Source organism: Erigeron canadensis, chromosome 3 (assembly GCF_010389155.1).
Source record: "Erigeron canadensis isolate Cc75 chromosome 3, C_canadensis_v1, whole genome shotgun sequence".
Lineage (NCBI taxonomy): Eukaryota > Viridiplantae > Streptophyta > Magnoliopsida > Asterales > Asteraceae > Erigeron > Erigeron canadensis.
The window spans coordinates 17,303,610-17,375,698 of NC_057763.1; the positions used below are offsets into that span (position 1 = coordinate 17,303,610).

At 37.2% G+C, this 72,089-nt stretch overlaps 6 protein-coding genes across 6 annotated transcripts; 2 read left to right on the plus strand and 4 right to left on the minus strand.

Moving 5' to 3' along the window:
- The first annotated feature begins 10,760 nt into the window (after positions 1-10,760).
- LOC122591590 lies at positions 10,761-11,669 on the plus strand. Its single transcript, XM_043763851.1, has one exon. It carries the CDS (start codon positions 10,761-10,763, stop codon positions 11,667-11,669), a length of 909 nt encoding a protein of 302 aa, XP_043619786.1.
- Positions 11,670-19,384: 7,715 nt separating this feature from the next.
- LOC122591591 lies at positions 19,385-19,951 on the minus strand. The gene has a single exon (XM_043763852.1). The coding sequence runs from the start codon at positions 19,949-19,951 to the stop codon at positions 19,385-19,387; it is 567 nt and encodes a 188-aa protein (XP_043619787.1).
- Positions 19,952-19,959: 8 nt separating this feature from the next.
- LOC122591592 lies at positions 19,960-21,033 on the minus strand. Its single transcript, XM_043763853.1, has 2 exons — positions 20,532-21,033; positions 19,960-20,435 (listed from the first exon to the last, which is right to left on the minus strand). Exons 1-2 carry the CDS (start codon positions 21,031-21,033, stop codon positions 19,960-19,962), a joined length of 978 nt encoding a protein of 325 aa, XP_043619788.1.
- Positions 21,034-22,862: 1,829 nt separating this feature from the next.
- LOC122591593 lies at positions 22,863-23,912 on the minus strand. Its single transcript, XM_043763854.1, has 2 exons — positions 23,406-23,912; positions 22,863-23,258 (listed from the first exon to the last, which is right to left on the minus strand). The coding sequence occupies exons 1-2, from the start codon at positions 23,910-23,912 to the stop codon at positions 22,863-22,865; spliced, it is 903 nt and encodes a 300-aa protein (XP_043619789.1).
- Positions 23,913-34,319: 10,407 nt separating this feature from the next.
- LOC122591595 (putative aldehyde oxidase Art an 7) lies at positions 34,320-42,007 on the plus strand. Its single transcript, XM_043763855.1, has 12 exons — positions 34,320-34,399; positions 34,581-34,909; positions 35,001-35,242; positions 36,304-36,455; positions 36,840-36,964; positions 37,043-37,154; positions 37,284-37,476; positions 37,578-37,655; positions 37,868-37,937; positions 39,355-39,668; positions 40,220-40,383; positions 40,784-42,007. Exons 1-12 carry the CDS (start codon positions 34,320-34,322, stop codon positions 41,973-41,975), a joined length of 3,051 nt encoding a protein of 1,016 aa, XP_043619790.1. The 3' UTR covers positions 41,976-42,007.
- Positions 42,008-63,932: 21,925 nt separating this feature from the next.
- Positions 63,933-65,127, minus strand: LOC122591596. The gene is made up of 3 exons (XM_043763857.1): positions 64,643-65,127; positions 64,476-64,581; positions 63,933-64,274 (listed from the first exon to the last, which is right to left on the minus strand). Exons 1-3 carry the CDS (start codon positions 65,125-65,127, stop codon positions 63,933-63,935), a joined length of 933 nt encoding a protein of 310 aa, XP_043619792.1.
- Positions 65,128-72,089: the final 6,962 nt, after the last annotated feature.

A 72,089-nucleotide genomic window follows, 5' to 3' on the forward strand; every position in this document is an offset into this window, starting at 1 on the left:
CTCTCTTCATAAACTAAAATTAACCATGCAGCAATATACCCAAACAAACGACAAACAGCAAGCTACAAGAAAAAAAAACTAACCCTAATAAAAAAACCCTAACTTGTAAATCAATCCCCTTAACCCCTTAACAAGTCCGATTTAATCTAGCTAAACTACACAGGTAGCCGCGATTACAGACCAGGTAAGAGATCAGGAAGAAAGAGATAACAAAGTTAAGGTTTGAGAGACGAAACAAAAACAAAAAAAAATAAAACCCTAAAACGTGAAACCTAAGCTAAAAATTGTGAATCAAAGATGATCAGATCAAATGATCATAATCGACTACAATAATCAGCAAAAGAAACATGAATTTAGGGCAAAAAAATCGAGGAGCAAGAGGGTTTCAGAAACGCCATATTAGGAGAGAGAGAGACTAGGGTTTCCGCAAAACTTTTCTCCCAGGTTTTAAATTCCCCTTTACCCAAAAACAAAAAAAGCGAAAATATATTTAAAGGGACCATAATATTCTGGAAAAATTCATAGAATATCAAGGATGTAAAGATTGAAATAAAACAAGTTGATATAAGCTAGAAATTACAAACTGAAAGCATACAAAAATGCATATTTAGTACACACTTGCACTAAACTCAAAAGATCAAGAAAATGTCATAAACCTATTGGAAATAAGTTGTTTTAAAAGTATAAAAACTCAAGCCTTTTGGATCACGGCAATAACAAGCCCAAAAATCATCATTTCGGGTCAAATAATCACTAACCGAAAGCTTTAAAATGCACATAGCACACCACCACTATCACGACTTGGACTATCAAAATTTGATTAACTTTCCGTAAATAATAAAACAAGGAAAAAAAAATCCATTTTTGAAGTACTCAAATTGCTTAAGAAATGAGGCTAAAATCACTATTTCGGTAAACGATTGTTAAGCTTAAAGTCCTCAAAATAAGCAAGAAACAAGAGAAGTTGAATTGATATGAATCATATTGATAAAAGTTGGCTAAAAAGGCATGGGATTTTTTGGTGTAAAGGTTGTATGATGATTTTTAAGAATTTCCATGAATTATTGAATTTAAATGGTAACTAAAAGCATAATAAATAAATAATTAAATTATGTAAATCATGAATTTGGTTAAATCTCCATAACCAATGATGAAAGTGAATAATATCTACTGGAATAAAATTATTAAAAGTCAAAATGTAAGTGTTACATAATTTAAAAGTAAATAATTAAGTAAAAAAAATCACTAATTAATTACTATTGTTAAATTAATGGAAAAATTATGTATGTATAATTTGAAAATGACCTTCTTCACCAAATATCTACTAATCGAATATTGTGAGAAATATAATGCACTTAAATTCCATAATTAAACAACAACCAAAGATGGACAAGTCTACTAGCATACATCTCATGATCTAGCACACTAGTTCATGACACGCACTTACATCATGAATATATATTATGGTTTAGGCTTGTTCGGGGAAAAAAAAAAACTAGACGAAGGAATCACATTTGATCAACCCCTTTCATACTCGAATCAAGTGAGTCATAGTCCCCTTTCAAACTCTTTTATGTGTTTTACTTACGCGATGAAAAGCATGATGATTAATTACTATTGTTAAATTAATGGAAAAATTATGTATGTATAATTTGAAAATGACCTTCTTCACCAAATATCTACTAATCGAATATTGTGAGAAATATAATGCACTTAAATTCCATAATTAAACAATAACCAAAGATGGACAAGTCTACTAGCATACATCTCATGATCTAGCACACTAGTTCATGACACACACTTACATCATGAATATATATTATGGTTTAGGCTTGTTCGGAGAGAAAAAAAAACTAGACGAAGGAATCACATTTGATCAACCCCTTTCATACTCGAATCAAGTGAGTCATAGTCCCCTTTCAAACTCTTTTATGTGTTTTACTTACGCGGTGAAAAACATGATAAATGAAATTGTTTTCTTTTATGAAATGATACTTTGAAAGAATGTTTATGATATGAGAATTATATTGTATGTTCAATGTGATATATGTTCTATAGAATGTTTATGATATGAGAATTATTTGTATTTTCAATGTGATATATGTTATATGATAAGCTTGAGTACTGTCAAAGTATAGTCCCCGCTACACAACTATTAACTCGTTGAGTCCTGTAGTTAGAAGGGTTACGTAACTAGGATTCATCCCCTCACTCACGAAGATGGTGACAGGTTGATTGGCCCCCTACGTGGCCCGCCCTCAACGGCTGCCGACCTAAGGGTGCTCTAATCTACTTTATATTTTAATGTTCGTCTCCAGGGCACGACCCAATTATGGTTAACACACATGATTGACAGCATGTGCTATTATTATTATTACAATAGGATATTATGTTGGTTTAGACGTGAAAGGGTCTTAGTAGTGGCTCAAGTTAAACTCATCGGATATGTGAATATAAAAGTTATAAATGATTATTTTGGGACATGTTCAGGACTTTATTATGGTTGTTGAACATATGGTTTGGGCAAGTAAAATTGTTGGAAACTCTTGGAAATATTATGACTTATCATATAATGTTTTTCAATGAGATGAATGTATGTTGTTAGTATAAAACCTATGAACTCACTCAACTCTCGTAGTTGACACTTTATCTTAATGCTTTTCAGGTCTAGAGCAGTAAGCTAGCATTTTCACCGCCTCTTGGATGTAGTACTTGTTTGATGCTTGACGGTTGTAATGCAAACGTTTGTTTTTTGATCTTGGATTTGGTTTATGTAATGGTTTCTAAATGTCAACTTTAACTTTGTAATCTTTTGAATTTGAATGGTGTTTAAGACTTTATGTTGATGTTTAATGTTTAAATATTTTGTACCATGTCGTTCTGTGGCATCCCGTGTTTCCACCCTAGTCGGGGTGTTATAGAACAATGGTACCAGAGCCAAGGTTATAGAGGATTTTTGCTATAACCTACGTATTTTTAAAATGAGTCGAACATCTCTTAAAGAATCAATTTGATCATAAAGTGTTCTTGTCTTAGTTAAGCATAGCTTGGCCAACTACGATTAACAAAGCATGTAACTTGAAGTGATCGAATTAATTGTCTAAGAAATGTTCAAAAATGAGTCTTTGAAAATAAGCTTTAAAACTATTCTTGGTGCAAAAGACGCATAACTAAATCCAGTATTTGCATTACATATTAGAACCCTTAGTTAATACCTCCACTTGATTAGAATTACCTTGCCCATATAGATATAATGTATGAGAGCTATGTCCAACTCGATTTCTAGTTGTTATGTTGATTATAAATGGTTATAATTGTCGTTGGAAGTCAAGGTCGGTCGTCGGTGGTCGTGTTGGTTGTTGATGTTTACGTTCGTTGTGGATCGTCATGTTATGGGTCGGTCATCAAGTTGTGAGTCGTCGGTCGGGTTGTTTGGATGGTCATCGAATGGCTAAGGTCGTCATACGGTCCATGAAGTCGTCTTGTTGTCCGCAAGTTGTCGCGTGGATCGTCAATGGTCAAGTCGGTCGTGAATGGTCGTCTAAGCGTCGGATCGAGTCGTTATTTCACCTCTTATGCGTTTTGTGTAGGAAACATCATGTCACAAGGGAGTGGAGCACCGAGGTCCCCCGGTTACTTAAGGGAACTCTATGGGTTTACAGATATGGTAGAGGATCGACCTGAGAAACAAGAGGATAAGGAGATGGAGCCCACGATGGCCTCCCAACAGCCCCCGCAGCAAGTGGAAGAAGAGGAATATGAATCGACTATGGACTCATTGGAGAGTGAGGGAGCAGCCAGTGCTAGGACTGTTGCTTCTAGTCGGTCAAGACACCGCTCGCCTACTCCACCACCAGCCCCTCGAGCACCCACTCCTCCAAGGCGAAATGTCGCCTTGAATCTTAGAGATGGGCACTTCCAGCTCAAGACCCATACTTTCCACCGCGCCTTCCTCGTCATCATCCCCTATACCATCTTGAACGAGGACATCATGGAAAGTACTTGCATCTCCCTATTTATAGAGTACCCCGTCCACTTCCCATTGGCATGACTCGGGAGGAAAGGGAGCGGGTGTGGGTTATAACCGGCGGATTGATAGATGCACGAGTGAGGGTTAGGCATCAGCAGATCATGATGGAGAGGGCGATGGGGATTAGGGATCGGTCGGCAGGTTACTCGGGGATTGCTATAGCGGATATTTGTAGGATTAATGAGGTGCTATTGATGATGGGATGTGTACTCTCAGTCGTATGCGTTCTTTTGGTGGCTCTCATACTTAGGGCATGAACCTAGGGGTATTCTTCTTATTTATGGACCTATCTTAATGTAACATCCTGAACTTTTTAATTAATGGTTGACTTGGGTCGTTAAGTCAACAGTACGTGTCTCTTAAGTCTCTAGAAGATTCAATGTTTATGTGTGATTAATGTGCTTTATGAGTAAGGTTTAAAAGCCTTAATAATTCATGTCTCCTTAGTTGCGGCGCAAAAAAAATACAGTGACATTTAGTTGTTTCGCAATTTGCTCATTGCGACGCAATAGCGACAGAATTTTCAAATGGCCATAACTTTTGAACCGTAACTCCGTTTTTGACAAATAAGCTATCAACGGAATCATAAGAGAGTCTATTTTCTAATGGTAATGTTTTTAAAAGATTATTGTGATTTCAAGTTTCCAGAAAGGTTAATTTAGTGAGTGAATGTCGGGTTTCGTCGAGTTGTGTAAGCTCTAATGTATTAATCGAATGTCCGATGCATCAAGCCTTGTCATGGGTCATGTTTATTGATATTTAGGATTGAATCATGAACATAAGTAAGTAGGTACATGTTTAGCTCATTATGTCGTTTAATAATTATAGGTAGTCGGGAATAATTACAAAGCTCGGTAACTTGCGTTATCATTTGTTGTACACTTCTACGAGGTAAGATACACTACTTTGACACGCTGAGGGTTCAACAAAAACATAGTTTTCATATAATAACTTCCTTAAAAGATATATTGTTTGCTTATGGGTATTCGGGATAATATGGGAGGTGATATGGGCTATGTAGATTTATATCGATGCCTGAAATGCTACCCCAATGATATGTTCTTAGATGAGAGGCTATGAACTGCTATGAACTGCTTGAGATGTTATGAAATACGATATGTGACGAACTGTGTTATGCAATGAAAGATGATATGTAATTATTTATGAAATGCTATAACATGTGATGTGTAACGATATGAGATATATGATAATGCACGTGATATGACCATGCACGATATGTAATGATGATTAATGTGTATATGTGCATGTGTGAATATGAGATATGATGATTGCATGACATGTACATCTAGTTCACTAGACTTTGTAAGTTGTTATGATACGTGCACGTTTACGTTTTTAAACGTTAATGAGATGTGATGTGATATGTGATTAACGTTTAGGTGATCTGAAAACCTAAATTTTATGTGATGCAAATGCTCGAGCTATTTACAGAGATGATAGTGTTAAGCTTAACCCGTACATGCCTTTGCTAGGGTAGTATGTTTGATGTGGTTGCTTGGGTGACGACACCTTGCAACGAGGTACAATGTAAAGAGTAATACAGGAGGTCTTACCAACCCTACTTGTCTTGAACATACGGATTACTCCGGGATTGGCTTTCCATTCCTTAACGACATTGATGTACATCCGTAAGGTTTGTCCATCTAATTGGGTGTAACTTATATCACCCTTACAAAGATGTATATGTTATATGAGATGCGTGACTTATGTCACAAATACAAAGATGTTAGATGTTATATGTGAAGATGCAAAAGATGACTAGGCACATTTAGATTGACCCATCCTATTATGATGATGTTTGATGTGATGATATTTTATATGATATGTAATGTACGATGTGATTTGTATAACGATTCAAATGACAACCCTAATTCTCTCTCTCTCTCTAGAGGCGAAAATGACGACCATTCCTTCGTTTTTTTCCTTAGTGTTGATTTGATTTAACTCTGTCAATATGTCCCTCTAATAATCCTCTTCATCCTTATGGTTTTGAGGATTGTTGACACACAGGTTTAGGGTTTTCAGATTGTTCTAGGGTTTATTTCTTCCTTTCATTTTTTCGTTTAACCTTGCTTTGCATTCTCTTTTTCCGGATTCGTTTATCATTGGTGGGATCGCGGCTATCTTTATAGTTTAGCTAGATCCATAAACCAGTGCTAAACGAATTAGGGTTTGAGTTGCAGTGTAGGGTTCTAGGGAGTTAGGGTTTGTCTGCTTTCGTTTTTCTTTTGTGGTCTTCCTGGTTCGTTTAGGTTTCTTGGGTTTAATGATCAGAATAGTTTATGAAGAGAGATTGTCCTGCGTTTGATTTATCTTTACTTTAAGAAAGGTTTAAAAGAATTGAAGAGATGTCGGGGAAAAAGAAAAAGGGTGGCACTCCAAAAAAAGGAGGAAGCCCTAAATCTGGTACAAATGAGGGGAAAAAACATAATGAGAACATGGATAAACCAGGTGGTAGTAGTGATGCTACTATAAAAACTCCTGACGAAATCCCTAAGTCTACTGATGAAGGTGATGAAAATGCAACCATAAACCATAGTTCAGGTGGGCATACGGGAGAGGACTACTATGAGTACTTAAAGGCTGCCAGCAAGGACAGGGAGATGAGATCGAGCATGAATGAGGAACACAATAAGAATCCTGAGCCTGCAAAGAGTTCTGAATTCTTTTTTGCCTCAAACCAACCTGATCCAACTGTTGAAGATGCTAATTTTGGCTCAAAACCTCCTGAAAATACTGAAAAAATGGAAAATTCAGGTGGTGATACGGGGGGTGAGTTTAATGAGCCTGGTATTAATAGCACAAAAAAAGTCTCATTTGCTGATACAGTAAAAGGAAACATAGGGAAGAAGGGAGATGAGAAGAGGAAAATCAATTTTAGGAAGCTGGACACGTTGGTTCAAGAAGATGGTGTTGATATTATCTTGCCAAGAGAATCGTTAAAAGAGGTTTGCTCTCGATATGATAATACCTTATATGGATACTTCTTGGGTAAAAGAATTGCATTTCCAGTTGTTGAAAACTTAGTCGAGAATGCATGGGGTAAGCATGGAATTATGAGAGTTATGATGAATGCCCATGGCTTTTTCTTCTTTAAATTTAGAACAAAAGATGGGATAGACTGTGCTTGAGAATGGACCTTGGCTTGTCCGTAATGCTCCTATGATTCTGAATGTGTGGTCACCAAATGTAAGTTTGACGAAATCTGATATTAAGAATATCCCTGTTTGGGTTAAGTTTTATGACGTACCGATGGTGGCTTACACAGACGATGGATTAAGCATGTTAATGTCGAAAGTAGGGGATCCAAAAAAGCTAGACTCATACATGATTGATATGTGTATTGAGTCGTTGGGACGAAATAGCTTTGCTAAGGTATTGATTGAGTTGAGTGCTGATCATGACTTCAAGAACGAACTAGTGGTGGGAGTCCTGAATATAGATGGGGAGGGATATACAAAGGAAGTGGTGAAATTCGAATATGAATGGAAGCCCCCGAGTTGCTCAAATTGGAAAATTTTCGGTCATGATGACTCTCAATGTCCGAAAAAGATTATAGCTGTTGATAAAGTGGTACAACATTCTGATGGAAATGGCTTTCAAAATGTAGTTAACAAAAAGAATAACGGTAAACATGGTTTTCCGATAAAACAACAAAAGCCAAAAATGATTTATCGACCAATTTTGAAACAAAAGAATAACATCGCAGAGGCAAGTTTGTCAAAAACAGTAGACAAAGAATTCTTATGAAGTCTTAGGTGATAATGATACTACTGAGGCGATGCCTGATAGGGTCGAGAAGGAACAGACGACACAACAAAGGATTAATACTATGTCTGAAGTTTCTGATGATAGTGAAGTTAAAGAGGTGTATAATGAGACAAATAATTTCATGAAACCTGGTACAAAATCTGATTTTACTGAGGGGGCAAGCACTCCCGGTGGAGAAGGTTTCAATGGGTAGCATAGCCTCCTAGAATATAAGGGGGTTGAACTACCCCCTGAAACAAAAGGAGGTTCGTCAGGTGGTTGCTGAAAACTACTTGAATGTATGTGCTATCATGGAGTCTCATATGGATATGTCGAATCTAGTTAATGGTAAGAAAATTTGTAGAACGTGGGATTGGTCGTCTAATGGTAATTTGTGTTTAAAAGGTACACGTATTATACTTGGATGGAATACCGATGTCGTGGATGTTATGGTCTTGGCATAAATCGATCAGGTTGTACATATTCAGATTATTTTTAAAGATGATCAGAAAGCTCATTTTTGCTCCTTTATCTATGCTGATAATCACTATAAGACCAGAAGAGAGTTATGATAAAATCTATGTATGCATAAGCTGTTTGTGCGTAATAGGCTGTGGGTCATGTTAGGGGACTTTAACTCATCACTGAATCTTGAGGACAACCTACATGTGGATCTTCGCAGATCACTACTAGTATGCGTGACTTTAAAGAATGTGTGGAAAGTATTGAGGTTTTTGACATAAATAGATCGGGATTACAGTTTACTTGGAATCAAAAACCACAGAAAGGAATGGGTAGTTTTAAGAAGATTGATCGTATTATGGGTAATATTTCGTTCATTGACGAATTCCCCGCTGCATGTGCGATCTTCCAACCTTATAGGGTTTCTGACCATTCCCCTTGTATTCTGAAACTCTCATCAATTACAAGGAATCGACCAAAACCATTTAAATTCCCAAACTTCCTGGTGCATAAAGAGGGTTTTTTGGAAGCAGTGGGTAAGGGGTGGGAACTGGATGCTCAAGGTCATCATCTGTTTAAACTGGTTTCAAAGATTAAAGCTTGTAAAAAACCGATGCGTAAGCTTTTGAAACAGCAAGGCAATCTCCACAGCAATGTATCTAAGCTTCGGGATGAACTTGATAGTCTCCAAATTCAGATTGTTGCGGACCTAAATAATCTGGATGTTCAACAACGAGAGGCAATTTGCTTGCAAAAGTTTCAAACTGCACTACTTGATGAAGAAAGGTTCTTAAAGCAAAAGGCCAAGGTTGAATGGCTATGTGGATTCTAATTCAGATTTTTCCATTATTCAGTAAAAAGTAAGAATCATCGAAGTAGGATTGAAGTAGTTTGGGATATTGATGGGGTGATACATGAAGGTGGTGCAACCCCTAAAGCGTTTGTGAGTTACTATGAACACTTTATTGGTTTAGAAGGACAGACTCATAGCCACCCATCACCTCAACTATTTACAAAGAAGATATCAGGTGAACAAGCTGCCCAGATGATTCACAATATTACAGATGAAGAAATAAGAATCGCAAAGTTTGCTATTGGAGAGAACAAAGCACCGGGGCCTGATGGATTTACATCCGCGTTCTTTAAAGGTACTTGGGATATTGTGGGAAAGGATGTTTGTAGTGCAATTCATGAATTTTTTCGTAATGGACAACTACTATAACATGTAAATCATACATTAATAGCCCTTATTCCCAAAGTCCCAACTCCTGCTAGTGTAACTGACTATCATCCTATCTCTTGCTGCAACACCATCTGTAAATGCATCAGTAAGATTATCACTAACAGGATTAAGGACAGCTTGAAAGATATTATTAACATCAATCAATCTGCATTTGTCCCTGGTAGAAGAATCTCAGATAATATACTTCTTACTTAGGACTTTATGCATAATTATCATCCTGATGTTGGACCACCAAGGTGTGCGTTTAAGGTTGATATCCAGAAGGCATATGACACTATTGTCTGGAAATTCCTAGAAGCCATATTACATGGGTTCGGCTTTCATCCCAAAATGACGAGGTGGATTATGGCTTGTGTCTCATCTACTTCTTTTTCGATAGCTATTAATGGGAATCTCCATGGGTTTTTTAAAGGAAGGCGTGGGCTCAGACAAGGGGATCCAATGTCCCCATACCTGTTCACATTAGTTATGGAAGTTTTAACACTTATTCTTCAGCATAATGTCATGACAACATCTAGCTTCAGATTTCATAACCAATGTGAAAAAGAGCGGATTATTAATCTATGTTTCGCGGATGATCTCTTTCTATTCGCAAGGGGTGAAACTAATTTAGCAAAAACAGTGATGACTGCTTTAAATGACTTCAGAGATATGTCAGGGTTGGTGCCGAGTATGCCAAAGAGCACTGCATTTTTCTGTAATGTTCCTGAGCATGTGAAACAAGCGATTCTGGCTATTATGCCTTTTGAGGAAGGAAGATTACCGGTCAAATATCTGGGAGTCCCTTTAATATCTTCACGTCTCCTTCATAAGCATTGTAAGGTATTACTTGAAAAATTGGAAAATAGAATCACTGATTGGAAGAACAAATCCTTATCATTTGCTGGCAGACTTCAATTAATTCGGTCAATTCTATCCTCTCTTCATATTTATTGGGCTTCTGTTTTCATTCTCCCATCGAGCATTATTAAGGAACTCGAAAAAAAGATGAGAGGATTTCTGTGGTGTCAAGGTCCTATTTCCAAAGGAAAAGCCAAGGTATCGTGGAAAACTATATGCTTACGAAGATGTGAGGGTGGTTTGGGTATTCGAAGGTTTGATGAGGTTAATAAATCACTAATGGTATATCATATGTGGAGCATATTAACGTATAGGGAATCGTTATGGGTTAAATGGATTCACTCTTATAGGCTTAAAGGTAGGAGTTTCTAGGATGTTCATCAACCATCTAATAGCAGCTGGGGATGGCGTAAAATGCTTCAACTACGTCATCGAATCAGACCTTTTGTGTGGTCGAAACTCGGGGATGGAAAAGACACTTCCATATGGTTTGATAGATGGGTTGAGCAATGTCCATTGAGTCCAATGATCTCGGCTAGGCAGATTATTCGAGCTGGGTTCTCCCTTGACTCTAGGGTGGCTAACTTGTGTTACAATGGGGTATGGAATTGGCCAGACCAATGGCGATCTGACTATCCTATCTTGAATAGCCTACCGGGGCCAATGCTACAATCTGAGATTAAGGACGAGCTTGGCTGGGTCGATGTTGAAGGTAATGTTACGGATTACTCGTCTAAAGCATGTTGGAATACTATTAGAATGACGCAAGCTGAAGTTTCATGGAGTCACGTCATTTGGTTTTCTCAAAGTATACCAAGACATGCATTTCTTGTATGGCTGATTGTGAGAAAAAAGCTTAAAACCCAAGATATGCTGATGCAATGGAACAAGAATGGAAATTCTAACTTCAATCTCATGTGCTGCTCGTTGTGTAAAAAAGGTCCTGACTCACATAATCATTTAATTTTTGAGTGTTCTTTTTCTTCACAGATTTGGAGCAGAGTAAAGATATTGGCTGAAGTTCCATATGTGTCTAACAAATGGGAAGATGTACTACATTGGCTGATCATCAAATCGAAGTTGAGATCTTTCAAGAATGTGATTGGGAGGTTACTTGTTGCGGCCACGGCTTACTTTGTTTGGCAAGAGAGGAATCTACGCCTGTTCATTCATCAGACGAGACCACCTGATGTGATTATTATTCAAATTAAATCTACTATCCGACTCAAGTTAGTGACATTTCGATTCAAGAACACTATGGTGGTTGATCATTGGTTGAAAGTGTGGAAGGTGCCACGAGAGATAGGCTTCATTAAAAAATGAAAGCGAGGATCCAGCAGAAGTTTTGTTTATGATAGTTTTGATTTAGTCTCATCTTGTAATACTATAGTGTCTAGATAGCATACAGCTGGTACTTTTTAGATTCCATACATATGGCATGTCATATGTATGAACTGGGGAGTATTCAGCTTCTCCACTTGTTTTGTAATGTTTTTTGGTGATGGAATATAATTTACAGGGGTATCCCATTAACAAAAAAAAAAAAAACGATTCAAATGACTTTTCTATAAAGTTATAAATGGACAAATTCTTTATAAACTACGTGTTATCTTACTTAGCTAATTCGTTAGCTAACACTTGTTTCTTGAAATGTGTTGCTCCCTCAGGTTAAGCAAGCTTGCGCTAGATGATGATTTAAGTGCGAGGCATGGGTAGATTGCATTTGAGGATGGCTCTAGTTTACCCATAGTGGCTGCTTATTCTAGACATTTGTTTTACCCATTCTAGGCATGGGTGATCGGTTGTTTAATGTTGGGCAACCGATGGGTTTCCAATTGAACTTATTTTGATGATATTGCTAGTAACACCATTTAATAAATGAACCAAACAGATTTTGTTGGTTTGGACTTTTAAAGTTGTTTCCGCTATCTCTTAACGCCGTTAGATGAACGTTTTTGAAAATCCATATTTTTAATAACGGGTGTTACAAGTTGGTTTCAGAGAAATGGTTTGAGTGAACCAATAACTATAGGTTTAGGAATTGGAGTTAAACCGATAGAGATCAAGTTAGGCTTAAGTAGGTATGCTTAGCCTTTGAGATGAACTGCCTTAGGACAGGTTTGGAATGAGTGAGAGTGTAGGATTAAGGCTGTATGATACTAGTTTTGTTGATATGTGAATATGTCTTTTAGCCTTTATTCTCATGTTTCTCACTTTTTCGTTGTTAGATTGTTCAATTGCTACGATAGACAGTCCTCAAGTTGATGTGCTATTTCCCTACTTGAATTTGATGAATGTACGCTGCAATTTATGTGTACAGTGGTTGAAATGAAAGAAAATTGTTGGATTAGGTGAAATGGTGTCCCGTAAATGGTGTCCAACCCACGAGGTTAGTGACAAAGACCGGAATGGAAATGAGATGTTGTATGGATGATAAGGATTGTGTGAATGGAATTGGTGAAAGAATGTGATACACAAATGTGGTAACTAGCATGCGTGTGAAGTGATATAATTACAATTATGGTCCGGAACGTAATTGCAATCGTATCACGACATGAGCGTGTTTGTCTATCCATGCTTGTGTTGACCGTTGTTCATGGTAATGAAGTTAGAGGTATTTCTATGGGTTATACCTATATGTGTAGAGAGTAAACACCGTGTTATAACTCTAGTGATATAAATGCCTGAGATGTGTGGAATTGTTTACTCACGGCGATGAAAGTCATATTTGTTGTTTCATTTTGATGTGTTACATGCAAATACCCTATAGGTAATGCCGAAGGTGTGATGAAAGTCCTATATATAAGTTAAGATATGATGGTAGCCGAATGTACTTAACGCATGAATCTTATGAAAATGAAATGAGGGTAATGTTCGTTGAGTATGTATGCAAGGTCTCCTTATATGGTGAATTTGATGTTAAGATGATTAACTAGTAATGATAGTGTTGCATTAGTTCATGAAGGATACTTCGGTTACTTCCCCAAGATTGAAGTCGGATCCTCCCTATTAATTCTATTTGCCTTCTACGCTAGGAGGAAAGAATTGAAGCTGATGATGGAGTAATTGAAAGATGTTGATGTTGTTTAATGTTCTTATCGGATTGTGAGTCTATGTGGAAGATGGTTTTATCTCTATTGACGCTTAATAAAGATATGCGGAAGGGTCATTTCATTGACAACGATTCTCAAGTTTATTCTATCGATGAAATGTTTTTTTCTCCCCCGTGTGATTAAAATTTACCTTTCGTTTCTAGGGTTAATATCGTTCGTATATATTTATGATGTGTTTCCTGAGGATCTCTTTGATCTTCTTTCCGACCGTGAGGTCAAGTTCTCTATTGAGCTTTGACTGCTTTGCTGCTAAGACACCTTATTTGTCTTACTCCTATGGAAAAGAAAGAGCTATTATCTCTGATTGAAACATTGATTGATAAGGCTTTATTTGTCCGAGTTCCTCGCCTTGGGGAGCTCCTATCTTGTTTGTAAATGAAAAAGATGATTCCATGTGTATGTATATTGACTACCGCAAGCTTAATAGGCATACGGTCAAGAATAAGTACCTCTTACTCATATGATGATTTTTTTTTATCAACTTCAAGGTGCTCCTTATTTTTGAAAGAGTGATTTGCATTCGGGTTATCACCAATTGAAAGTTGAGGAGAAAAGTGTAGCTAAGACAGCCTTTAGTACTCGATATGGTCACTATGAGGTTTTGGTCATGCCTTTTGGTTTGACAAATGTGTCGGCTGCTTATATGGATCTTATGAGTTGTGTTTGTCGGCCATTCTTGGATCGTTTCGTGAGTGTTTTTTTTAGTGATAATATCTTGATATATTCAAATTGAAGTTGAATGTTGTGAGCATTTAAGGGTTGTTCTTGAAGTCTTTTGGGAGAAGAAGTTTTATGCTAAATTCTCGAAATGTGAATTCCGTCTTAAGAAAGTTCATTTCCTTGGGCATATTATTTTTCAGATTTAAATTAAAGTTAATCCTTCCAAGATTGAAGCCATGTTAAAGTGGGAGTAGTTTAAGACTCCTATTGAGATCAAGAGTTTGCTTGGTTTAGCTGGTTACTGGAGGTTAATTCAAGATATCTATAGGATTGTTAAACCTATGACCGAATTGACGAAGAAAGGAGTTAAGTTCTTGTGGACTGATTCACAAGAAAGAGCTTTAGACGTTGAAAAAGAAGTTATGTGAAGCTCCTGTTTCATCCTTACCTTAGGGCATAGATGACTTGGTTGTGTATAGTGATGCTTCTGCTACGGGTTTGAGTTGTGTGCTTATGCAGCGAGACCAAGTTATCGCTTATGCTTCTCTTCGGTTGAAGCCTCGTGAGAAGAACTAACTGGACATTGTTTACCGATCATATAAGCAGACAATATGTGTTTACTCAGAAGGATATGAATGTAAATCAGCGAAGAATAATGGAGTTGCTAATGGACTATGAATGCGTAGTACATAAAATCTTGATAATGAGAGTGTGGCTGCTAGCGCAGTAAGCCATAAAAAGGGCAAAGTATTACTAGTAAAATATGTGATGTAGCTGCTTAAGCTAAGTTTAGGTTAGTTGAGCATATCAAGTCAACCCAAATTAAAGCTCCTTTTGATGGCAATGTGGGTAAAAAGAAACAAGTCAAATGAATAGTTATGGTTTCGGACCTTCAAAGGTCGGTTCATGTCAGTTCTAGAATGATGTAGCAAGATTAAAGGCATTCCGTTGGTTACAAATTTTGAAGATGGATATTGCGATGCTTGTTCAAAAGGTGTGACTTGTGCTCAAGTCAGAGATGAGAACCAAAAACCATATGAAAGGATGCAACGTTAGGATATCCCAAAGTAAAAATGTGATTATATTAGCATGGAATATCTGTTTAAGATGTCTCAGTAATTAGAGGAAAGTATATGTTATGGGTGATCGTGATCCATTTGACGAAAAGTATTCATTTTCTTGTTAATTGTGGGGGTGTGCGCATGTTGAAACTTGCCACTTTGTATAAAGGTGAAGTAAACATGGAGTTCTATATCTTTGTTTTTGAACTTGATAAGAGGTTTGTCTCAAAATCATGAAAATGTATTATACGTGCTTGTGTATTTATTTTGGATGGTGTCCATAGTACTCTCTTGGGTGGTATTGAGCATAAGCCTTGATGATGTAGCAAATGTAACTCTATTGGAATATGGGAGCATTGGTGCTAAGAAAGTGATTGTAGATGAGTCGTTTAAGATTCTTGACTTAAGTAAATAAGTTTCGTATGAAGCAAATTGACCTTGTGTTTGCGAAATGGAGGCATACTCTTGGAGAAAGTTTGATTATGGGAAACCGAGTCCGTAATGCAAGGAAACTAACCTCACTAATTTGATGCTGAAGTGATTCCGAGGACAAAGTTCCTTTAAGGGGGACGTAATTGTAACATCCCGAACTTTTTAAGTAATGGTTGACTTAGGTCATTAAGTCAACGCTACGTGTCTGTTAAGTCTCTAGGAGATTCAATGTTTATGTGTGATTAATGTGCTTTATGTGTAAGGTTTAAAAGCCTTAATGATTCATGTGTTAATGTGTTTGAGATGATTAAAGGTGTTCAAAGTGTTAGTAAGTATTCCCATTAAGTCATTTAAGCTTTAAGTGTGAAGTTGTAAAGTTAAAGAGCCAAAGTGTGAGGTTATGAAAGTTGGTCCAGCTAAATTGGGGGTAATTAGGAGTTAATCAAAACATAATTCAGTTCTACTATCCTCCTCTCCAAGCCCTAGGCCACCCCCTCCCTTCCCTTGATCAATTCTTGAGTGCTACGCTCGTTTCTTGGTGATTTGAAAAGGTTTTGATCCATTTTTTGCATCCTTCTTGTAATCTACAGGTATTTGATGTATTATTACATTGATTTCATGTCGTTTCAATCCCTTGATTCGTTTCATAATTGATCTAGGTCTTTAGAGGGTTGATTGGAGTCAAAATCGAGAGTTTTAATTGATTCGGTAACCTAAAACGTTTGTTATTGTGATGCAAATTAAGTAGGGATTAATCAATGGTTTCATTGCATCGTTATGGTCTTAAAATGATGAATTTTTGGTACAAAAGCCGTTCATAAGGTTTGGGATCGTTTGGGGTGTGTTTGGTTCAATTTTGGAAGTTAAACAATGAATTTTGTGCAGAATTGGGGCTAGTTGCGGCGTAACAAAAATATAGGGACATTTAGTTGCGACGCAATTTGCTCATTGCGATGCAAAAGCGACAAAATTTTCAAATGGCCATAACTTTTGAACCGTAACTACGTTTTGACAAATAAGCTATCCGCGGAATCATAAAAGAGTCTACTTTCTAATGGTAATGTTTTTAAAAGATGATTGTGATGTCAAGTTTCCAGAAAGGTTAATTTAGTGAGTGAATGCCGAGTTTCGTCGAGTTGTGTAAGCTCTAATGTATTAATCGAATGTCCAATGCATCAAGCCTTGTCATGGGTCATGTTTATGGATATTTAGGCTTGAATCATGAACATAAGTAAGTAAGTACTTGTTTAGCTCATTATGTCATTTACTAATTATAGGTAGTCGGGAATACTTGCAAAGCTCGGTAACTTGCGTTATCATTTGTTGTACACTTCTACGAGGTAAGATACACTACTTTGACACGCTAAGGGTTCAACAAAAACATAGTTTTCATATAATAACTTCCTTAAAAGATATCTTGTTTGCTTATGGGTATTCGGGATAATATGGGAGGTGATATGGGCTATGTAGCTTTATATCGATGCCTTAAATGCTACCCCAATGATATGAGATGATATGTTTTTAGATGAGAGGCTATGAACTACTATGAAATGCTTGAGATGTTATGAAATATGATATGTGATGAACTGTGTTATGCAATGGAAGATGATATGTAATTATTAATGAAATGCAATAGCAAGTGATGTGTAACGATATGAGATATATGATAATGTACGTGATGTGACCATGCATGATATGTAATGATGATTAATATGTATATGTGCATGTGTAATTATGAGATATGATGATTACATGGCTTGTACATCTAGTTCACTAGACTTTGTAAGTTGCCATGACATGTGCACGTTAAGGGCCCAAATGTTAATGAGATGTGATGTGATGTGATATATGATTAACATTTAGGTAATCTGAACACCTAAATTTTATGTGATGCAAATGCTCGAGCTATTTACAGAGATGAAAGTGTTAAGCTTAACTCGTACGTACCTTTGCCAGGGTAGTACGTTTGATGTGGTTGCTTGGGTAGCACCTTGCAATGAGATACAACGTGAAGAGTAATTCTGGAGGTCTTACCAACCCCACTTGTCTTGAACATACGGATTAATCCGGGATTGGATTTTCATTCCTTAACGACATTGATGTACAGCCGTAAGGTTTGTCCATCTAGTCAGGTATAACTTATGTTACCCTTACAAAGATGTATATGTTATATGAGATGCGTGACTTATGTCACAAATACAAAGATGTTAGATGTTATATGTGAAGATGCTAAAGATGACTAGGCACATTTAGGATGACCCATCCTATTATGATGATGTTTGATGTGATGATATGTTATATGATATGTAATGTACGATGTGATTCGAGCCTTAACGATTCAAATGACTTTTCTATAAAGTTATAAAGGACAAATGCTTTATAAACCACGTGTTATCTTAGCTAATTCGTGAGCTAACACTTGTTTCTTGAAAAGTGTTGCTCCCTCAGGTTTAGTAAAGCTTGAGCTAGATGATCATTAAAGTACGAGACATGGGTAGATTGCATTTGAGGATAACTTTAGTTTACCCATAATGGCTGCTCATTCTAGACATTTGTTTTATGCTAAAATGTTTATGTCTTGAATTGATACTGTGATCAGTTGTTTAATGTTGGGTAACCGATGGGTTTCCAATTGAACATATTTTGATGATATTGCTAGTAACACCATTTAATAAATGAACCAAACAGATTTTCTTGGTTTGGACTTTTAAAGTTGTTTCCGCTATCTCTTAACGCTGTTAGGCGAAAGTTTTTGGAAATCCATATTTTTAAACGACAGGTGTTACACTTAATGTATGAACTATTATGTCTTGTTTCCGTTTCTTGAACATTTCTATTTGTATGTGACGATGGTCAATATGTATTTGGCAACTTTGTAAACTTATCTTGGATGATATACATATATATATATATATGCTCAATGCCTTCAACAATAAGATCAGCCAATTTAGTAGTGCCATGAAAACTTGCACTTTGAAATCATTCTTGTTGAAAGATGGTCACCAAAAAAATTTGCCAACTAAAGGTCTTACTTGTAATAGTTTACGCCAACTCCAAGATGAGTTACCACGCAAATGAACATCCCAAAAGCTTCTCCCCCTAAGTTTATAACTATGAATCCATTTAACCCATAAAGATTCTTTGGATGTAAGAATACTTTTAATTTGTGCAGCCATTAGAGCAATATTACAAGTTTCAAGACTTTTAATTTCTAAACCGCTTTCATCTTGGTTTCCTCAAAGTATACCACGCCATGCTTTTCATATGTGGCTCATGTTTAACGGAAAACTGAAGACTCATGATAAAATGAAGCATTGGGACGTTGGGAGTGCCACTAACCTTAACTTTTTTTTGGGTAAAGGGTTACCCCGATGATTTTATAACAACTCAAACAATGAAGTACAAGTAATGTGACCAAATGTCACATTAGTTCATATTTGCGACAGCCTCACAAATATGGTTTCGCCTAATCTAGCTAGCAAAACTAACTTAATATTCTCGACATTACAAACTAAATTAAATAAACATGATGACACATAATGTAATGAAGAAAATAGTCATCAATGGCACTTCAAACTTCCACATAGCTTCCATTTTCACGTGAATCTAAAGATTATCCTTGGAGAACACAATCGGGAAGTCCCCATTTATCAAGCAGACCTCTAACATGATCATTCTTTTTGAACTTCATCGTGGCTAACTTTAGACGTATTGTGTCCCGAATAATGTCCACCATCTTTGTAACCGTCCTTGAATCATTAGAAAACATTCATCAATTCCTTTCCTGCCAAATGAAGTATGCCACAGCAGCCAGCGTAATTTTCCCAATGATTCTCTTGGCAGATATACTTCGTGCATACGGCTTCATCCACTCAATGATATCATTCCATCTACATGAGACGTTATCCATGCATGCAAGTGGTTTAAACATATTCCACACCTGCTCAGAATAAAGGCATTCAAAAAAATGCTCGTGCGAATCCGGACCCCTGTAACATAATGAACAACAAAGAAGGTTAAGGTTAACAGGTCCTCCAACATCCCACTGTTTTAGCCTGTCATGCGTTTTAAGTTTCCGCCTCATAATCAGCCATAAGTGAAACGCATGTCCAGGGATACTATGAGCAAACCATACCAAGTGAACCCACGAGACTTCATCCTGTCTCCATCGAATAGTCTCCCAAACAATCAAGGACGAGAAATTATTCTCATTCCCGCTAATATCACGCGAAACAAGTGTATCATCTTTATAAACATTAATTGTTGGGGGAGGCAAGTTTATAAGTACCGGAAACAGGTCATACCAGGCTATAGGCCATTTCCACATCCCTGCAGCCATTACATCAGCTATTCTAGCATCCATAGAAAAACCAGCTCTTGCAATATTACACGGGGATATAATGGTTGCGAGTGGACTAGCTGAGCTCCATCTATCGAATCAGGCGCTTGTCTTCTGTCCATTCCCAATATTCGACCAAATATACGGCCTGATTTTGGTTCTAAGTTGTAAAGTTTTCTCCATCCCCAACTAGCACCGGCTTGAAGCGGTACGTCCCAAAAACTCCGGCCTTTGAGCTTATTTAAATAGATCCATTTCACCCATAAAGAATCACGCTTTGTCAATATGCTCCATATATGTGTAGTCATTAGACTATAATTGACATCCTGAATTCGTCGGATACCAAGTCCTCCTTCAGCTTTAGGTAAGCAAATAGACTTCCAAGAGGCCTTCGGTTTAATCTTTCCAGCTGAGTCATGACTCCATAAAAATCTTCTAATTTGTTGCTCGAGTTCTTTAATAATTCTAGCCGGCAGGATAAACACTGAAGCCCAATAAATATGCATAGATGAAAGAACTGAATTTACCAGTTATAATCTTCCGGCAAAAGAAAGATACTTGTTTCTCCAGTTATTAATACGTTTCTCCATCCGCTCCAGCAATATCTTGCAATCTTGATAGACCAACCGAGTAGATATTAATGGAACCCCCAAGTATTGCACTGGTAGCTGCCCTTGTTCAAATGGCATAATGCTCAATATCGCATGCTTCAAACTATCACTCACATTACATAAGAAAGTTGTACTTTTTGGAACGCTAAGCACGAGTCCTGACATTTCTTGAAATTCGTTAATCACTTCCATAATGGTACTCACTGAAGCTATATCACCTCTAGCAAACAGGAATAGGTCATCAGCAAAACAAACATTAATTACTCTATCCTTTGCACACCTGTTATGAAACCTGTATAACGGGTTGTTTGCCACCTTCTGCTGCAAGATTAAAGAAAGAACTTCCATGACAAGCGTAAACAAGTAAGGTGATAAAGGATCACCCTGCCTAAGACCACGTTTCCCTTTAAAATATCCATGAATGTTGCCATTGATAGAGATAGAGAAAGACGTGGTTGTAACACATGCCATTATCCATTATACCATTTTAGCCTGGAGTCTGAATCCCATCAATATTTTTTCCAAAAAGACCCAATCGACAATGTCATACGCCTTTTGAATATCTACTTTGAATGCACAACGTGGTGGACCTCTGTTATTATGATAACCATGCATGATCTCCTGCGTAATAAGAATGTTATCTGAAATACGTCTACCAGGGACAAATGCGGACTGGTTTATGCTTACAAGTTCTTCTAATCCTTCTTTCAATCTATTGGTGATTATTTTGCTTATGCATTTATATAGGACGTTGCAGCAAGAGATCGGTCTGTAGTCACTAACAACCGAAGGAGTAGTTACCTTGGGGATCAAAGCGATGATGGTATGATTGAGTTCTTTAAGCAGTCGACCCGTGACAAAGAAATCTTGAATCGCATCACATACATCATCACCAATAATAGGCCATGCTGCTTTAAAGAAGGCTGAAGTATACCCATCCGACCCGGGAGCTTTATTTTCTCCTATTGAGAACATGGCATCCTTCACCTCATCTTTTGTAACCTCTCGAATCATACGACCTGCCTTTTGGGGATCCAATTTCCTTGAGAACAAATGCGAATCTGGTAGCTGTGAAATATTCCTTTTTTCCCCCAAAAACTGCTCATAATGTTCAACAAAAACGTTAGCCACATCTGCACCTTCCACGATATTCCCATTTTTATCCTTGATAGCTTCAACTCGAATCCTATGATTTTTACATTTAATAGAGTTGTGGAAAAAAGCTGTGTTGGAGTCACCTGCCTTGAGCCAACTTATTTTAGATTTCTGTTTTAGAAATCTTTCTTCATCGATGACAGCCACTCTAAAGTTGTTTAAGAAGGCCACTTCATTCTTTCTAAGCGTGGCATTTGAGGGATCTTTATCAATTTCCAATTGAACAACATCAAGTTCATCCCTTCGTTGTTTCACACGATCATGTAGATTTCCTTGTTTGACTAGCATCCCACGTAAAGGGTTCTTAAGAGCCCTAAGTTTTTTAACCACCACAAAAATCTTATGTCCCTGCACTTGATCGTTCCATCCCTTCTCAACCAGCTCCTTAAACCCGTCTTTATAAACCAGAAAATTAGCAAACTTGAAAGGTTTTGGCCGAGATCTCGCAACCGCAGGTAATTTAAGAATACAAGGTGAAGGATCAGAAACCCGATATGGTTGAAAGATAGCATATGAAGCGGGAAACATGTCCGTGAAATGAACATTTCCAAGAATACGATCAATCTTCTTTAGGATGCCTACTCCTCTTTTTGGCTTTTGACTCCATGTATAGTGAATTCCTGTACCTTTAATGTCAAATACTTCAATCTTCTCAACACACTGCTTGAATTCTCGCATTCCAATACTGATAGATGAAGAACCGGAGAAATTATCTTCCAAGTTTAAAGAGGAATTAAAGTCACCCAAAATTACCCATGGTTTATCAGCAACAAACTATTTATGCATGCATAAGTCTTGCCATAGATCACGCCTGTGTTTATAGTAGTTATCCGCATAAACAAATGAACAAAATAACGCTTTCCCGTCCACTGTAAACACAACCTGAGCATGAATTACTTGAGCAGTTTGAGCAAGAACCATCACTATTCCATCCAATAATAATACGTGTTCCTTTAGTACACACATTACCGTTAGAAGTCCAATCCCATGAATTACACACTTTCTTACATATGGTAACTAGTTGAGAAACATCAACATGAGACTCCATGATAGCACAGATATTCAGGTGATTTTCAGCAATTACCTGACGAACCTCTTTTTGTTTTAGGGGTCGGTTCAAACCCCTTATATTCCATGCAGCCACACTACCCATCGGAAACCCATATAACGGGAGTGCTTGCCCCCTCTAATGTAGTTGTTCCCCTTGCCATAAATTTAGCAGTTTCATCAAGCACCATTTCGACCTCATCATCATCTGAATCAGTATACTTCAAGTCTACATTTTCCTTTCTACCTTCATCCTTCTCCTCCATAGTCTTGAACAATGGTTCATTACACCCCTCCCCGTAGTCATTCAACAAATCATAAGTGTTCTGAGTTGGAATCTGAGACCTACTAGCTTTAGGTGGATCAGACTTAGGCTTGGATACAGGACGATATTCAAAGACCAGTTTTGATTTTTTAAAGCTAAAACCCTGCTGCTGATTTGCTTTTCTTCTCACTTCCTGAAATCCATCCTCATCAACCGTCACCCCCTTTTTCTGGACAACATTGATCTTTTTTGGACATGACGTATCCTCATGCCCAAAAACACAACATGTGGAGCACCTTGGTGGACTCCATTCATATACAAATTTGATTTAATCTTTTGTAAACCCCTCCCCTTCCAAATGTGGTATGGCGATAACCAAAGATTCTTTAAGTTCCTTTTTAGCCGATACTTCAATTTGTGCTCCTGCATAGTTAGCACGACCCCAAGATTCCAAACACATACTGTTTGTGTATGAATCTAACTGTCTGGGATTACCCAGCTTTGTAGCCAAGAGACTAAGGCCATCATCCGTGTACGCAGCCATAGGTATCTTATGCATCTTAACCCAAACCGGGACACTCGTAATGTCCTCTTTTTTAAGCATAACATTTGGTGTCCATTTGTTCAAAAATATAGGTACACTACGAATTAACCATGGACCTTCATTCAACACTTTTTGCATCCCTTCATTTGAGTTAAACTTACAGAAGAAAAAACCATTCACATTCATCATGATTTTAATAAACCCATGCTTTACCCAATTATTTCTTGCAAAATTCTCCACAACAGGGAAAGCAACTCTTTTGCCAATAAAATAACCAGAGAGCGTATATTGGTATCTATTAAAAACCTGTTTAACCGATTCCTTAGGCACAGACAACATCAGCTTCCTCTATCTCCTCATTTGCTTCCAATTTTCTGAAATTAACTTTGCAAGTATCATACCCATTTTGTAATTTTTCAGCGTACAAAATTGGAGCCTTACCCGATTCCTTTTGCTTCAAAGTTTTCTCATCTGCATCAACAACTTTATTTCATGAAATGTCTTATCTTCTCCTATTGACACATTTGAATCCAACTTCTGTTTCACCTCAACATCTTTTCCAGTATCAATATTACCACATACTTCAGTATCATGCACAATCTTCTCCTGGTGTGTATGAGGCACTTCCTTAAAATCTCTTGAAGCTTTGTTCTCCTGAATATTGATATTATGGGGTCATTTTGGAACATCATAAACATGTGATGAAGAAAGATCACCACTCATAGTAGTGTCAGCTTTCCTATCAGAATTCCAAATTTGAATCTTTCCGCTCCCACTATCATCTTTACCCAAGTTCAGGTTCGGATTTTTCAAGATTCCACGAATTGGGCCCCGCTTACCATCAATATTTGTGACCTTAGAAGCAATGCCAGAAAGTACACCCTTGGCAGCCGGAACTCTCTCCATTAACGAAAATAAACCATGCACTTAACAAAAAAACCAAGAAACCCTAGATCCTTCGCAACGTGCAAGCAACAAAAAAGACAAAACCCTAACCCTATAGATAAACCCTAATCGCAACTGGCCCCTAGACTCACTAGAATACCAGGTTAAATCGAAGGTTACTACGTCGAAAGCAACCCAATAAAACCCAAAACGCTAGCAAATCAGAAATCCAGGAGGGAAAAGAATTTATCGAGCGAAAAAGCAAAGAAAACCCTAAACGAACAGGAAGAAAATAAAGATAAAACAATGATTAATCCATATTGAATGTTATCACAGCCAAATCAGGAAGAATGATGATCGAGAAGGGTTTTTTAGGAAGAAGAAAAAAATCGCCCATAGTAGAGGAAATCTGACCAAGTGTCATACTAGGGCGACGTATTTCACATTCATCTATTAAAATGATCTCTACTAACCTTAACTTACTTGTTTGTTCTTTATTCAAAACAGGTCCGGATTCTCTCGAGCATCTCTTCTTTAAGTGCGGCTATTCGGATCAAATCTGGTGTATTATTTAGAGAAAGGCTGGAATGCAACACTTACCTGCTAAATGGAGGGACATCGTTGATTTCTTGCAACCTAAAGCTACGTCTAAGTCTATTCATGTTATTGTTGGGAAGCTGTGTGTTGCTGTTGCGGCCTATTTTATCTGGCAAGAAAGAAACAACCGCACCTTCTATAATAAGGTGCGCTCGACTGGTCAATTGGGAGATGTTATTATTAACACTGTTCGCTACCGTTTGGTTACTTTGAGGATGAAGAATACACCAAACGTAGCTAGGATTCTTGGAGATTGGAAGCTGCCGATGGATCTCATACAACAAGGAAGCTAGCCTAATGCTTACATGTAGCTTTGTATGAGCTGCGTATGTTCATCATGAGAGCTTTGTGATTTTATTTTCACTTGAGTTTCACTAGATTTAGTGTTTGTTCTTTGTAGTGCTTATTATTTTATGATTTTCACATACATTACGGCATGTCGTATGTATAAACTAATGTGATACCTCAGTCACATTACTTGTAAATTTGGTTCAGTTATATATAAAAATCATCGGGGTATCCTTTTACCCAAAAAAAAAACCCGCCTTCATCTTTAGGTAAACAAACTATATCCCAAGCTACCTTGGATTTGCCTCTTTTTTACTCTCCTTGGGACTGTAGGAAGTTCCTCATAATTTGTTCAATGTCATGAATGACATGAGCAGGTAAAATGAAAACAATAGACCAGTAAACATGCATGGAGGATAGTACCGATTGAATAAGTTGTAAACGACCTGCAGAAAGAAACTTATTTTTCCAGTCACTTACCCTTCTTTGAATTCGATCGACAAGCTCTTTACAATCCCGATACATAAACCTAGTCGAAACCAAAGGGACTCCAAGATATATTACCGGCAAATTTCCCTCCAAAAAAGGCATGACGTTCAAAATCCCAATCTTCACATTATTCAACACAATGCAAAAGAAAGCAGTGCTTTTAGGGAGACTAGGTGCCAACCCAGAAGCATGCTTAAATTCCTCCCAAGTAGTCTGAATGACCTGTGTTGAAGCTACATCACCATGTACAAAAATGAATAAATCATCAGCAAAACATAGATTATTTATATGCTCCTCCTCACATCGGTGGTGATACTTGAACACTTCAGAATTCCTAACTGCATGTTGTACCATTAAAGTGAGAATTTCCATAATCAAAGTGAACAAATAAGGCGATAATGGATCACCTTGTTTCAGCCCTCTTTTACTTCTAAAAAAACAATGAAGAGAACCATTAATGTACCAAAAAAAGAGAGTCAGTCGAGACACATTCCATAATCCAAGCAATCATAGTGGGATGAAAACCAAATCCATGTAAAACTGATCGCAAGAAACCTCAATCGACAGTATCATATGCCTTTTGTATATCAACTTTAAAAGCACATCTAGCTGGGCCCCGATCTAAGTGATAGTTGTGCATAATTCTTGGGTTAACAAAATATTATAAGAAATCCTTCTCCCAGGAACGAAAGCAGATTGGTTAATACTAACCAAATTAGAAAGACAACCTCTTATCCGATTTGCAATAATTTTAGTGATACATTTCAAGATAACATTGCATAAAGAGATGGGTCTGAAATCATTAATCTGGGTAGGAGATTGTACCTTTGGGATAAGAGCAATAACTGTGTGGTTTACCTCCTTGAGAAGCTTTCTACTAGTAAAGAAATCTTGTACTGCTGCCGTAAAATCATTACCCACAATATCCCAAGCTTCTTTGAAAAAAGCTACAGTAAAGCCGTCTAGACCTAGTGATTTATCATCTCCCATAGAAAAAATTTCCTCCTTAACTTCCAAGGTAGTCACCTAACGAACCATATCTTTAGCTTTTTCATTAGATAAGGAGTTTCGAAACAAAGAAGAAGTGTTAAGCAAGGATACCTGATCAGCCTTACCAATGAAGTTCATATAATGATCAATAAACAGATTACATAAATCTTCTCCATCAACAATAGCCCAATTCGAATCCACCACATTATCAATTCGATTGCTGGCTGTTTTGCTTTTAACCACTTTATGATAGTAGGCCGAATTTGAATCTCCAACTCTTAACCATTCAATCTTCACCTTTTGTATTAGAAAATTTTCCTCAAAGAGAAAAGAATCTTGAAAATATTTCAAATATGCAGCCTCCTCTTCTCTGAGCAACGAGTTGAATGGATCTTTATCCAATGCCTTCTAAACCTCATCTAGGCATGACCTCAAAACTTCCACTTTTTTCACTAGCACGAACATCTTTTTTTTCGGTAAAAGGCCGTCACCCCTTATGAATATTATAACAATATCTCCATAAAGTACAAGTAATATGACAGAGTGTCACATTAGTTCATACATCAACTAGGAAGCCTAGATTGAAACTATTTAACAAATTACATTACATCCTAGTAGACATCAACTAAGAATGAAATGCAAAAAGCACGTAGATTATATCAACAATCATCCAGAAGATGCCCCACTGGCAGATTCCAAGCATCGAGCAATTGTTGAACTGACGAAGTGTTCTAGAATCTCATAGAGATCAGTTTCAATCGAACTGTGTTCTTGATAGATTCAACAAGTTAGTCACCGATCTTTTCTTGCTTGAGAAAAGTCTATTATTCCTTTCCTGCCAAATAAAATAAGACCAGGCAGCAACTAGTAGCTTTAGGATCACTATTTGCGCAGTTTTCTGGTTCTTTTGCGAGATTATCCTACAATATCATCCCACGAGTTCGAAAAATGTTGCATACAAGCAATACACTTCATCGAGAGCCATACCTTAGCCGAGTACTTACATTCATAAAACAGGTGTGAGTGGGAATGCATCCCCCGTTGAAAAGGAAAGCAACACATCAATCACAAATTAGTTTCACTTCCCACATCCCATAATTTATCTTGTGTTTTGAGTTTTTTCCTCATGACCAGCCATAGATGAAAGGCATGCCGAGGAATACACTAAGGGTACTAAACCATATTAACCCATGGAATTACATCTTCTCTATACCGAATGGTATCCCATATTGAAGTTGACAAGTATGATGAGTCCCTACCATTGTGATCATGCCATAATAATGTGTCTGATTTATTCTGTTGTAGTTTCAGATTTAGGTAGATTAATAAGTACAGGAAAGAGATCATACCATGCAACTAGAAACTTCCATTCACCATCCATAATTAAATCCGAAATCGAAACTTGCATTGAAAAACCAGCATTATGAATAGTTCTTGTTGTAATGCATTGAATTAACGGACTAGTTATGCACCATTTATCAAACCACATGGACGTATTAACACCATGTCTCATCTTCGAGACAATGTGAGGTCGAATAATGGTTTTTAATTGAAGCAATTTGCGCCACCCCCAGCTTGATCCAACTTGAATAGGCACATCCCAGAAACTGCGGCCTTTCAACTTATAGTCGTAAATCCATTTTACCCAAAGAGAGTCACGATTATTTAGGATTGCCCACGCATGGGAGGCCATCAAAGCCTTATTCATATCAGCAATCTTCCTTATCCCCAACCCGCCTTCATATTTTGGGAGGCAAATAGCTTTCCGTGCAACTTTGGCTTTGCCTTTAGAAATTGCACTGGGTGACCATAAAAAAGCACACATCTTTTGCTCGAGTTCATTTATAATTCTAGCAAGTAGAATGAAGACAGAGGCCAACTAAATATGCATAGAAGATAGTACAGCAGGTTAATCAGGATTCGTTTGCTGGTTTGAGTAGGAATCAACAAGATGAAAGTGATGATGAAATTGAATGTGTGATTGATAAACGTGAGATTGAGGCACATTTTAAGGTTTCGGCAGATCCTGAGGGGGCAAGCACTCCCGTTTCAGAGATGCCTCATGTATAGCATTGCTTCATTGAATATACGGGGTATGAACTTCTCCCCGAAACAAACTGAGGTTCGGCAGGTAATTAATGAGAATAAATTATATGTCTGTGCTATTCTCGAATCACATGTTTCTGCTTCTAAGCTTGATAGGATATGTGGTAATGTTTTCCCGCATTGGAATTGGACTTCTAATGCTCATGTATGTGGCAAGAATTCTAGAATAATCATTGGGTGGGATCCTAATATAGCTGATTTAATGGTGTTGTCTTTATCAGATCAGGTTATTCATTCACAGATTATCTTTATAGATGATCGAAAGGTGGTCTTATGCTCGTTTGTTTATGCACATAATATCTATATTCAAAGACGTGATTTATGGAATAACCTGGTTTTGCATAAAGCTTTTGTCCATGACAAGCCTTGGGTGTTACTTGGTGATTTTAATGCTGCTTTATTTCTCAATGATAAAGTGGTTAGCTCGTCAAATGTTGATATTTCTATGAGAGAGTTTAAGGACTGTGTCAAGGAACTTGAAATTTCTGATGTGAATAGATCGGGTTTACAGTTTACTTGGAATCAGAAACCAAAAAAAAGGGAAGCTTGGAATCTTGAAGAAATTGGATAGAATCATGGCAAATCAAAAATTTCTTGTTGATTTTGTAGGTGCGCATGCTATGTTTCAACCTTATCGTTTATCTGATCATTCGCCTGATATACTATGTTTCCCTATGGCTGCTAAATTCCAACCTAAACCATTTAAGTTCGCTAATGTTCTTGTGCATCATGATAAATTTAAACAAGTGGTTTCTGATCTTTGGAATATATCTATGGAGGGGCACCATATGTTTAAGGTGGTTAAGAAACTTAAGCTATTAAAGAAACCTTTGTGTAAGTTACTCTATAATAAGGGTCATTTGTTTGAAAAGGTTGTTAAGCTAAGACTGGAATTGGATGAAGTGCACAGAGCGGTGGATAAAGACCCTTTAAATGTATCATTAAGAGGAAGCTACACGAGTTCAGGCTTTCAATGAGGCTGTTATGGATGAAGAAAGATTTTTAAAACAGAAAGCCAAGATTAATTGGCTTAAGGTAGGTGATTCAAATTCAGCTTATTTCCATAAAATTGTTAAAGCTCGTAAGGCTAGGAATCGCATTGACTCGGTTGTGGATAGTCGTGGAAATCATTTAGATGGTATGGATGTCCTGGTAGCTTTTGTTGCTCATTATAGAGCTTTTATTGGTTCACCAGGTGTTGTTTCTAACCTTGATTTTTTTGATTTATTTTCTAATAAGCTAACATCTGTGCAAGCTGATTTTATGGTTAGAAATGTGACGAGTGAAGAGGTAAAACAGGCTATGTTTGATATGGGGGATGATAAGGCACCAGGGCCTGATGGTTTCAATGCGGCGTTCTTTAAGCATGCATGGGATATTGTTCGTATGGATGTTGTGAAGGCTGTTCAAGACTTTTTTCATTGTGGTAAACTTTTGAAGGAAGCAAACCATTCTATTATATCTCTTTTGCCAAAAGTGGTTGCTCCTAGTCGTATTACTGATTATAGACCAATCTCTCTTTGCAATGTTTTGTTTAAATGCATTACTAAAATTATTGCAAATAGGATTTCTGATTTTCTTACAGGTCTAGTTGGTATCAATCAATCCGCGTTCATCTCTGGAAGATGTATTTCTGATAACATATTATTGACCCAAGAATTGATGCATAATTATCATTTGGATAGGGGTGTATCGAAATGTGCCTTTAAGGTAGACATTCAGAAGGCGTATGATACTGTGGATTGGAGATTTTTGAAGAGAATCTGATTGAATTTGGTTTCCACCCAAAAATGGTTCACTGGATTATGACTTGTGTTGCTACTACTTCTTATTCGGTATGTATCAATGGTAATTTACATGGTTTCTTTCCAGGTAAGAGGGGTTTAAGACAGGGTGATCCTCTTTCTCCATACTTGTTCACGTTGGTCATGGAAGTCTTAACTTTAATGCTTAAAAGACGTGCTCGAGAGACTGCTTTTTTTACTTCTCATCCGAAGTGTGAAGAGTTGGATATTATTAACCTTTGTTTTGCAGATGATCTCATTATATTCTTGCATGCTGATGTTAATTCAGCGAGGGTTATTATGGAAGCACTGGAGGAATTTAAGAATGCTTCAGGTTTAGCTCCTAGTATTCCAAAAAGTACGGCTTATTTTTGTAATGTTCTGAATCAAGTGAAGCTGTCGATTCTGTCAGTTTTGCCTTTTGAGGAGGGCAGGTTACCGGTTAAATATTTGGGAGTACCACTTGTTTCTACTCGTCTTATTTATAGGGATTGTAATGAATTGGTGGAAAAGGTGAGGAATCGTGTATTAGATTGGAAGAACAAATCATTATCATTTGCAGGTAGACTTCAATTAATACATTCGGTTCTTGGCTCTTTGAGTGTCTACTGGAGTATGATGTTCATGTTACCTTCTCGAGTTATTTATGAGGTAGAACAGATAATGAGGTCTTTCCAATGTCAAAAGAGTAGATCGAAGGTTGCTTGGGAGATTGTGTGTCTTCCTAAACGTGAAGGAGGGCTAGGGGTTCGTCGATTACATGATTTTAATGTCGCTCTCATGGCTGTTCATATATGGAATTTACTGGCTCACAAGGAATCTTTGTGGGTTAAATGGATGCATATGTACAAGATTAAAAATAAAAGTTTCTGGGAAATTCCGTGTCATGGTAATTTATCTTGGAGTTGGAGGAAAATGTTGCAAATTAGGCCTCTAGTTCGCAATCATTTTTGGTATCGTATTAGAAATGGTCACTCTGTTTCTGCCTGGTTTGATAACTGGTGTGAAGCGAGTCCTCTTTCTAACCTATTATCTCCTCGTGTTCTTTCTAATGCAGGTTTTCTTATGTCAACTTCTGTGTCTGATCTTATACATGATAATACATGGAGTTGGCTTATGGAGTGGGGTAATATTATTCCAACTATTGGCGTGCCTGTTTTACATCATGAACAACCTGATTCTCTATGTTGGAAGGATAAATTTGGGTCGATTCAACCATTTTTGGTCTCACGGGTTTGGGAAGCTATTCGTCCAAATGATGGGACGGTTAATTGGTATCATGTTGTTTGGTTTAAACAATGTATTCCGAAGCATGCGATTCTTGTTTGGTTAGTTGTGAAAAAGAAACTTAAAACTCAGGATATGTTGCGATCTTGGGAGATGAATGGTCCTGCTTCGTGAGCTTTTTGTGATGCCCAGCTAGATTCGCATAGTCATTTGTTCTTTGAATGTGGTTTTTCTGCTCAAATTTGGAAAGGCATGTGTGATCGCGTGGATTTGGCTTTTTTATTCTGATGATTGGGATATAGTGTTAGCGAGCTTTATTTCAATTGCTACAATAAAGAAGGCAGATGCTATCATTGCTAAACTAGTTCTTGGAGCGTCTTTGTACTTCATTTGGCAAGAGAGAAACTTCAGGTTGTTTCAACAACAGAGAAGGACGGTCCATCAGTTAATCGAGGTTATATATTCGACTGTTAGACTAAAGCTACTTTCATGTCATTTCCGGAAGACTCCTCAAATGGGAAGGCTTATGGATACTTGGAAGCTGCCGTTATCTATTTTCAAATTATAGTTGATCTATATGTGTTTAGATGGTCGATACTAGAGTAGATTGATTAGTGATTAGTCACTTGTTTTGATGTTGGTTGTTGCATGATGTGCATGATTTGTAACTAGTCATACTAACACTCAGTTAGTATGCCTAAACTTTGAGTTGTTTTTGATTTTAATATAAATCGAACCAGGGTAAATCCCTTTTACCCGAAGAATCTTGGATAATGTTCTTCTTACCCAAGACATAATGCATAATTAACATCTCAACGGAGGTCCTCTAAGATGTGCTCTAAAAGTAGATATTCAGAAAGCTTATGACACCGTTGTTTGGGATTTTCTCAAGGTTATTGTGGAGGTATTTCGTTTTCCTCCTCATATGGTTGATTGGATTATGTTATGTGTAACCACGGTTACCTATTCTTTGAGCATCAATGGACACTTTCATGGGTATTTCAAAGGCAAGAGAGGGCTACGTCAAAAAGATCCTCTTTCTCCTTACTTGTTCACGCTTGTTATGGAAATTCTCACGCTTCTTATGGAAAGAGCTCCAGGTTATTAACCTTTGTTTTGCTGATGACTTATTTACTTTCATGTGTGGAGAAATAGATTCCGCTAGATTTATTATGGATTCACTTGATGAATTCCAAATAGTTTCCAGTTTGTCTGCTAGTCTACCTAAAAGTACTGCCTATTTTTGTAATGTCTCGAACACTGTGAAGCAAACCATTCTTAGCATTTTACCGTTTGAAGAATGATAGTTACCGGTAAAGAATCTTGGTGTTCCCCTTGTATCCTTGAGGTTGGTTGCCCGTGATTGCAAGCTTCTTGTGGATAAAGTTCATAAACGAGTGAATGATTGGCGTACTAAGTCTTTATCTTTTGCAGGTCGAGTGCAACTAATTAATTCGGTACTATCTTATATCCATGTCTATTGGTCTTCTATTCTCATACTTCCTATGAGTATTATTCTTGATATAGAACAGATTATGCGCCGATTTTTATGGAGTCAAGGGGATATGTATCAAGGGAAGGCAAACGTATGTTGGGATGATGTATGTCTCCCAAGAGAGGAGGGTGGACTCGGTATACGTAAACTAAGACCTTTTAATGTTGCGCTCATGTCAGTTCATATTTGGAATTTACATACTAATAAAGAGTCCCTTTTGCTTAAATGGATACATACGAATAAACTTCGTGGTATAAGCTTTTGGAATGTTCCTTATAGAGGTAATATTTCATGGAGTTGGAGGAAAATGCTTCAAATTAGACCCATTATTCGTCAGTTTACATGGGTTAATATTGGAAATGGTGCATTTACAAATGCTTGATATGATAATTGGTGCAATTTTTGGATGAAATTCAAAAGTCCATTGATAACAATTCGTTGGATCTGAACCTTCGCCAAATTGAAGCTACATGTCTTAAAAACTTTAAAGAAGCACAGTTGGATGAAGAGAGATTTCTGAAGCAAAAATCAAAAGTGGAGTGGTTGGATATTGGTGATGCTAACTCAGCTTTTCTCCACAAATCTTTGAAATGCAAAAATCATAGGTCAAGGGTTGAAGTAATAAAAGATGCACTGGGAAAGTTCATGAAGGAGGGGATGCACAGATTGCTTTTGTGAATCACTACACCAATTTTCTTGGTGCGAGTATACCAGCCATGCAAACCCCCTCACCTGACTTGTGTGTGGCTAGCTTAGTATGCGAGTACCGAACTCCGAGTGGGGGGCTAGGTTTTCGTCGTTTATGATATCGGTTTACGAAACATTGGTGGTCCCCCCTCACCTGACTTGTTCTCAAAGACTTTAGATCATGGACGAGCTACTTCAATGATACGTAATGTCACAGATGATGAAATTAAGCTGGCTATGTTTTCTAATGGGGAGAATAAGGCTTTAGGTCCGGATGGGTATACATCTGCATTTGACTGTTCATGAGTTTTTTCGAAATGGGAAACTACTCCAACAAATAAACCACACCATCATTGCCTTAATTCCAAAGGTTACTACCCCATCCTGTATTACTGATTATAGACCTATATCATGTTGCAATACTATTTATAAGTGTATCAGTAAGATTATTACGAACAGGATTAAAGAGGGGTTGCATGAACTTGTTAGCATGAACCAATCAGCTTTTGTGTCGGGAAGAAGAATATCAGATAATATCTTGTTAAATCAGGAACTTATGCATAATTATCACAGAAGTAGTGGCCCGCCTAGATGTGCTTTCAAGATAGACATTCAAAAAGCCTATGATACGGTAGACTGGCATTTTTCGGAGTTGATATTGAAGGGTTTCGGTTTTCACCCTACAATGATTGAGTGGATTATGACTTGTGTATCCATGACATCGTACTCGTTATGCATTAATGGGAACTTGCATGGATATTTCAAAGGAAAGCGAGGATTGAGACAGGGTGATCCTATGTCACCTTACCTGTTCACTTTGGTGATGGAAGTACTAACGCTTATTTTGAATAATTTTGTTTCAAATGTTTCTAATTTCAGGTTCCATAATAGATGTGACAAGCTACAAATTACAAATATATGCTTTTGCTGATGACTTGTTTATCTTCTCACGGGGTGAAACGAGGTCAGCAAAAGTTATTATGGAGTCTCTAAATCTGTTTCGAGACATGTCTGGTTTAGTGGCAAGTTTGACAAAGAGTACGCCTTTTTTCTGTAATGTCCCTGATCATGTTAAATATGCTATTCTTGCTATCATGCCATTTGAGGAAGGAAGTTTACCGGTAAGATATCTTGGAGTCCCTTTAATCTCAGCTCGTTTATTATATATGGATTGCAAGATTTTGGTGGAAAAATTAGATAAGCGGATTACGGATTGGCTGAATAAATCCTTATCTTTTGCTGGGCGACTTCAACTGATTAGATCTGTTCTTTCACCTTTACAAGTCTACTGGGCATCAGTGTTTATTCTCCCAATGCGTATTATAAAAGAATTGGAAAGCAAAATGAGGGGATTTCTATGGAATCAAGGAGATTATGTTAAAGGCAAATCCAAAGTGTCATGGAAAGCTGTTTGTCTTCCGAAATAAGAAGGTGGTGTTGGCATGAGACGCATTGCAGAGGTAAACAAAGCTTTAATGGTTACACACATTTGGAGTTTACTTACCTATAGGGAATCCTTATGGGTTAAATGGATCCATGCGTATAAAATTAAAGAGAGAAACTTTTGGGACATACAATTCAAGCGAATTGTAGTTGGAGTTGGCGAAAACTTCAACTCATTCGTAGTCAAATAAGGGATCATATCTGGACAAAGATTGGTAATGGTTTGAACACCTCTGTTTGGTATGATAAGTGGTCATGATTAATGTCCAATATGCAGCTATATTTCTCCTCGTGAGGCTAGTCGTGCTGGTTTAATCTTGGGGAATTTGTTGCTGATCTTATTGATGGGGGGAATTGGAAATGGCCAGTTGCCTGGTTAGATTTATTTCCGATAATTGACTTGCCCAACATCCACCTATCACCGAATACTCGTGATTCATTACTTTGGAAGTCGTCTGATGGGAAAGAGCTTAATTTCTCTTCTTTGGCTGTTTAGGATACCATTCGATCTAAGCAGGAGGAGGTTGTGTGGCACAAAGTTGTTTGGTTTTCGCAAATGATACCTCGTCATGCTTTCCTTATGTGGTTGTTGGTTCGACAAAAACTGAAAACTCAAGACATTATTATGCAATCGAAGGGTGGAGGAAACATGAACTTCAATCTTGTTTGCTGCCCTCTTTGCCAACAGGGACCAGATTCTCATAACCACTTATTTTTTGAATGTTTGTTTTCATCACAGGTTTGGTTACGGGTTAAACATTTGGCTAAAATGCATCAAGTTAATTCGAGATGGGATGATATATATGATTGGCTGATTCCACGCGCTAAGTCTAATTTGGCTAGAAGTGTAATTGGGAAATTACTTGTAGCTGCTTCTGCATACTTTATATGGCAAGAAAGAAATTAGAGGTTGTTTTCTAACATCTCTCGAAATCCTGATCAAATTCAAGACTTGATTGCCTCTACAGTTCGGTTAAAACTTGTCACTTTGAGATTTAAGAACACAGCTCAAGTTGATCGCTTTGTGTAAGCATGGAATTTGCCACATCAGATGGTTGTCTTTGATCAGATTCGGCGCTAGGACGCTGTTTGATCTCTATAGTTTTTTTATTTTTTCACTTCATATTAGTTTATACTTGTAGATTATAGCTATTATAGCCTGTTTGCTGTTAGCGAGGCCACATATGCATGGCATGTCATGTGTATGAATGAGTATGGTACTTCAACCATACTACTTGTTTTGTAATGATTTTGGTGATGGTATAAAATTCACAGGGATATCCCATTAACCAAAAATAATTGGTGCAATAGTAGTCCCTTGTGTGACAAATTTTCCCCTAGAGAGATCGCTTCAGCTGGTTTCTCCATTGATAATAAAGTTGGGCAACTTGTTCGTGATGGTCAATGGAATGTCCCGCAATAATGGTTGCAACGAGTTGATTTCTTTACATCTACCCCCATTTTGTCTAATGTTTCAGATGCTTGGTATTGGCAAGATAGAGATGGTGCCGCAACACCTTTTTCGGTTAATGTAGTTTGGGAAGATCTTCGACCAAGACAAGCTAGTGCTAACTGGAGTGATTTGGCTTGGTTTAACTAATGTATCCCTAGGCATGCGTTTATTCTTTGGCTGGCTTTCAGAAGACGATTGAGAACTCAAGATCAACTAATGCAGTGGGATCTAACTCAAAATATGGATTTGAAGTGTACTTTCTGCAGGACTGAACCGGATTCTCATAATCATCTTTTCTTTGAATGTAGTTATACTATGCAGGTTTGGAATAAAGTCAACATGAAGGTTGTTATGTGTTCTCGGGCTAGCAATTGGAACCAAATTATTGATCGATTTCTACCTGTTGCGGAAAAGAAGACCATGGAGAATGTCATTGATATTCTTATACTTGCAGCAAGCGTCTATTTTATATGGCAGGAGAGGAATACTAGATTATTTATGAAAACTGCTCGCCCCCTAATGTTCTTGCTGAGATTATATTCTCTATTGTGCGAATGAAGATGCTTACATTCAAGTACAAAAGGAAGGCGCATTTGGAAAGGCTTATTGCAGCTTGGGATTTCCCGATTTCTTTACTTGTATTTTCTTGATCTATCTATTCTGTGATGAGTCTGTTGTAAGGTCTTGTTTGGCTAGCTTTGCTATTCTGGTCATTTGTTTCTTTTTTGCACATTTGTGCATGGACGTTTTTGTAAAGTCAACTAGCACCCAACTATGTTGCCTATTTTCCATCTATTTATATAATAACCAGGAGTAATGGCCTTTTTCATTTGTTTGGTTGCTTGATAAGGACATGGCTGGTCTTGGGCATGTGTTGAATATTGAAGATATTACATATTACTTGATCCCGATTTCTAAAGGTAAATCTGCAAAAAGTGTGATCGGTAGATTGGTTCTTGCTGCAATTGTCTATTTTTTTTTGGAAAGAGAGGAATAATTGTATGTTTGCTAATAACACGAGACCTCCTGGAAAACTAAAGGAATTCATTGTGAAAACGGTTAGAATGAGATTGGCTTTGATAAAGTTCAAGGTAAGTAGCAAAGTGTCACAACTACTCGAAAATTGGAAGTTACCCAAGAGTTTACTTATGGATGGTGATGACCCCTCCTGCGTCACATGATGTTGAAGTAAAGACTCTACATTAGCCGCTGCTCTTAATGTTTTTCTAGCTGATGTAGTTTTTCTATTGTTTACGTGTATTGCTTCTAGCTTGTTTAACCTTTTATATGACATATTATATACGGAATTAATATGGTACTTAGTCATATTACTTGTGATGTACTGTTTATTGTTGTTGGTAAAAAAGTATAAACATGGTGATCTTTTACCAAAAAATTAATGAAATTTAAGCATTTTATGTATTCATATAGTTGGTCTACGTAACATCCATGACGTTTGTACTATTCGTCGCATCCCGAGTTTTCCCCCTTAGCCGGGGTGTGAGACAGTGGTGGTGGATAGCAATAAACATATTGTGTTAAATTTTAAATTGCAGTGTGTTTGACCAGTTTTCTGATTTTCACACTCATTTTGTTTTTAAAATGAATATTTCACTGTAATTATATCCAATAAACTGAAAAAATCTTCATTGTCAATTTTTAATAATAATGGAATTGAAATATTCAACACTACTTATACCGAAAATAATGCAAACAAACAAGAGCAGAAACTATAATGAACTTTGATTCGATTAAAAAACGTGTGACTATCCTTATAGTTTGTTTAAGTTATGAATAAAAAAGCAAAAACAAGCTTAAAAATAGCGTAAAGTAAATGTTGTCGGGTTCAAAATAATTAATAAGTGGTTAAAAATAAATTGAAAATATATGTACATCTTCATTGTCAATTTTTAATAATAGTGGAATTGAAATATTCAACACTACTTATACCGAAAATAATGCAAACAAACAAGTGCAGAAACTATAATGAACTTTGATTTGATTAAAAAACGTGTGACTATCCATATAGTTTGTTTAAATTATGCATAGAAAAGCAAAAACATGCTTAAAAATAGCGTAAAGTAAACGTTTTTGGGTTCAAAATAATTAATAAGTGGTTAAAAATCATAATGAGAACTATAGATAGAAAAAATTGCATCAAAATATAGTTTTTTTCAATACCACACGTTGTTTACGTTATTCAAGCATAAAAGGGTAAGCATTGTTATGTTACAGAATTTGAAACCTACGTTGCTCCGATGTCTTTGTTGTTCAAAATATACATCCTTTTCCTGCTCTTTGTATGGCTTGAAGCATCTTCAATCCTAACGAACGCAGATAGATTAACTGCTGCTAGTTTGGGTGAAATTTCCAGCGGTGATGTAACAGGTTACGCGAAGCCACCCCTTGAGACCAGTTTTTTGGGCCAGTGGGTAGTGGATAACCTGAATGCAGGTGTGGCTGCAATGCAATTGCAATTGATGCCCAATGATAAAGTTGTCTGGTTTGATACCACAGCACTTGGGCCTTCAGCATTGAAACTACAACCCGAGGGGAACTGCCCTTTGAATCCAGACATAAAAAACCAGCCTGATTGTTATGCGCATGCTGTTGCTTATGATTGGAAGACCTCACAAGTCAAACCATTGACGGTTTGTATTTTACCTACCATTCTTTTCCAAGGATATATGATATGCGGTTTTAGATGAATTGAGTTTGTAGGTAAATTCACCAAGTACGAAATGATTTGTGTGATATTTTGGATATCTGGTTACGTAGAGACATTTTGGTCCTTTTAGGTGTTCAAGCTTAGAGCTCTTTCCTTGTACCAATTTTGATGTGCAGGTTGGTTCGCGAGTACCACCTTCGACTTCATAATACACCCATGGATTAGGAAATTCCTACATAGAAGGCTCTAATTTCTTAACTCCTGTGATTTCTAGTTCTACTAGGTGTCAAGCACAACTTTATTATTATTACTATGGGGTATACTTACAAGATTAAGTCATGTTGTGTCCATATGAACAAATTCAATATTTTCAAACAGTGAATGACTCATCAAATAAGTTATAGTTTGTTTTATTGTAGCTGTTAACCAGATAAACATAGTATTTTTAAATATGTTCAACACAAACCCTCATTCATCCTCTAATAATATGTGAATGAGAATTTAATAAACTTTAAAGCTTTATCTTTATTTCAGATTAAAGGTGATGCATGGTGTTCGTCTGGAAATTTGTGGCCTAATGGTAACTTGGTAGCTACTGGGGGTACCTTTAGTGGTGGTAAAGCCATTCGAGTGTTGGCTAACGATGATCCCAATGCAGACTTTGTTAACAAGCTAGATGTTCTTGCTGAAACTAGATGGTAATTAACTATCCAATACCTCTCACTAAAAGGCGCATTCGAGATTATAAATATATCTGGGCAATGAATCTATCAATTAGGACCATGGACTTGAAATCATATGTGGACTCTAGAATCCTGATATAAGCTTCTTAATCATCATTACCAAATCACATGGAATTTTTATTATTATAATTAACTTATCATAATTATCACATTAATATTTGTTTCTAAAAAAGATGAAAACTTCAACTCAATAACTATAACATAAAAAAAGATAGATTTAGACACATAAAAAAAATCCTACCCGTCAGCTTGGCTGCTGAAAGTCTTGATACATAATGCTCGGTTTGAACAACTAAATTTGATCATTACGATAGCTTTTGTTACTTTTCCATACTCTCAATGGAATTCATTGCAGGTATTCATCAAACCAGGTTTTGCAAGACGGGAGCTCGGTAGTTGTAGGTGGACGAGATTCGTATAGCTATGAGATTGTACCACCACAGTTGGACTTCCAACCTAAAAGATTTGATCTTCCATTCCTCAAACAAACAACCGAACCACCTATGGGCCCCGGAAGACCAGTTGAGAACAACTTGTACCCATTTCTCTTCCTCCTTCCAGATGGAAACATTTTCATGTTTGCTAATAATCGAGCCATCAGCTTTTGCGCATTTACTGGGAAAGTCATTATTGAATACCCAGAATTACCAGGAGGGTCTCGTAATTATCCCCCTTCTGGAATGTCAGCTATGTTCCCATTGAAACTGACGCCAGATAACCAAGGCATTAGCGCCGAAATTGTGGTATGTGGTGGTAATGTCCCTAATGCCTATAAAGTAGTTGACGCACGACATGTCACAGAAAAACAGTTTCTACCTGCCCTGAAAGATTGTCACAGGATCCAACCACTGAAACCTAATCCAACGTGGGAAGATGAGCAAGACATGCCATCCCCACGAACCATGGGCGATCTATTGTTACTTCCAACGGGTGATCTTTTGATGCATAACGGAGCCCAAAAGGGTTGTTCGGGTTGGGAGGATTCTACAGATGCTAATTTTACACCTCTATTATATACACCGTTTAAACCTATGGGTAACAGGTTTAAAGAATTGACACCTACAAATATAGCAAGAATGTATCATTCCGCTTCAGCATTATTGCCAGACACAAAGGTGTTGGTTGCTGGAAGTAACATGCATGAAAAATATACCTTTTATGGTGAGTTCCCAACAGAACTGAGAGTCGAGAAATTCTTACCGCCTTACTTGGATCCTCGACTTGATGATGATCGTCCTGAGATTGATGAACAAAGTACAGAAAAGGTTTTGAAGTACGGGAAACAATTTAAAGTTGCGGTAAAAGTCAAGTCAAAACAGAACTTGGAGTTGGGCGATGTTATGGTGACAATGTTGTACCCGCCATTCACAACTCATGGTTTTTCCCAAAACCAAAGGTTACTTGTTCCTACAATGACCACCATCGATAATAATGTGATCACATTATTTGCACCTGCCAATGGGATAGTTTCTCCTCCTGGTTACTATATATTGTTTGTAAATTACCTTGGTGTGCCTGGTAAGGGTATCTGGGTTCATATAGATTAAAACAGGTTCTTATTTTTGTAGTAATTTTTTCAATATATATGTGAGTGCGTGTATATATATATACTTATAGTGAAAAGTTATTTTAGAAACATTAGGTTCAAGAACCTTTTAAAATTAATCTTGATCTATTGATCAATTGCCAAATTTAGTTAATGGCATTATTGTAATTAAATGAAAGACTACTATGTAAATATATATATATATATATATACATATTATCCAAAGATAGAAATAAAAAAAAAACAGTTATCTTTTCTTTTCTTTTCTCTTCTCAACCCCTAACACAATATAGTAATCAACTCAAAATCCAGACTCACAACCGTAAATACAATAGCAATTAAAATTAATATGACATAAACTTGACCAACCATACAAGACTTTAGATGTTTATCTAGCAAGATATGATCCAACCTTTAAAAAAAGCTTCAAAGTTCAACAAGCTTAATCAACAAGACCTCTTTCCCGGATTGCTTGGTTTGCTTAAAAAGATTGGAAACAACAAAACGGTTGATCTGATCATCCAAGTCCCCCTTTCAAGGACATCGAACATACCCTTCCTTGATTCAAACTGAAAAAAAAAAAAGAAATCCCCGGTATTCATCATAACCTTTTTCAATCCAATTTTTGCCCAGGATTTCTTAACATAGTTTTCTACCACCGGATAAGCAAGTCTCTCCCCAAGAAAATAACCATAAAGAAAGTTGGAGAAATGGTTGTTTACCTCAAGAACCGATGAGAGAGGTATTAATAAATCAACGCCCTCAACCTGTTCAGCAGGGTTAGTGATGCGTAAATCACGCGACTCTAAAACACAACGAAAAGTAACAACTCAGACAAAGAACTAGCACAGTGGAATTTAACTATTTTTGGTATTTTTTGGGTTTTTAATGAAAACAAGACAACAAAATAATAAAAATAAAGGGATAGATAAAGAATCCACTACCCAGATTCATAAATGACTGGCCACTGGAATTAAGGACAAAGGAAACACTCCAATACACCACTATGTTTGATAAAAGCCTAGCCACCACAAACACAGCTAAAGGAATCAAAGATTTAAGATCTCACAATTATATTTGATAAAGGACGGACCACCACAAATATAGATAAAGGGATCATTCCAAACCACCAAGATGAAAGATCCATAAAGTTAATGAAGATTTTGGATAAGAAATAGAGGTTGCTCTATAGTAATTTCATTCAACTGAACAAAAGCTGATTTTAAAATAAGAAATAAAGCCCCTATATATAGCCACATAAACTATTTCCTAGGAATTATCGAAATACAATAATAAAATAGATAAAAGGTTGTCATGGGCAAAGGACAACCACTAATTTATCAACCAATAGGAAATGGACGGACAAAGCTTCTCAAAAGATTCTCTATACAAAGGACCCACAAACCATTAGAAAAATGTCTACAACTGTCATTCCTTATTTATTGGTCCTACAAACATGTGATTGAAACAAACTTTTATTTATTGGAAACTAGTAACTAAAATCTAGAGCATCCAACTGGAGAATTAAATCTGGAGTTGGTCACTGGAGCGCTTAAGTGGTAAGCGTTACTGGTGGATCACTACTGGCTACAATTAAGGATACTTGCCACTCGAGAAGTTTTACAACTGGCGACTGGGCAGGGTTAGTAAAGACTTGTATAAAATGGGCCACTAGTGGAATCAACATTGCATGCTCGGATGGCATTATCTGGTCAGTTTCCATCAATCCAGTTAGACTCTTCACTTTAGTTGGTTTCTCCAGTTCACTAGTGTCAGTCAGTTTAATGAACCTGGACATTTCTGCGTCATTCTCCTCTTTTGAAAAGGGACTTGTCCTCAAGTCCTTGAGGTATTCATCCTCCAAATAAGGCATCAAATCCCCAACATTAAAAATACTTGAAACTGCCATTTCTCCAGGTAGTTCAACCTTCTAAGCATTTTCTCTATATCTCACCTGAATTTTAAATGGTCCTTCAGCTCTGGGCATGAACTTGTTCTTTCTTTTTGCTGGAAACCTTTCTTTTCTTAGATGCACCCAAACTAGATCACCTGGAGCGAAACTGGACTGTTTTCTATACTTGTTTGCTCTTGCCTTGTAATCTGCATTAGTCTTTTCAATTATGTCCTTCACTTGCTAGTGAATTTTCATAATTTCTTTTCCTCTGGCCTCAGCTTCAATACTTGCCTTTGGTTCAATCGAAAATGGGGTTAAATGAATTGGAGTTAAAGGATTGATACCATAACAAATTTCAAATGGCGATTTACCAGTAGAATATCAGGAGCTCTGTTGAAGGCAAATTCAACATGAGCAAGCTTTAGATCCCAACCCTTTAGTGTCTTTTTCACCAGTGTTCTCAACAACATACCAATTACTCTATTAGTGACTTCAATTTGCCCATAAGTTTGATGTAACATCCCAAACTTTTTTAATTTAACGGTTCACTTGAGTCGTTAAGTCAACACAACTTGTCCGTTAAGTCTCTAGGAGATTTAATGCTTAGATGTGTTTAATGTGTATATGTGTGAGGGTTTAATGCCTTAATGATTGATGTACTAGTGTGTTTAAGGTATATTTATATGCCTTTAGATGTGTTTGAAGTGTCTAATGTGTTGTAATTATTCCCAATAGGTGATTTTAGCCTAATATGAGCCATAAGGAAGCCTAGGGAACAGTTCTGACATAGGTGAAAACTAAAAAACGGGATTAGGGTCTTGGAGCAGGTCATTAGATTCTAATTACTCATATTATCCTTTTCTCTTTGAGCCCTAACCATTCCCCATTGCTATAATCAATTCCTTGTTCGATTTTATCATCGTTTGGTTGATTCGAGAGTGTTTGATCAAGTTTTGCATCCCCTTTTGTCATCTATAGGTAGTAGAGGTATAAGAACATTGATTTTAAGTCTTTTCGATCATATAATTCGTTTCCTAACTGATCTAGTTCATTAGAGGATCAATTGATGTCGAAATCGTGTGTTTTGATCGATTCGGTAACCTAAAACGATTGTTATTGGGTTGCAAATCAATTGGATGTTAAAGGTTGTTGTCATGGCATCATTAGAGTCTTAAATTGATGGATTTTCAGAGTTAAAAGTCGTTCATGGGGTTTTGGATTGTTAGCAATTCGTTTAGAAAAAGTTTCAAGTGAGGAACAAAAGAGGTTTTCTTGTCGTACACAATATGAGACTCATACAGGGGTATGAGACTCATATACTGATGGTCTCGAATTTTGTTTTGCCACTGCTCGTCAATATGAGACTCATAAAAGGGTATGAGACTCATATACTATTCATGGATAATATATGTTTTTTTTCTTTTGTAAATATGAGACTCATAAACTGGTATGTGTTGATTTCCATTCCTCACTGTTTGCAAATATGCGACTCATGACTTTTGCATGAGACTCATAAAGTGTCTTTCGGACTTTTAATGTTTGAAACAAGTTTTTAAGTGTCATATAAGTATCCATATGACTATTACAGGTTCTAAAAGTTAATTAGACCTCATTTATGTTAGATTATTGATTCTATACTCGTTATATGTAGTCGGGAATACTTGCAAAGCTCGGTAACTTACGTTATCATTTGTTGTGTGCTTCTCCGAGGTAAGATACACTACTTTGACACGCTGAGGGTTCAACAAAAACATGGTTTTCATATTTTAACTTCCCTAATGACATCTTGTTTGCTTATGGGTATTCGGGGTTACACGGGAGGTGATCTGGGCTATGTAATTGACCATTGAGACCTGAAATGCAGTCCCAATCATATGTGTAACATCCCGAACATTTTAATTAACGGTTGACTTGAGTCGTTAAGTCAACACAACGTGTCCGTTAAGTCTCTAAGAGATTTAATGCTTATATGTGATTAATATGTTATATGTGGAAGGCTTCAATGCCTAAATGAGGTATATGTTAAGGTGTTTAAGATGTCAAAGATGATTAAGATATGTTAAATGTGTCGGTAAGTATTCTCGTTAAGTTGTTTAAGCCTTAGATGTGAAGATGTAAAGTTGAGGGGCCTAAGTGCAAGCCTAGAAAGTTGTTCCAGCAGGTTAAGGGGTCATTAGGGTTAATGAAAACACAATTTCAGTTCTCATTCTTCCCTCTCCAAGCCCTGGGCCGCCCCCTCCCTTCCCTTAATCAATTCTTGCATGTTATGATCGTTTCTTGGTGATTTGAAGAGGTTTTGATCCATAGTTTGCATCCTTCTTGTAATCTACAAGTATTTGAGGTATTATTACATTGATTTCATGTCCTTTCAATCCTTTGATTCATTTCATAACTGATCTAGGTTCTTAGAGGGTTTCTTGGAGTCAAAATCGTGAGTTTTAATCGATTCGGTAACCTAAAACGTTTGTTATTGTTATGCAAATCAAGTAGGAGTTAATCAATGATTTCATTGCATCATTATGGTCTTAAAATGATGAATTTTGAGGTTCAAAAGTCGTTCATAAGGTTTGGGGTTGTTTGGGGTGTGTTTGGTTAAGTTTTGGAGGTTAAACAATGAGGTTTGTACAGAATCGGGGCTAGTTGCGGTGCAACCCAAAAAACAGTGACTTAAGTTGCGGCGCAATTTGCTCATTGCGACGCAATAGCGACAAAATTTTTAAATGACCATAACTTTTGAACCGTAGCTCCATTTTTGACAAATAAGCTATCCACGGAATCGTAAGAGAGTCTACTTTCTAATGGTAATGCTTTTAAAAGATGATGATGATGTCAAGTTTCCAAAAAGGTTAATCTAGTGAGTGAATGTCAAGTTCCGTCGAGTTATGTAAGCCTTAAGTATTAAACGAACCTCCGATGCATCAAGGATTGTCATGAGTCATGTTTATAGGTATTTGGACTTGAGTCATGACCATAAGTAAGTGAGTACTTGTTAGCTCATTATGTTGTCTAATAATTATAGGTAGTCGGGAATACTTGCAAAGCTCGGTAACTTACGTTATCATTTGTTTACGCTTCTTCTACGAGGTAAGATACATGACTTTTCTCACGCTGGAGGCACAACAAAATGTGGTTTTCTATAAGTAACCTGTTAATCGGATTATCTTATATGTGTTGGGTTTTCCGAGTTATGCGGGAGGTTATGTGGGAATATATGCATGTTGAAATGATTTATATTGATATGATGACGTTTAAAGTAGAAGTATCAATGTGTGCATATGAAGTATGATGCTTATAACGTTGCTATGAAATGTTTAAGATATGTGTTATTGATAATGTCGTTGATATGCCTTTATGTTGATATGTGATGGCTTATATGTGAGACTTAAGTATGATATGTCTAGTTCACTAGATACACGTGGGAATTGTTATGAGTTGTGCACGTTAGTGGGATTAAATGCAAAAGTAGACGTGGGACTAATTAGGTAATGATTCTGCCTAATGTTAAAGTAAAATGTGAGATGTGGGAAACCGTTCTAGCCTTAGTGTTAGTACGTAAAAAGTAAGAAAGATATAAATATGTGGGAAATGCTATAGCTAAATATGTGAGATTGACGTGGGAAGTGTTAAGCTTAACCCGTGCTAGTTGTAAAACTAGTGCGTACGTGGTCGCTTGAGTGGCTTCTTGCGGCATAGTTACGTGGGACTAGTATTTCCGAGTGGAGTGACTAACCACCAATGTTAAAAGCATAACGGGATACTATGGAAATGGCATTGCCTTTCCTAAAAGTTAAGACATGGGAAATCGTGCTAGTTGTAAAGCTAGTGTGTAATATGTAAGATGTAAGAATAAGTTGATTAAGATATTTATCAGAATATGTGAGAAAGATGTATATGTAATTTAAGATGTGGGATTAAAATGTGACGTGTGATTTAATAAGATATGTTGAGACGTGTGATTTAAAAACGATGGATAGCCACAATTAGGAGTAAATACCCTACGTGTGCTAATATGAATACGTGTGACAAGTTTATGTGTGATATGCCAAGATATGATATGAAGTCACGTTTAAGTGGTAAGTCTATGTTGATACGATATAAGATATTGATTAACATGTGAGTATATGATGATATGATGTATATGTTGATATGAAATGAAATGTGATGCAATGTAGGAAAAGGGATGTATGAGTTGATCTATGATTGTTGTGGATGATATGTAATATGATTATGTTTTGATAAGTAAAATATGACGAAGTTTTATGAAAGTAAAAAGAAGAACGTTTTATCAAAATGTGTGTATCTTACTTAGCTAATTTATTAGCTAACACTTGCTTTTATGAAAATGTTGTGTCCTTCAGGATAAGCAGGTATAAGCTAGTGAAGTGCGTGGATCGTGAAATGGTTAGAAGATAAAAGAAAGATTAGCATTAGTCTCCCTATGATTAGACTTTACCAATAGCCATATATTCAACTACTTTATTTATGATTTATGTCTCTTGTGTGTTGATGGCAACTATGTTAGTGCCATAACTTGGATTTTACTTTGACTATTACAATGATGCTATTAGTAACACCAAACTTTAATGAAAGATACCATCCATTACGGATGAAGCAGTTTTTAAGTGATCCTTTTCCGCTACGTTTAAACGCCGTTTGGCAAAGTTTTTTTGAAATCCAAGTTTTAAAATGACGGGTGTTACAATATGTGATGTGATGTATGTTATGAAATGATATGTAATGAAATGTGACACATGTTGATGACTATTGAAATGTGCATGAGTGAATGGCTTGTTCATCTAGTTCACTAGACTCTTTAAGTTGCCATGTTACGTGCACGTTTAAAGGCCCAAACGTAAAAATGTATATGTGACAATTGTTTAGGTAGTGTAAACACGTAAACTATATGTGATGTTAAACCGAGCTCGTAAATTAGATGTGAAGTGTTAAGCTTAACCTGTACTTGCCCTTGACCGGTGGGTGCGTAGATGTGGTTGCTCGGGTGGCTCCTTGCAACATGGTCAAAGATGTGAAGAGTAATACGGGAGGTCTGACCCGCCCCACTTATCATGAACATACGGATTACTCCTGGATTGGCTTGTCATTTCTTAACGACACTTATGGACCGCTGAAAGGCTTATCCATCCAGTCGGGTGTGAGGTTCCCGTTAGGTCTTATGACCGCCTACACACAAACTTACACCTTATATGATATGCGTGACTTATGTCACATTTGTAAAGATGATATGTGAAAGGTATGAAAAATGATTAGGCACATTTAGGGTGGTTCATCCAAATATGTTTGAATGATGATATGATTGATGTTTGTGCCTTAATGATCTTAATGAGTTTTCTATAATGTTTTAAATGGACAAATTCTTTCTAAACCTTGTGTATCCTTACTTAGCTAATTCGTTAGCTAACACTTGTTTTCTTGAAATGTGTTGCTCCCTCAGGTTCAGCAAGCTTATGATCGGTGATGAATAAAGAGCGAGGCATGGGTAGATAGCATTTGAAGATGACTATAATTTACCCATACTGGTTGTTCCTTTAGACCTTTGATTTATGTTATGAATTTTATGAATTGTTAAGACTTGTGATCGATTGTTTTATGTTGGGCAACCGATGGATTTTCATTTAGACTTGTTTCAATGATATGGCAAGTAACACCATTGAATGAATAAACCAAACTGAATTCATTAGTTTGGACTTTTAAATGTTTGTTCCGCTTTCTTTGACACCGTTAGGTGAAAATTTTTGGAAATTCTTATTTTTAAATGATAGGTGTCATATTTGAGGATGATGACATGTACTGAAGATCAATCTGGTACCCATCAATCTCCATAAGGTTTTCCAGAAATAACTCAGAAACTTGACATCTCTGTCTGAAACAATTGTCTTTGGAATCCCATGTAGACAGACAATTTCCTTGAAATATAAATTTGCCACTGCTGAAGCATCATTTTTGAAAAACGATCAACAACCACCATTATTGAATCTAATCCCCTTGGGGTTCTGAGGAGTATACAATCCATTGTGAAAAGTTGCCTTCGCTTGGTGACAAGTTGGACAGCGACTGATAATATTCTGAACATCCTTCAGTAAACTTCCTCCATGTTCTTCCCTTATCAGTAATCTCTAATGGAACCCTTTGGAATACACAACTTCCCACTCTTAAATAAGAAACCATCTTGAACAACAAATGGTCCTTTCTGATTAGCTTCAGTGAGGCGATCACCAAAGTCTGGATCAGCAACATACAACTCTTTAATGAAAGAAAATCCAAGGACTCTTGCTTCTAGAATTTATAACAATGAATATCTTCTAGAAAGTTTATCAGCAACAACATTAGCTACTCCAGCTTTATTTTTAGAGACAAAAGAATAAAACTACAGAAATTCTACCCATTTTGCATGTCTGACATTAAGCTTGTGTTGACCATTAATGAACTTTAGTTCTTCATGGTCAAAAAATATGAGAAACTGTTTTGGCTTCAGATAATGTGACCAGTTATTGATTAAATGAATAATCGCATAGAATTCTTTGTCATAAGTGTTATATATACTTTAGTTTAGAACCATTAACCTTTTCACTGAAATAAGCCACTGGACGCCCTGCTTGTACCAAACCTGCACCAATGCCTACTACACTGCGTCACACTCTAATTCAAATAACCAATCAAAATCTGGCAAAGATAGAACTGGAGCTCAACTAAGCTATTCCTTCAGTGACTCAAATGTCAACTGGGTTGACTTAGGCCAGTCAAATACACCTTTCTTCAGACAATTAGTGATTAGAGCCACATCTGTAAAGAAATTCTTGATAAACCTTTTATAAAAGGATGTCAGTGCATGAAAACTTCTTACTTCAGTGATTAGCCTCATGAAAGTACTGGGAGCATTAGATAAATCAAAAGGCATTACTAATCATTCATAAAGGCCTCCTTTAATTTTGAAAGCAATCTTCCACTCATCTCCATCTTTCATTCGAATTTGGTGATAACCACTTCTGAGATCAATTTTTGAAAACACACTGGAGCCATGTAACTCATCAAGCATATCATCCAATCTGGGAATGTGATATCTATACTTAATAGTTATATTATTTATGGCTCTACTGTCAACACACATTTTCATCAAACCATCTTTCTTTGGGACCAGGAGAGTTGGGACTGAACAAGGACTCATACATGCTATCACATACCCTTTAGCAACCAAGTCATCTACATGCCTATGTAACTCCTTTGCTTCAGTTGGTGAACATCTATAAGCAGCTTTGTTTGGAAGATTTGAGGCTGGAACCAGGTCAATTTGGTGTTCAATACCTCTTACTGGTGGTAAACCTTCGGGTAGGTCTTCAGGAAAAACATCAGTGAATTCCTTCAGTAGAGACTTCAGGAGACTGGGGACTCTAGTGAACTCCTTGTCTTTGGTTGGTGAACATCTATAAGCAGCTTTGTTTGGAAGATTTGAGCCTGGAACCAGGTCAATCTGGTGTTCAATACCTCTTACTGATGGTAAATCTTCAGGTAGGTCTTCAGGAAAAACATCAGTGAATTCCTTCAGTAGAGACTTCAGGAGACTGGGACTCTAGTGAACTCCTTGTCTTTGGTATGTTCAAGCACCAGTAACATCATGACTAAAGTACCCATAGTGAGTTCTTTTTCAACTTCAATTTGGGACATAAACAAGGACTTATTGGGCTGGTCTTTCTTATTAATTTTCAGCTTCTCATTAGGTTTCAGAGAAGTCAAAGTGAACTTCTTCCCACTTACAAATAATGAATAAGAATTAGAAAACAACCATGTCTACCCAATAAAATATGACAAGCGTCCATAGGAACAACATCACAAACAATCTTATCAGTTACAACTCCATCAACATGCATCACTCTTCTTACTACTAACATTTCTCCAACATCTGCACCTACATATGCCTCTTCACTTTCATCGTCGTCATACACTGGTTCATCTTCTTCAGTTTCAACATTTGGTAAGCTTTCAATCTCCCTAGCAGTGAGTGCTCGCTGGTTGGGCCACTGTGCCTTGAAGTGACCAAAACCATGGCATTTAAAACATTTTCTTCCAACTGGTTCTTTTGATCCTCCAGTCTCTTTCTCCTTTCCTCTGAAGGATTGTTGACCAGTTGCATTGGGCTTCAGAAGTAGTTGACTGGAACTGGAAGAAACCTTAAAGGTTTGTACTAGACCTTCTTCAATGGCTTTTCAGTCTGGAGGGCCAGTTTGCATACACCTTCATAAGTCCAGATGGGTTGCAATTTTATCTTCTCAGCAATGGTAGCATTCAACCCGCCAAGGAATCTGGCAATAGTATGCTCTTCAGTTTCTTTCACACCAGTTTGAGTCTTTAGTTGCTCGAATTCTCTAATATACTCCACAACTTCTTTTGTATCTTGCTTTAGATTATTCATCAGTGTTGGTGCATATCCTTGGTGACAAGAGCATTTTAGATTTGCCATGTATTTTATATGTTCAAGTCTTGTAAATTTATCTTGTAATTACCGTTTTTCGATAATATTACCTTGGCATACATAGTTGATCATATTGGGATCCTTTTACGTTTATATATTTTTTTTATTATTTATGTTTTGCAGGTTGTTGACATAAATGTAAACATTACATGTAATGAGTTATTAAGATAATATTGTTTCTGCGTATATACAGCAGTAGAAATATTATCTTAATATACTTCCAATGGAGGATTAAGTTAATGTTGTTTTTGCGTATTTACAGCAGTAGAAACATTAACTTAATGTACACTTCCAATGGGTAATACAAACAATGTTGTTTCTGCGTATTTACAGCAGTAGAAACATTGTCTGAGCTAATCTTGTTTCCGCGTATTTACAACAGTAGAAACGTTAACTCAAATATTCCTAAGTGTCATTTGAGGTTTCTTGGGAATGAGAAAATAGTTGCTTGTGGAAAAAACACTAAAATGGTTTGAGAGTTCTCGAGAATGAGCAAATAGTTGCTCGGGAACGAGCAAACCGTGGGTCATCTCGAGGAATTTCCGCACCTCGACATATCCTTAAGTCAATCTCAGTTCTGTAAGACCCGGGGAACTTAGAACTAGTATCAGAGCCACAAGCTTTTACCAACCTGGTTCGAGATTGATTTCGTTTTTTGGGTATCTCGATTTTGCGTGTTCTTAGGTGGAGACATGTTTTTGGGTTCGCTTAAAATAAAGGTTCAAACTTGACACCAAAATCAAACACATCTCAATCCTAACATCATTTTTTCAAAGTTTTATTGATCAAGTAACAAAATTGGGTTCTAGATCTAAGAAAGATTGAAAAAAGGGTGATATAAGTGTTTGTGTGTTCTTGTACTCATACTTTGCGTGTTTTCGTTATTACCTAGGCAGTTTGCGTGTTCTATTGGTTTGCGCATTTTGTTGGAGAGTTCTGGTGGTTTGCGTGTTTCATTTGAGAGTTCCTGGTTTGCATGTTCTTGTATACTTGTGTGTTTATAAGTTGAACCACATATACAATGACCGCAAATTATCTTAACCAATTGATACTAATAAACCATGAGACCGGTAAAGGTAATTCACAACCCAAGTTTTCTTAGGTTGGGGATTATTTAATTTCGGAATTTTGTATACTTGTGTGTTTATAAGTTTTTGGCGCCGCTGCTGGGGATTATTTTAATTTCGGAATTTTGTTTGAGATTTTTGTAGTTCGATCCTTTCTTCTATTCATTTATGTGTTAACTTCTTCTTTTATTTAGTTTTAGTCCATCGTATTATTTAGTTTTTGTTTTACATCTGTGCTTTTCATGGGTTGTCGCTAGTGTCTGTTTTGCAGTATTAGCGTCACCAATGGCCGATCAAGACTATGAGTTGGAGGTGGAATATCCGGACGAGATTCGTTACTTTAAGCAATTACCAAACGAAACTTGGTATGAAGCATGGTTATGGATTAGCGAGGTAGTTGATAGATTAGGTGTAGAGGGACTTTTTATTGGTGAACTTCTTACGTTATATTTGCGTGGGCTAAATGATGAAACATATGAAATTCTAAGCGAGGAATTCTTAGGGATGAATACGGACGGAGTATTTGATTATTTGGAAGAATTTGTTCAATCTGAGGAATTTGGGACGCCCAGTCTGGGTCAGCTTGGAGCAGAATTAGCTTGGGATTTTCAAACACTTATCTGTTTTGATGCTTTCAATAATAAGGTCAAGTCATGTGATTAACACGTTTATGTGGCTGTTCTAGATGGGTCTGAATAAGGATAAGAATTCAGTTTCATGTTTTTGTATTGTTGTGGTGACACCTAATCGTGGGAGAAGAAGAATACAAGTGGGACCAGAGAGAGAACCTTCCACTACCCTACAGTTGCAGATTGTGCTCTCCATTCCTATTGGTTGATTAATAACAACCTTGTACTAGTTGTCTAGGGTAGAATATTCCTTGTCTCTTGTATTTCCTCTATAAATAGAGGCTGCCATCCATTGTAAAACTCAGAGTGTGTTTATGAAAAGTTTGATAGAACTGAATTCTATTCATTTGAAAATCTTCTTTACCTTTATGGATCTTTGATCTTGGTGGTTTGAAGTGGTCCCTTGGTGGCTTTGATAGATTATTGTGGTGAGATCCCAAAATCTTCATTACTTTTATCTATATTTGTGGTGGCTCAGCCTTTATCAAATATAGTGGTGGTTTTGGAATGTTTCTGGTATTTGAGTATGGTGGTTCAGTCCTTTACGAGTCAAGTATTTGATTCTTATCTATCCTTGTTTATGTGTTCTTGTTTCAGTTTATTTCCACTGTTTCATTGCTGTTGTATTACTTGTTCTTATAGTCAGCTTGGACGTTTTTTGTTATAAACTCAGAAAATTCCTACAAAAATAGTTTTTAATTCCACTGTGCTTGTGTTTTGTGAGTTGACTCAGTCTGACCCTGAGTATTTCACCTAAATTTCACATCAGATTGGTATTAGAGCCAGGTTCAAAAAAAAGGTTTCTTATTCTTTTTGTCCTTGGGGTTGTGTTGTTTGACAATTGTTCTGAGTTTTCTTTGTTAACGTATGGCTTATAGAAGAAGTATGACTTTGGAATAAGCTCATAATCTCAGAATGGATAGACAGATCGAAGCTTTCCAAGAACAGCTTGGAAGGGTTGTTAATCTGTTAGAAGATGGTGGTGTGAGGTTAAATAGAAAGATGTTGCTGTCAGTGAGAGGGGTTCTGGTTCTCAAGACCTTAGTCTTGGATCTGATAGTACTCCTAGATCTTCTAGCGAGTCTGATGCTTCCAGTCAGCCTAGGAGGAGGCATAGGAGACATAAGGTTGATGTTAAAGATATTAAGGTAGACCCACCAGATTTTGTTGGTTCTTCTAACCCAGAAGATTACTTTGAATGGGTTCAGATTATGGACAGAATTATGGAAATTAAGGGGTATGACGATAGAAAGGGTTTCAAGGTCGCTTTTATGAAGTTGAGTAAGTATGCATCAGCTTGGTATGAAAACATGAAGGGTGAGAAAGTATAAGGGTAAAAGCAAAGTCAAGACCTGGTCAAAGCTGAAGGAGGTTATGCAGAAGCGGTTTGTTCCCCAAGCTTATAAGCAAGAGCTGTATATTCATATGAACAGCTTGAAACAAGGTAGTAAAGAGGTTGTAGAGTATATAAAGGAGTTTGAACAGCTTAAGATCAGAACAGGGGTGAAGGAAGCTGAAGTGCACACTATTGCAAGATTCATGGGTGGTCTGAATTCCTTGATAATTGAGAAGATGGAGTTGCAGCCTGTGTGGACATTCGAAGGTGCTTGCAAGCTGGCCATTCAGCTTGAGAAGCAAATATAGAAGAAGTCAGCCTACAAGTCCATTCCTAAACCTGTTGTACCTTCCAAGAATCATATCTTTAAAGAAGTTAATTCTAGAAAAGAGAAGGTTGGAGAAGGGTCCAAGGAGCCTAAGAAGAGATGTTTCAAGTGTCATGGGTATGGACATTTCCAAGCTGAGTGTCCCAATCTGAGGGCTCTCACACAGAAAGAAGTTGAAGAACTGAAGGCTGAAGCTGATTATGAAGATAAGTATACTTATGATGAAGATCCTAATGAAAAGGAGTTGGTGAAGCTGATGTTGGTGACATGTTGGTAATTAGAAGAGCAATGGATGCAAATGAAGCTTCTGATGATAAAGCTCAAAGGGAAAACATTTTCCATTCAAGATGTACTATAAAAGGAAAGGTGTGCAATCTGATTATCGATGGAGGAAGCTGTGCTAATGCTGCATCTACCTATATGGTGGACAAGCTGGGTCTTTCAATTACCAAGCACCCACACCCATACAAACTACAATGGCTCAGCCCAGGCAATGAGGTAAAAGTTAATCGCCAAGTAGTTATTCCTTTTTCTATTGGTGCTATTTATCAAGACGAAGTTACTTGTGATGTTATTCCTATGGATGTTTGTCATTTACTGTTTGGTAGGCCTTGGTTATATGATAAGTATGTGTACCACAATGGTCACTTAAATACTTACTCTTTGTTTATTAATGGGAAGAAAGTCACACTTCTCTAAAACCCAATGAGATTATTAAAGTTGAATCAAGCACTAGGGCTGATAGATCTTTATTTATGAGTCAAGCTGATGTTGAAAAGGAATTTTGAATCAAGCACTAGGGCTGATAGATCTTTATTTATGAGTCAAGCTGATGTTGAAAAGGAATTAGACAGTGGTACTTCTATTTTGTTATTGCTTATGCTTGAAAACGGTGAAGATAAGAAGTGTGAAGAAGTCCCTAGTGTAGTTAGACCTTTACTTGCTGAATTTGCTTATGTATTTCCAGGGGAATTACCTGCTGGTTTACCACCTATTAGAGGGATTGAGCATCAGATTGACCTGATCCCAGGGTCAGTCCTTCCTAATAAAGCTACTTATACATGCTCCCCTAATGAGACTAATGAGTTACAAAAGCAAGTAGATGACCTGATTGCTAAAGGCTATGTTCAAGCTAACATGAGTCCTTGCTCTGTTCCAGCTTTATTGGTGCCAAAGAAAGATGGTTCTATGCGTATGTGTGTTGATAGCAGAGCCATCAATAACATCACTATCAAGTATAGATGTCCCATTCCTAGATTCGATGATATGCTTGATGAGTTGCATGGGTCTAGTGTACTTTCAAAGATAGATTTAAGAAGTGGCTACCATCAGATCAGAATGAAGGAAGGAGATGAGTGGAAAACAACCTTTAAGATTAAAGGTGGGCTGTTTGAATGGCTTGTGCCATTTGGGCTATCTAATGCATCCAACACTTTCATGAGATTAATGAATGAAGTGTTGAGGCCTCTTATTGGTAAGTTTGTGGTTGTGTACTTTGATGATATCCTGGTTTATTCTCAATCTGAGAAGGAATACCTGGAACATTTGAAAGCTGTGTTTGAGTTGTTAAGAAGACACCAACTCTATGGCAAGTTAGAGAAATGTAATTTTATGGTTAGTAGTGTGGTATTTTTGGGCTATGTGGTTTCTAAGGAGGGCATTTCTATGGATCCATCCAAGGTTGAAGCAATCAGATCCTGGTCCATTCCTTCTTCTATTACAGAAGTCAGAAGTTTTCATGGCTTAGCCTCATTTTATAGAAGGTTTATTAGAGATTTCTCTACAGTTGTTGCTCCTATAACTGACTGTCTAAAGAAAGGGGTGTTCAGTTGGCCTAAGTCAGCTCAGGCTGCTTTTGAATCTTTAAAGGAGAAGCTGAGTTCAGCTCCTATCCTTTCTTTACCTAATTTTGTTTCACTCTTTGAGCTTGAATGTGATGCTAGTGGTGTTGGCATTGGAGCTGTGTTGATACAAGATAGAAAACCAGTTGCTTACTTTAGTGAAAAGCTGAATGGATCCAAGCTGAATTATAGTACTTATGACAAGGAGTTCTATGCCATTATTCGAGTTGTTGATCATTGGTCTCACCACTTAAAACCAAAGCAGTTTGTTTTGTATTCTGATCATGAATCTCTCAAGTACATTAATGGGCAGCACAAACTGAATCAAAGGTATGCTAAATGGGTTGAATTTTTGCAGATGTATTCTTTTGCCTCCAAACATAAGACTGGTTCTTCTAATGTTGTTGCTGATGCTCTTTCAAGAAGACATTCTATGCTATCTATTTTGGAGTCTAGAGTTCTTGGATTTTCATTTATCAAAGAATTATATGAAACTGATCTAGATTTTGGATCTATTATTTGTTCCTCTCCAAATGAAGCTAAAGGGGCTTATGTTATTCAAGATGGATTCCTGTTCAAGAGTAGTAAGCTGTGTATTCCAAAAGGCTCTATCAGAGATTTGTTGATTAGAGAAGCACATGGGGGAGGCTTGGCTGGTCATTTTCGCATTACTAAAACTATGGAGATTCTTGGTAAACATTTCTATTGGCCTTCTATGGTGAAAGACGTACAAGATATAGTTAAGAAATGTTCTACTTGTCAACAAGCTAAGTCTACTTTCCACAAGGGTTTGTATACCCCTTTTCTAGTTCCTAATCAGCCTTGGGAAGACCCGAGTATTGATTTTATTGTTGCTCTACCTAGGACTCAGCGTGGCAAAGATTCTGTTATGGTGGTGGTTGATAGATTCTAAAAGATGGCTCATTTCATTCTTTGCCACACTATTATTAATGCCACTAAATTAGCAGCTTTATTCTTTCAAGAGATAGTTCGACTTCATGGGATTCCAAAAACTATTGTCTCAGATAGAGATGTAAAGTTTTTGAGTTATTTTTGGAAGACATTGTGGAAGTTGATGGGTACTAAGCTGTTATTTAGCACTTCTCATCATCCCCAAACTGATGGTCAAACTGAAGGAACAAACAGAACCATTGGGATGCTGCTGAGAACACTAGTGAAGAAGACTTTGAAGGATTGGGATCTGAAACTTTCTCAAGCTGAGTTTGCTTTCAATCGAGCTCCTAATTATGCTATTGGAAAATCTCCTTTTGAAATCTGTTATGGTGTGATTCCACTAACACCCATAGACATGATCCCTTTTTCTATTGAGCCAAAAGTTTGTGTTGAAGCTGAAAGGAGGGCTAAGGAGATAAAGAAACTCCATGAACAAGTGAAAGCCAAAATTGAGAAGGTGAATGCTGATTACATGGCCAAGGCAAACAAGAATAAATGACAACCTACTTTTGCACCAGGAGATCTGGTTTGGATCCACCTCAGAAAGGAAAGATTCCCTTCAAAGATAAAGAGCAAGTTGATACCTAGAGCTGAAGGTCCATTCAAGGTGTTGGAAAGATGTGGAGAAAGTGCCTACAAAGTGGAGCTGCCTGGAGATACCTCAGTCTCAAGTACATTTAATGTTGGTGATCTGATGCCATATCTAGAGGATGATTATCTTGAGGACTTGAGGACAAGTCCAAATTTAGAGGGGGGGATGATACGAAATTGCCCCTAAGTTGTTCTTAACTCAGCTCAGACCGAGTCAGCCTGGACTCAGCTCAGGCCATGATGATGTTTCCCTCAATGGCACATCGGGAAGATGATTGGTGATCCTATCTGCCCCCTAGGATTCACCTTACTTAAGTGGGAAGACTGAAATGTTGGGGGAAGTTTGAAGATCAGTTCGCAAATTTGTCCAATCTGGGTCAGCGTGGAAGAAGAGTCAGCTTGGGACGCCCAGTCTGGGTCAGCTTGGGCAGAGTCAGCTTGGAGCAGAATCAACTTGGGATTTTCAAACACTTATCTGTTTTGATGCTTTCAATAATAAGGTCAAGTCATGTGATTAACACGTGTATGTGGCTGTTTTAGATGATTCTGAATAAGGATAAGAATTCAGTTTCATGTTTTTGTATTGCTGTTGTGACACCTGATCGTGGGAGAAGAAGAATACAAGTGGGGACCAGAGAGAGAACCTTCCACTATGCTACAGCTGCAGATTGTGCTCTCCATTCCTATTGGTTGATTAATAACAACCTTGTACTAGTTTTCTAGGGTGGAATATTCCTTGTCTCTTGTATTTCCTCTATAAATAGAGGTTGCCATCCATTGTAAAACTCAGAGTGTGTTTATGAAAAGTTTGATAGAGCTGAATTCTATTCATTTGAAAATCTTCTTTACCTTTATGGATCTTTGATCTTGGTGGTTTGAAGTGGTCTCTTTATTAGTAATCTTGGTGCCTTTGCCTTTATAGATTATTGTGGTGAGATCTCAAAATCTTCATTACTTTTATCTCTATTTGTAGTGGCCCAGCCTTTATCATATATAGTGGTGGTTTTGGGGTGTTTCTGGTATTTGATTCTGTTGGTTCAGTCCTTTACAAGTAAAGTATTAGATTCTTATCTATCCTTGTTTATGTGTTCTTGTTTCAGTTTATTTCCACTATTTCATTGTTGCTATATTACTTGTTCTTATAGTCAGCTTGGACGTGTTTAGTTATAAACTCAGAAAATTCCTATAAAAATAGTTTTTAATTCCACTGTGCTTGTATTTTGTGAGTTGACTCAGTCTGACCCTGAGTATTTCACCTAAATTTCACATCAGAAAGTCTTTTTTCTTTTAATAGGTTGTGTTGTTTTGAATGCTTGCTACTGATATGATCACACTCCTTTCCTAAGTCAGAGAAACAGGGAAACTAATTCTTTGTTTTGTTGCGTTGCTTTATCTGCAATGACATCATATACATATTTTATTCGAGGCGCGTAACACGACCAAGGCAAAAAGGGTAACCCGACCAGGAAGCATTAGCTGCGACGTCGCTGCTAATGCTGCAGACCCCATCTGATGCACATCAGAGACTTTTGACCTTTGACGATACCTTTGACTTCGCATTAGCGGCAATGTCGCCGCTAATGCTCAAACCTATTTTTCGATATAAACGGCCACAAGGAAGCCAGACGACTACAAAAAAAAATAACCCTCTGTTTCTCTCTACCAGAAATTCTGGTCACCCTTTTTTAGTGGATCAAATTTAACTCTTTCTCACTATCAAGAATCCGACCACCCTCTTTTTGGTGTCAAAATTCTGGGCACCCGTTTCAAGTTCCGGCAATCAAATCTGGCCACCCCTCCAAATTCCCGCTAGTTTTCAGGCGTGACACCAAATCCGGCCACCCCACCCCACTTTTCAGGCGAGGTTTTAGCGGCGACTCTTTCCCAGCGACCCGCTTCCAAATCCGTCCACCCCACTTTTCCGACGATTTCTTTGTATGTTTACTAACACTCATTTGCATTTTCATTGTTGTTATTATTTTTAATATACGTTATTAGTTTTAGAAATGTTATATTATTATAGTTAGAAATTATACGATTGTTAGTTTGATTGTAACAAATTTGTAGGATATGATTGTTAGAAATTAGTGTTAGAAAGGTTATGAAATTATAGTTAGAAATGATATGATTGTTAGAAATTATATGATTTTTAGAAATTATTGTTAGTTTATGATTATTGATAATATGATTGTTAGTATATTATGTTAGAAAAGTTATTATGATTGTAATTAGTGTTAAAAATGTTATGTTATCATAGTTAGAAATTATATGATTGTTAGAAATTATTGTTAGTTTATGGTTATTGTTAATATGATTGTTAGTATTATGTTAGAAAACACTTGTTATTATGATTGTAATGGTTAATATAGTCGTTATTAGGTTAATATGATTGCAAGTATTATTGTTAGAAAAGAAGATTATAAAAATAAGTTGAAAAAATGTGTCCCTTTTAGGTATAATAGGTATATAACTTATACTTGATCATTGTTTTTATTGATTTATAAGTTGTGTATAACTTATGTAGGTTAAAATGGTTGTCGTTCAGGGCGGAGATGGTGGTAATGACCCTCCGAATTGGAGGTAGAATCCATCATGGGGTTGCAGGCGTAGCGGGGGGTAAGTATATATGTATGTCAAATATATATATATATATATTTCTTAATTTTGTTTTGTAGGGATCAGCTCAGGGTGAGCTGTCGCTGCTAACCGAAAACTGGAGCGGGAGTTTCAGAGGCAGGGACGTTTATCTCTTTACTTTGACGCCGGTCAAAGTGGCAAGCTATCGATGATAACGCCGGATGGTACAAGAGCTATTAAGGGCATATATCGCTACTGTCCCGCATACTTACGAGTCGTGGACGGAGGTGCCCCAACATATCAGGGACGGACTTATTCTCTGGATCGAGGTAAAAATCATTTATTTTACAATTTAAATACGTCATAAAAAATATGGTAGATGCTAATTATTACTACTAAATTGCAAAGAAAGTTCCACTTGGACCTTTATCTACATCGCGATCCAAATGACGTATTACGTAAGGCTGTTGAACGCATGATTCTGGCGGATGCCCTAAAGAACTACGGGGATAAAAAAAAATCAAATTCCAAGCGAAATGGTTCACCGGAAGGGGTGGGTTGGTTAATCTTGACGAAATCTAAGGTGTTCTGTCGTATACAATGCCTCAAGAAGTCTGGACGGGTCTACTGCGATAGTGGACCAAGGAGGACTGGATGGTTGTTGCCGCACGAAACGCAAATAACAAGCAAGAACAACATCTTGTCAGTACTCACAGTCGCCAGTCCTACACTGTGTGTGTGTGTGTGTGTATGGAAATATGTACATATAACTTACAGCCTAAACATGTTTACGCTGAGCGTAGGACTGGCGACTGTGAGTACTGACAAGATGTTGTTCTTGCTTGTTATTTGCGTTTCATGCGGCAACAACCATCCAATCCTCCTTGGTCCACTATTGCAGTAGAGATCAAAAGATTGTAAAAATTTATGAATTTTAACCTTGAGGCTCTGATATCAATTGTGAGTCCATACAACAAGATGTACGTCAAATATAACAAGTATATCAAGTAAACCCAACTGGCAAGTAATTTTGATCTAGATAAGTGACTAGTTCAGAATACGATCCAGATAATGGATATGAACAAATAACTAAAAGTAATTGCAAGAAACTAAGTGCTGAAACTATATAAATAATGAATGTATAATCAAGTATGCGACATTGAGACACGATGTACTTTTCAATGTATTTAATTTATTGATATAAACAAATACAAAGGTTGTTGCTGAACAAAGATAATCACAAGGGTGAAAATACCTAAACAACCTTGAAATACAAGTGATCTAAATAACTTGGAAATACTCGTAAGAATTACTTAGAGTATATGTCACAAGTTGCAATGTCAAAAGTTCCAACAACTTGCAATTTGTGAGAAGCCTTGTATTTATAGACAAAGTCCAAGCTGATGTGGACTTGTCCGAACAATACATGGTTGGGATACATTTTAAGGAATTTAAGTTAATTCCTTAAAAGTGTATGTTAAGGTTAAGTGTGAAAGTCATTGAGGTGACATTTCACACTTTATTCCCAACCGTTTACTCAATCTATCACTTTAACAGGTGTTATGGAAATGACTGGATAAAGAGAAATAAAGTACAGAAGACTTCCTCGTAATAAGTGTAAAGTGTTGTAAGTACTTTACACTGAGATGTTTCAGTCTTCGATCAGGTAGAATCTTCTCTCAGCTGTGCTTTTGAGATGATTCGCTTCTTCAGTCTCCAGTCTTCGACTTCAGAATGAATGCTTTCAGATTTGGTTGATCTTGAACTGAAGTGAAGCTTCAGTGAACTTATTCTAAATGGCTTTAGAATTCTGTACAAGTATCTTCATTGAACTTCAGCTATTTCTGAACAAATCATACTTGGTCGATTTTTGACCTAACAAATTCCCCCTATCTGTTCTGAAATAGTGCATGCATTTTAGACTTCTATCTATACATGTTTGTAAGTCTGAAATGCAAGTTTTGTTTAAGTTGTAAAAGTTTTCTAAGGACATCTTATAGATCATTGATGTCTTAGAATTTTACTTGATTTTTCTAACTTTTTTTTTTGGGTAAATGGGGTTATCACCGTTAACTTTTATATCACTTAAAAACATTACAAAACAAGTAGTACGACTAATTTATCGTACTAGTTCATACATAGGACATGTCCTATATATGTTAACAAGAAATACAAGGAAAAATCTGCTACACAAGCGAAGCAAGCCTATTCTAAATACAAGGACACTTAGAAATAGACAATAATACTAAAGATATACTAGGTCAATTCGCCATTCTGAAACATATAGTCACCCCCAATCTTCCAAGTATCAAGTGTAGTAACAACTCGAGCTGTCTTTTTAAACTTCAATCTCCATAACCTTGAACGAACAGTATCTTTGATAAGATTGGATAAAATATCAGGTGGGCGAGCATGATTAGAAAACATCCTTTTGTTCCTCTCCTGCCAAATAAAGTAAGCAGTGGCTGCAACAACTAGTCTACCAATAACATGAATTATAGATCGTGATTTTGCATGAGCAATCAACCAAGCTGTGATATTATTCCAAGAACCTGAGGTAGATGACATGTTAGCAACACTTTTAACAGCATCCCAAACCTGTGAAGAATATGGACAATCGAGAAACAAATGTAAGTGCGAATCAAAATCAGCCTTGCAAAGCGAGCAACACATCATGTTCATATTCTTTCTTCTAGTTGGTGGCCACTGTAAGATTCAGTCTTGAGTGAGTAATTTCCTACACATAATCAACCATAAATTCTTGGCATGTCGTGGTATACATTGTGGAAACCATACAACCTTCACCCAATTAACAGGTTCTTCACGACTCCTAATTGTGTCCCAAACAATGGAAGAAGTAAAAGGCTTATCTTCATGGGCAACCTTCCTCATCTTTTTTGTGTCCCTGCAAAACTATAGTCGAAATGTTAGATAGAATGGGAAAAGAATCGACCCAATCAGCTGGCCAAATCCATTCCCCATTCCGATTAATATCGGCCACTTTAGCTTGAAGAGATAATCCTGCCCTCCTTATATCCTGCAGACGAATAATATTTGATAAGGGTCCTATGTCACTCCAAGTATCATACCAAGCTGATGTATCTTGTCCATCCCCTAGATTTTTCCATATAAAGTTACGAATAAGGGGCCTTAAAGATAGAATTTTTCTCCAACTCCCACCATCTGTTGATGGACTAGGTATATCCCAAAAGCTTATTCTTCTTAGTTTGTGATCATAAATCCAATCAACCCAAAGTGATCTTCTATGAGAAACAATACTCCAAACGTGCGAGATCATTAAAGCTTTATTCATTTCAGATACTTTTCTCAATCCTAATCCTCCTTCATATTTTGGCACACATAAAGCTTTCCAAGAAACCTTAGCCTTACCTGTTTGCATGGGACCTTGACACCAAAGGAACCCCCGCAAAGTCTTTTCCAAGTTAGTCATCATGATTCTAGAAGGAAGGATGAACACAGACGACTAATACGTATACATGGAAGACAAAACAGACATAATCAGGTGCACTCTCCCTACAAACGATAGGAACTTATTCCTCCAATCCATAATTCTTTTCTCCATTCTTTCAATCAATATTTTACAATCTTTATACAAAAGTCTGGAGGAAATAAGAGGGACACCTAAGTATTGAACAAGGAGTTTACCTTCTTCGAAAGGCATGATATTCACAATGGAGTTTTTAACCAAATCAGGCACATTACAAAAGAAAACTGCGCTTTTCCGAGTGTTCGGAATTAAATCTGTCATCTTTTTAAAGGAGTCAAGGGCACCCATGATCAATTTAGCCGAGTTGATATCTCCCTTACCGAAAAGAAATAGATCATCTGCAAAGCATAAGTTGATAACTTTCTGTTTGACACACGTGTTGTGGAATCTAAAAGAAGAATCCAACCGAACAGAGTGTTGAAGAGTAAGAGTTAACACCTCCATGACCAAAGTAAAGAGAGAAGGAGAGATATGATCACCTTGGCGAAGTCCCCTCTTTCCTTGAAAAAAACCATGTAGACGACCATTAATACTCAATGAAAAAGTTGTGGAGGATACACGATCACCCAATTAATAATAACCAAATGAAAACCAAAACCATACATAGCAGCCCGTAAAAAACCCTAATCTACTGTATCATATGCCTTCTGAATATCAACCTTAAAAGCACATCTTGGAGGTCCATGTTTTCTATGATAGTTATGCATAATTTCTTGGGTGAGGGTTTTTGTAACTTAAACCTATCATCTACTTGTTAAATGTACATTGCAACTTATATACAATACTGAAATGAAAAGTTCGTTACAAGTACATAAATTGAAGGAAATATATACAAGTACATGATAATCTGAATAAGGAAACTACTTCTTTGCAGTCCTTGAGCCAGAAGGTGCTTCAGTAGCTTTCCTTTTCAGTGGAGAGTAATCCTTCTTCCCAAACAATCTTTCTTCCATCTCAACTTTGGCCTTCATTTTTTGTTGTATTCTTGACATCCAAGCACCAATTAGATGAGACTTAGGCTTCGCCTTCAGAATTGGGATCATCTCTCTGTGTTCCGAAATGCCAATCTCATGAACTGAGACCTGATTGTACTCCTCAGCTGCTCTCCCTTCTCTTTTTACTACCAAGTCAAATAGTTTCAATCCATCCTCCTTAATGACATCAATATCTAAAGTCTTTGCAGGATTGGATTTGTGCTTCATGTAATGGTCATGATGATCATTTTCATGTTTATTCTGGATTTGAGCAGCATCTTTAGACATCGGTTTGAATGTAGAGAGATCAGTATCACGAGTACTTTTCCTTGATGATCTTGGTCCAGTTATTTTGGATTTTAATGGTTTTGTTTCTCAACCTTCTAAACTTCAGCCAGAATCTCCTTCTTCTTTATTTCCATTTCTTTATCTCTATTTTTCTTCAAGTCCTCAATGGACATTTTGAAGGTGAGACTTTCTAACTTCTGTTCCAAAGGCGAGTACTTCTTTCCATATTCATAATCAGCCATATCAGTTATGGCTTTCTGCACTCTTCGGTCTTGTTTAATCTTCAAGTATTTTTCCAATGAAAGACCAAGAGTTGCAGCATCGATGTGATCAAGGGTTCCCATCGAAAGATGTTGTGCCCTTTCTCTTTCTTTGTTTTCCTTCCAGGCTATGAACTGATTTGAAACCCTTTTCTGAAGTTTAAGGAGTTTCCTTTCATATGCTGTTGTATCATGAATTGGATAGCCATATTCATCAACATTTTCACCAACCACAAGTCCAAAACCTTTTAACCCTTTGGACTTGGGTTCATCATCAACAGGGGCCTTGCCCTTATCTTTCCTTGCAGGCTTAGAGGTTTGTTGCTCAGATTGCTTCTTTTATGCAGTTCTCCCTCAGCTTCAGATTGCCTTTTGGTTGCTTCAATCAATTCTTGAGTGCTAGCAATCAACCCAATTGGCACATTTCCCCCTTTGGGGACCTCTGCAGGCATCTTTGAGTAAAGTTCAATGGCTTGTTGGATGCCTTTAAGAGGTTCCCAACTCTGCTGTTGAAGGCAATCAGAAATGACTTTGGCCATTGTAGAGAACTGAGCCCTTAATCTGAAAGAGGAATTAAGGTTCAGTGCCTCTTGATCATTGAGATCCTTCAGCATTTTTCTATCGTCTGCAGTGAATGAAGGGGGAGGAGCAACAACTTGTTCTTTCTTTAGAAGGTTCAGAATTTCATCCAACTTTTTAGATTGTTCCTTCACTATTTCATCAAGAGTGGAAACTGAATTCTAAAATTCACCAACAGCTTTATCTACCTTGTTGTTTGTATCATGTGTGAGCTCAGTGACCATTAGTCTGATCTTCTGATCAACCTTGTCAACTACTGAAGCTGAGATCTGATCAACGAGATTCTGAGATATTTCCCACTTCAGTTTTTCAAATACATCAACACTTATAGAAGACCCAAGTACTTTCTCATCAACATTGGGCTTCTTAACCATCTCATTCACTTCCTTCCCGACTGCCATAACTTCTTGTTTAATCAAATCAATACCAGATGTCAAGTTCGCAACAACTGAAGCTTGCACATCTCTTTTGGTCAGTCTGAAGGCTTCCCTAATGGCTAAACTGATCTTATTGATTGCATGTACCAGCTCATTTAGCTTCCCACCCACTAGTCCTTCATTTCCAGCTACCTTGGTCAACTCAGTGCCAAGGAACATCTGAGCATCTTTCATTTCTGCAATGGACTTAGTGTTGGCAGTTAGAGACTTGGTTAAGTCCTCTACCTTGAGAAGTAGGCTTTGGACTTTGATATTATGTTTTTTTCTAACTGTGCTTCCACACTCAAAGGAGGAGGTGGTTGTGCAGAAGCAGAAGCCACAAAGGGGATATTACCAAGCCCACCCAAAGCTTTTTCAATTTGCATCTCAGTTGGACTCTCAGATTCAGTTGCAGAGTCCAACTCCTTCTCAAAGGGTTCATCATAATTGATGGGCATTGGTACATTGTGAATTTGAGGGTGAAGGTGTTGAAGTTGTGGTTGAAAGACTGGTGAAGTGATATATGCAAGTGTTGAGCCTGGTGGAAAAAAGGATGTTGATGTGATGTTGGTGGTTGTTGATATGGTTGTTCAGGAATTTGGATTTCTGGGAGAGGAGGGGCATTTGCGAGGTTGAAGGTTGGCTCAGAATTAGACGACTGATTTTCCTCCAAGAGTTCCTCGTCAAACTCAAAGTAAGCAAAGGAATCAAGATTCCTCTGAGGTGGCTCATCGTCATCCCAAAATGAAATCAAGATAACATCCTGATCAGATATGCCCAGGTTCAGATCACTGGTACCTGAACCTGCTTCTGGTTCAACAACTGCAGCTGCAGATGCATCGTCACCAGATTTATCAAGTGTTGGCTCAACTAAAGTATCATCGCCAGTGACAGTTTACACCGGGGTTGCCTTGGTGATTCTTGTACCATCTTCAAGAGTCATTTCATTGGTCGTAGAGTTTGGAGCTTCAGTTTCTGCTTGTGTCACCTGAGAAACATCATCAGTTCATGCATCAAGAGAGTGTAAGATATGTGAAGTTTCAACGGGTGCACGTGTAGACTCTAACTCTAATGTGTGTTGGGCTGACACACTTTCATATTCTTCACCATCTCCTCCTAAAGAAGTTTTGGAGATAGTTGTTTCGGGTTTTCCCTTTGACTCAATTCTTCTAGTTCTTGTTGGGAAGAACCAGAATGGTTTGCTTCGGTACTACTGTCCTTGGGCTGTGAGGACTGCTTAAATTTACGACGTTTAACTAAGCCCTTTGGAGATCCTAGGGGATCTTTTGAGAGATCCTCAGGTTGGTCAGTGGATGAGGAAGGTGGCTGGGTGGAAACACTTGTTTTAGGTTTGAATAAGTGTAACATTTTGCCACTAGATGCACCAGTGGGTCTCACATTCTTTTGTGACCCGCCCAGTGATCTTTCTGAGTCAGCCGGTCGTGTTGTTTCAGTTTTATTTAGTACCTGAGTCATTGCAGCAGAAAGAGCAGGTTCACTTTCTGAAGTGGACACATTTGAGAAGTCCCTGCTAAAGACGGTTGCTGAAGACTCAAGCTCCTCATTGTTGTAAGCATCTCCAAGGATATTCAAGAAACAAATGCTCAAAAAGCTGGCAAAGGCGATATGAGAACTTCTCTTTCCTTTCAACTTTGTTATCAACTGAGAGAAGATGATCTTAGCGAAGTCACCCTCAATCCCATGCCACAAATAATAACCAATCTCCACTTGGGGTAGTGAAATCTGATCCAAGCCACCATGATTTCCCCCAAGGTTCTCAACTATTTTAGTTCAGAAGTATCTCCAGCAATTGCCAAACCCAGATAAGATATGTGTCCAAAGGTCTTCAGTTCCTTATTTTCATCAACCATATCATCATGACCCATGGCATGCAAAAGCTCTATGAAATTACCCCTTTCAGTTTATTTGCATAAACTGAGGGAGGCTGAAGACAGTTCAGACGGAGAGCCTATCTGAACCTTTCCAAAGTGATGATACACTGTTTTGTGCCCTCATTTAATGTGAAAGCAATCGATTTCTCATCTTTGCTTATAATGGCAGTGTACCAGAATTCAAGTAAGTATCTATGATACATTACTTGTGGGGCGGCAGTTAAGGTATAATTGAGAGGAGAGTTTTCATAGAATTTATTGATTCTCCCCATCAATGTCTTTGTATGAATGTTTAAGGAGGCCACAAAATTATTCATATTAAATCAAAGCGTTGAGGGTTTGAAACCCTTTAGCCAGATTGGACTTGGCTTAACTACCTCAGACATATTGTATTCGAATTCGATGAGAGATTTGGTAGAGGATGAAGATGATTTAGCCATTTGAGTAGAGAATTTGAAATTGAATGAATTTAGGGTTTTTGAAAGTTTGAAGAAAAGGAAGAGATGAAGAAAGAATGATATAGAGAGAATGATGATTGGGAGTAAATAAAAAATGAAGTAAATGAATGAAATTATTTTCGAAGAAAGATATTTATATTTATGGTGGAATACAGAAGATTTCCCACGATAAATAAAATAAAAATGATTTTGAAAATCAAACCCAATAAAATGAATTAATATTTTAATAAAAATAATTTTGATCGGGTTTGAAATCCGAAATAATTTTGTGGTATACCTCCGCATTTAATGCACAACAGTTAGGGACCCCACATCTTCAAAAAGTCTTTCCATTTTTCAATAAAAAGTGATCATTACTATTCCATTTACGGCGCCACCTGTATGACACATCAACAAAAAAAAGGTATCGTTATACAGTAACATCACGTGTCCACATAAGCAACCAAGTATCCAAAAGACATTATAAAGGACTGAACTCTTCTCAGAAGTGACCCACAAAATCTGAGCATGGTCAGTTTTAAGAAATCTGAACCATCTCAGTTTACACTACTTATTCTGAGGTCATTTCAGAATTTCTAAGACATTTCAGACAATATTTTTCAGAAGGCAAAGTTTCCCCTTGGAGAAAAAGTCTTTTAAGTACAAAAATATTCTTGACACTTCCCCCTGAGATGGTGCTATACAGGATTTAACATACCTAACTCATTGATGAGATGTTTAAAAGTTTTGACATCCAAAAGTTTTGTAAAAACATAAGCAAGTTGTTTGACAGTGGGAATGAAATGAAGTTCAATATCACCTTTAATAATGTGATCTCTTATAAAATGGCAGGATTGTGAGAAATGGCAATGGCACTGGTGTTATCACAAAAGATTTGAGTTTTTGTATATGTAACACCATAATCAGTCAGTTGGTTCTTCATCCACAAAATTTGAGCGCAGCAACTGGCTGCAGAAACGTATTCAGCTTCAGCTGTCGAGAGTGACACTGCAGTTTGCTTCTTGCTTGTCCAACTAACCAATTTGCCGCCAAGGAAATGACAACCACCTGTGGTATTTTTCCTATCTATCTTACATCTTGCATGATCAGAATCTGAATAACCCATTAGATCTAGACTTGAGCCTTTGGGATACCAAAGACCAAGTCTGGGGACACCTTTGAGGTATCTGAAAATCCTTTTCACATCATTTAAGTGTGATTCTATGGGATCAGACTGAAATCTTGCACAAAGGCATGTTGCAAACATTATGTCAAGTCTACTAGCAGTTAAGTACATGAGGGATCCCACCATACCATGATATTTTGTGGAATCCACTTGTTTTCCATTAGGATCAGAATCCAAAGTCAATGGAGCAGAAATAGGAGTATCTTTTGATGAAACTGAATCAAATTGATATTTCTTTAATAATACTCTGACATACTTTTCTTGATTTATAAAAATACCATCTCTGGTTTGTTTTACTTGAAGACCCAGAAAGTATGTCAGTTCTCCCATCATACTCATTTCATACTCAGAAGACATTATTTCAGAAAACTGTTTACACATTTTATCATTTGTAGAACCAAACACAATATCATCAACATAAATTTGTACAAGCAAGATATCACCTTTATCATGCAATATGAATAAGGTGTTATCAATTGCTTCTCTTTTAAAACCATGTTTCAGAAGATGTTTAGTAAGAGTATCATACCAGGCTCTTGGTGCTTGTCTCAGACCATACAATGTTTTGTTCAGTCTGTACACCCAGTGAGGATTTTCTTCATTAATGAACCCTGGTGGCTGATATACATAAACAACTTCTTCTAATTCACCATTTAGAAAGGCACTTTTGACATCCATCTGATAGACCTTGAACTCATGATGAGCTGCAAAGGCTAAGAAAATTATGATAGCTTCAAGTCTAGCAACTGGTATAAAAGTTTCATCAAAATCGACTAGTTCTTCTTGAGAGTAACCCTTGGCAACCAATCTTGCCCTGTTTCGAATTAGATGTCTATCATCATCCATCTTGTTTCTGAAGACCCATCTTGTCCC

Bases quoted from the DNA above. Each gene is read 5' to 3' on its own strand.
- LOC122591593 (XM_043763854.1), bottom strand. From the start codon at position 23,912: ATGTTGTCTGTGCCTAAGGAATCGGTTAAACAGGTTTTTAATAGATAC. The intron at 23,259-23,405 runs GTTATCGCCATA...AATGTTGTCCAG, and splicing joins AGGAACTTAAAGAATCTTTG to AAAAAGGGGGTGACGGTTGA.
- LOC122591592 (XM_043763853.1), bottom strand. From the start codon at position 21,033: ATGGCATGTGTTACAACCACGTCTTTCTCTATCTCTATCAATGGCAAC. The intron at 20,436-20,531 runs GTATTAATAACT...ATTGGGCTTCAG, and splicing joins GCTGGAGCGGATGGAGAAAC to TGTTTATCCTGCCGGCTAGA.
- LOC122591595 (XM_043763855.1), top strand. From the start codon at position 34,320: ATGATACGTAATGTCACAGATGATGAAATTAAGCTGGCTATGTTTTCT. The intron at 34,910-35,000 runs GTGATCCTATGT...TTCTAATTTCAG, and splicing joins AAAGCGAGGATTGAGACAGG to GTTCCATAATAGATGTGACA. The intron at 35,243-36,303 runs GTAAGATATCTT...TTTTCATCACAG, and splicing joins TTGAGGAAGGAAGTTTACCG to GTTTGGTTACGGGTTAAACA.
- LOC122591590 (XM_043763851.1), top strand. From the start codon at position 10,761: ATGCTTCAACTACGTCATCGAATCAGACCTTTTGTGTGGTCGAAACTC.
- LOC122591596 (XM_043763857.1), bottom strand. From the start codon at position 65,127: ATGACTAACTTGGAAAAGACTTTGCGGGGGTTCCTTTGGTGTCAAGGT. The intron at 64,582-64,642 runs GCCAGCTGATTG...ATAGTTTTGCAG, and splicing joins CGGAATGGGGAATGGATTTG to GGACACAAAAAAGATGAGGA. The intron at 64,275-64,475 runs GTTGTATGGTTT...TATTCTTCACAG, and splicing joins AACCTGTTAATTGGGTGAAG to GTTTGGGATGCTGTTAAAAG.
- LOC122591591 (XM_043763852.1), bottom strand. From the start codon at position 19,951: ATGGCTGCAGGGATGTGGAAATGGCCTATAGCCTGGTATGACCTGTTT.